This window comes from Ceratotherium simum, chromosome 29 (assembly GCF_057802395.1).
Source record: "Ceratotherium simum simum isolate JZ-2026a chromosome 29, ASM5780239v1, whole genome shotgun sequence".
Lineage (NCBI taxonomy): Eukaryota > Metazoa > Chordata > Mammalia > Perissodactyla > Rhinocerotidae > Ceratotherium > Ceratotherium simum.
The window spans coordinates 40,858,676-40,929,848 of record NC_141928.1 but is presented as its reverse complement, the minus strand read 5'-3'; the positions used below and the strand labels follow the sequence as shown (position 1 = coordinate 40,929,848).

The 71,173-nt window shown below is 45.8% G+C and overlaps 2 protein-coding genes and 1 non-coding gene across 6 annotated transcripts in view; 2 read left to right on the top strand and 1 right to left on the bottom strand.

Moving 5' to 3' along the window:
* Positions 1-24,318: 24,318 nt before the first annotated feature.
* Positions 24,319-55,119, top strand: PHF24 (PHD finger protein 24). Of its 4 annotated transcripts, XR_015549006.1 has the most exons (9): positions 24,319-24,487; positions 44,065-44,486; positions 45,153-45,338; positions 48,793-48,871; positions 49,182-49,387; positions 49,735-49,895; positions 50,184-50,279; positions 50,587-51,100; positions 51,464-55,118. XR_015549006.1 is itself a non-coding variant. In XM_087419557.1 (8 exons), the coding sequence occupies exons 2-8, from the start codon at positions 44,109-44,111 to the stop codon at positions 50,681-50,683; spliced, it is 1,203 nt and encodes a 400-aa protein (XP_087275683.1). In that variant the 5' UTR covers positions 24,319-24,487; positions 44,105-44,108; the 3' UTR covers positions 50,684-55,118. The 4 variants fall into 4 exon arrangements, 3 of the variants coding, with proteins under 3 accessions (XP_087275683.1, XP_087275682.1, XP_087275684.1); XM_087419557.1 differs by having other exon boundaries at positions 44,105-44,486; positions 50,587-55,118; XM_087419556.1 differs by having other exon boundaries at positions 50,587-55,118.
* A 1,819-nt stretch (positions 55,120-56,938) lies between these two features.
* On the bottom strand, positions 56,939-57,045 carry LOC147913279 (U6 spliceosomal RNA). The gene has a single exon (XR_015549049.1). It is a non-coding gene; the product is annotated as a U6 spliceosomal RNA (small nuclear RNA).
* Positions 57,046-63,458: 6,413 nt separating this feature from the next.
* The window catches only part of DNAJB5 (DnaJ heat shock protein family (Hsp40) member B5), a 9,374-nt gene continuing 1,659 nt past the window's right edge, over positions 63,459-71,173 (top strand). Inside the window, exons 1-4 of the mRNA XM_014797480.2 lie at positions 63,459-63,653; positions 66,056-66,300; positions 69,081-69,682; positions 69,818-71,173. The exon at positions 69,818-71,173 is cut by the window's right edge and continues 1,659 nt beyond it. Of these exons, the coding sequence (XP_014652966.1) occupies positions 63,472-63,653; positions 66,056-66,300; positions 69,081-69,682; positions 69,818-70,051 (1,263 nt within the window). The 5' untranslated portion in view covers positions 63,459-63,471 and the 3' untranslated portion in view covers positions 70,052-71,173. The remainder of the gene's footprint in view (positions 63,654-66,055; positions 66,301-69,080; positions 69,683-69,817) is intronic.

Genomic DNA, 71,173 nt, shown 5'->3' with positions numbered 1-71,173 from the left:
TTTGCATCTCAATCCATAAGCCCCAAGACCCTAACAGAAAGAAAAGTACATGTCTGTAGGTTGTGGGGGTAGGAGCAGCTATTTCCCCAGAAATCACCTGAGGCCAAGAAGGCAACAGTGAGAACCTGGGGCTCCTCTCTGCCTCCAGAACCTTCTCTCTTGTCTCTGGCATGTCCCAGGGAGTTAATCCTGCTTCACAGAGAGAACTAGTCTTTACTTCCTCTTTTTCAGCAGGGCAATGTTCCTCTCCTTTTATCTCATCTCTTCAGAGCAGGCCCTGGGCTAGGGGAGTTCAGAATGCCTTTAGGCAATATTCTCTCCCACTGCTGCCATCCCACTGAGCTGTCTGCACCCCCAAACCATGTCTAAATGTCAGGAAACTGAGCCCATTTTCCCCATGCCAAAGCAGCATGGGAAAATGCTTGGTAAACGTGTGCTGAAAAAACTATGTACACATACAAGCTAAAGCAATTTAAAAGGAATAATATTGTAATGAAATTATAGATAATTTTTCTATTTTAAAAAATTTCAGTATAGTGGTATTATTATTTATATAATAATAAATAATATATTTTCTTTTAAATATTTTATAAATTCATGTTTGTTTTTAAAATAAAATATACAAGTATATAAATACTTTTATTAAAAAATGAATAGCTCATAAATACTTAACCTATTGTTATAACCAAATACTATTTTTATATAAAAATTCAGAAAAAATTCTCCACACATTTTCTAAATATACCCTGATCATGCTTCTATCCTCTCCTTCCCAGCCTAACTCCCACTAGAATGTAGGCTCCTCCACTATGAAAAGGTGAGTCCTCCCCCTCCTGCCAGGATATAAGCTTCATGAGAGCAAGAACTCCTCTTTTGTTCACCACTGTATCCCCAACTCCAAGAACAATGCCTGATAAATGGTAGTCACTCAATCAATATTGCTGAATAAGTAAATGTACATCTGCACGCATCTTTATCCAAAGACAGGAACACTAAAGCAATCAAGTGGAGGCAATAAGAATGCGTACCTTACATGGGTCTATTACAGTATTAATAATGGAAAACATTTATCAAGCATTTATTAATATGCTAGGCACTATGCTAAGGACTTGATATGTAAAAATATGACATAGACACTATTATTAATTTTATTTTTTAAAAACCTGGAGGAAAGTGAATTTTAGAGAGGTTAGTATTGTCATTACGTACCTACATATGATATCTTTTTTAATTTAGCAAAGTACTGAACCATCTTCACGAGTTATTCTTCATAACAAAATTATCAAGTAAAACAATGTTCAAATTCTCATTATTTAGGTCTCAAAATCATACAATGAATAAAAGAGCTGCAATGATTTTGATTCTTTAATCCCAGTATGTGGCAAAGCAGCTTAGATTTCTTCCTAGAAAACAAATAGAAACATCTGCAGTAATGTTGCCCATGTCACAAGGTTCTGGTGGGGAAGAGTTAATAAGTGATACAAAATTCTTTGTAAATACAAAGTGCCATAGAAATGCAAAACATCTACAACAATAGTAATTAATTCTTTTGTGTGTGTGTGTGTGTGTGTGAGAAAGATCAGCCCTGAGCTAACACCCATGCCAATCCTCCTCTTTTTGCTGAGGAGGACCGGCCCTGAGCTAACATCTATTGCCAATCCTCCTCCCTTTTTTTCCCCTTTTTTCTCCCCAAAGCCCCACTAGATAGTTGTATGTCATAGTTGCACATCCCTCTAGTTGCTGTATGTGGGATGCCGCCTCAGCATGGCCGGTATGTGGGATGTGGCCTCAGCATGGCCGGACAAGCGGTGTGTCAGTGCGCGCCTGGGATCTGAACCCAGGCCACCAGTAGCGGAGCGTGCACATTTAACTGCTAAGCCATGGGGCCGGCCCCAACAGTAACTAATTCCAATCACCATCTCTTTTCTGTGTGCAGCTGTCTCTCAAAATTCACTTGGGGAGATTAATCATCCCATCTCAACAAATAAAGTAACCTGCTTCTTTCTCAGACCCCACCAAGAAGCTGTCCCTCATTTCCCCAGCTGCTAAAGCTCTTCCCTTCACCCCTCCCACAACCCCAGCCCCAACACACTTCCTACTCCCAGGTGATCAGCAAAGGCCAAACGCTGACATTAATAAGAAAAGAGAAATCAGGCTGAGCCTTGAACCTTTCAAAATCCCTGAATTTCAAATAAAATTGGGCACAAGGGCCTGGAGAAATATACAGACATTTCAAAATAGAATTCCCTGCCTTCCCCTACATAGAAAGGGAACTTTTCCTCCCTCTGAGCTTCAGTAATGCTCAGATAACTAAGATGAAATACCAGGCTGACAAATTACTGTTTATTTAGCAATGTAAGGCTCATAATAAGCCCTGAAGAAATAGAGCAATCATGACAGTGACTAATTCAACATTCATTTATGTACTGCCTATGGCTTCTTGAGTAGTTGTAACAGAGACCATACAGCCCCCAAGTCGGAAATATTTACTATCTGGCTCTTTATAGAAGTAGTTTGCCAACCCCTGATAGGGTGGGGCCTGAGTCCTAGGGTACTCTAGTACAATAAGAACTATGAGAAGGAGCAGTTCATGATATAGGCAGAACACCAGGGGAATTTGGTGTCTCCAAAGTGAAGTGAAGCTCGTTTTTAAGGTGAGAGTGATCAACTATGTTATTATTACCTAGAGAACAAGCAAGATGGGAGCTGAGATCTGAATGTTGGATTTCATAACCTGAAGGCCATTGGGGACTAGATGCAGTAGAGCATTCTCAGTGGCACTGTAGGAATGAAAGTCTAATGGATGTGATGGGTTCAAGAAAGATTGGGAAGAGAGACAGTGGAGACAGATAAGAGTTTTGTTAGAAAGGAGAACAGAGAAAAGAGCCATAAACTGAAAAGCGTTGTAGAATAGAGTATATTTGTTTTGTGGCTTATTTTTTTTAAGACAGTACGTCACAGCATGCTTGTGGCTGATGAGAATATGGGAATGATCCAGACGAGACAAGAATTATGATGAAGATGTAGATGGATGAGGAAAAGAGGTTAAATTATGATACAGATACACTATGAAAGCTGCATCCCTAAAGGGACAGAGTTTCAGCATTAGGGTGAAGTGAGTCCCGGTGTCAAACATCTAGGGTAAAAAAGGGTCCTCAAAAAAGAAAGGGAAATTAGAACAATTAAAGCAGTCACTGAGGCAAAAAGCTGCCTGGCCTCACTCCCTGATGTAAAAGGTAGTGGTTTTCACCTAGTGGAGGCCCACCAACAGCCAGAAATAAAAGGAATTGAGTGAGCTGCCCAGGGATGGAAAGCATTCTACAGACTCTGAAAATAAAGCTGACTTGCAAGTGATATTGCCTACAATAGATTCATGGCACTCTCTAGGTTGGTTTCTCTTTTGTTATCCTTTACTAATTCAGATAGCCCAACTTTTTATAGAGAATCTCATAAAAGACCTGTGTCCACATGAGAATCAGAATGTCAAAAAGCGTTGCCTCCTTGAGTCCAGTGTGGTAAGGGAAACCAAGATCAGGAGAAGGTGAATGAATTCCACAAGCAGTGCCTGGGCCACAAAGTCCAGACAGCCCTCAATACTCATTCCAGTATTAACCTCAGAAAATCTGCGTTTTATTTCATGAAGAGGAAACCTTTACAAAATCACAGAAGATTTTGTGCTAAGGAGGGACACGTTCTAATAAGATAATGAGTACAAAAGCATATGGTTTCTCTTATAAAACAAAACTCTGAACTTTCACAGTTTAACTCTCCAGGGAGACTGTCCAGGCAGGGACGGGAAGCTCGGCCAAGCTGCCCTAACCCTGTCCCCTGAGTTTCTCTTTCCCAGAGGGACTCTTTAACCTCAAGAACTGTTACCAATCCCAGGCATACAACATTCTTCCTTTCACATTCTGTTACAAGTGTAGTCAAAAGCTTCTGCCTTTGCAGGGTAGAGACAGACTAGAATATTCAAAAGCCTTTCCAGGAGACTAAGGGAGAAGGAAGCAAACAGAAACTGCAAAAGCAGGAAAACGGGAATATGAAATCTAGGCACACAGGCTTTGAAGCCAGATAATCCTGGATTTAAATCATGACTCTGCCACTTATTGGCTGAATTGCCTTGTGCAGGTTACTTAATTTCTCTGAAGCATAGTTTCTTCATCGATAAAATGGGTAAATTTATACCTACCTGTGTTAGTTCAGGTCCTCCAAGAAGTAGACACCAAGATCCGATTAAACTTGCAAGAAATTGGGGTAAATGCCTGTGACAGAAAATGGGGAGGGAGCTGGAGAAAGCTGAGATCTACCAGACGGTGATGCACATCTGATCCCGGAGAAGGAGAGAGGGAAAGAAGGAAGGTAGGACAGGAAGAGCCTCAGATTGCCGCGAAGCTTTCAGAATCCTCAGGCCAAAGTCATCTGTCAGAGAAGGCCTCTGTCTCACAGGAATGGGTCTGTCATAATTTCCCTGCTGAGTACAGTCACTGGCCAGAAACAGACCACGGGAAACAGCCTCAGAGCAAATGTGGTGGTGTATTTAGAACACAGCAGCCGGGGTCAGCAGTCAATTATGCTCCACCCAGTAGGAGACCTGAGAGGCACTTTCTCACGGTCACACACATCTCCTCCACAGGAGCTTGGGGAGCAGCTCCTCCATGGTTCCTGGGGGGCCTCTCTTCCTGAGGAAGGGCCAGGTTAATGGAACAAACTACAGCCCTCATCATTGCTGTTGTCTGAGGCCTGCAGCTGGTACTCATTCTCTGCCTTCTCCATTCTAAACTCCCTTCACTGTTGTCATCTACATCTTGGCTGGTCTTGGTGGCTTACCTGGTAGCGTGACCGGAGCATTCATTCCTGAAGGATCTGGTAATCATACTGTTGGTAATCACACCCTTCTCAGGATAGAGTTGCTGCAAGTGTCCATTCAAGGGAGCAACGGAATATCAGGAGATGCCCAACTGCACCACATAGATTCCACATTTATTCTCTCCCTTTCCCCATTGTGTAAAAGCAGCCTTACCTTCTCCTGCTGATCAGGGTCAATTACCTTTGCCATTACGGTGACTCCTCTTCTCTCAGGCTGGTCCCTGGACACAAGGAGTCCAAAATGCCCTGGTGGCAGCCATAGCTTATAGTTCAGTGGGATCCTTGCTGTGTCCCCTGCCAAGATCACACCTTCTTTGGGGATCAGCACCTCCAATTCTGCAAAGCTTAGAGTTGAAGGGACAGGAAGTACAAAATCCCCCATTGGGTCATTGTGAGTAATGATAAGTGGGGTTACTCCTGCTTGTACCTCTTGGTTCTCAGACTCATGTATTCTTCCCATTGGGGACCTAGCACCATATAAAGTTCTCTCCATATATACTGCATCTTGAAAGATGGTGCCCCATCCTTTCAGAGTGTTGCCACCAAGCTGGCACTTTAGTTGTGCCTTTAAAAGGCTGTTCCAACATTTTCTGAGGCCAGCTGCCCCTGGATGGTGCAGTATGTGATATGACCAGTGGACCTATAATCACAGGTTCACTTCACACATAACCGTGAAGTGGGTCCCATGTTTGGATGCTAAGCTGTGTGAGAATCCCCACCTGTGGCTCAGGAATTCCATAAGCCCCTAAATAGTGATGCTGGCTGAGGCACTACAGGTAGGAAATGCAAATCCATACCCAAACTAAGTCATCTACCCCTGTGAGGACAAACCACTGGCCATTCTATTGTGGGAGAGGCCCAATGCAGTTGACCTGCCACCAAGTAGATGGTTGGTCTCCTCAAGGAATAGTGCCCCATCAAGGGCTCAGCACTGGTCTCTATTGCTGACAGATTGAACATTGATAGGCAGCAGTAGCCAGAATTCCAAGGCCTGCATTGTGATTCCCCCAGTGGAGCTTTACTGCAGCTTTTCCTACCATTGACACTTCCAACACCATAGGGTCCTCCAGATCCTAGTGGCAGAGCCTCTTTCTTTTCCAGGTCTCACTCAAAGCTGGCAGCCCTCCATGTCACCTGGTATATGAGCTACAGCAATGATCCTAGGTGTAGAATATACTGCTTCCAGAACAAAGAGGACTACTGGCACTGTGCTTCCATCTTTGTGTTAGGGGATACAAGATTTGCTGCAATTTGCTCTTTTGGAGAGCTATCCCAACATAGTTCTGACCACTGGACTCCTGAAAACTTCACTAAAATGGCAGGTTCTTGAATCTTTGTAGGGTTTATCTCCTACCCTCTGGCACACATCAGCGTGCCATCAATGAAATGGACCAGTGTGATGGTTCTGTGGGATGCTCAGGCAGCCCAGATCTCATCCAACTATATTCTGACAGTGGGCAGGAAAGTTGACATAGCCCTGAGGCCAAACTGTAAATGAATATTGTTGGCCATCCCACATGAACACAAACTGTTCCTGATCCTCTTTCTTGATTGGAATTGAAAAGAATGCTTTGTCAGATCAATGGCCATATACCACGTACCAGAAGACTTATTGATCTTTTCTAGCAATTAGACCAAATCTGGCACAGTAGCTATGATGAAGGCTACTGCTTGTTTAAGCCAGCAATAGTCCTCAGTCATTCTCCAGAGACGGGATATTGTTTCCGATTTACTCTCTTGGCTGGGAGAGGAAGGAAGGTGAAGGAACAGTTTCAGAGGTTTCTCCTTGGCCGCTTTCTCTATATCTTTTACCCTACAAACTAGGAACGCAGTGTGAGGGTTACTCTAACATCCAAGTACATCAATGCAATCAGGAACAGGGGCAATGACCACTGGTGTATCCACAAACCCTGCAGGCCCACTCTGAGCCAGACCTTAGCAAGGACTTCATTTATTACCTGGTCCCTGCAGGCTCCCCCTCTATTAGAACAATGATGATGCTTTGGGTCTGTCTGCTGGTATCAATGTCAACTCAGACTGTGTGTCTAATAGTCCTCAAAATGTCTGGGTATTTTCCCTTCCCCAGTGTACAATCACCCAAGTAAACTGCCACAGGTCCCTCTGGGAAAAGAACTAGGGGAATCATCATAGTATACACTTGCTGTGGTGTTGCTACCTATTTTTCTCCCAGAGACATCACGCTCTATTACCATTTCCACAACTCTGTGCAGCTCAAATCCTTGAGCTGTCCCCTCAGACCCTGAAGGTCATTACAATTATTGTGGGCTCTATTACACTGAAGCTCATCAGCCCCATGGATATTAATGAGCCCAGCTCTGTGACCACCTTTCTTATCTGACCTGCAGAGAAGAGCCACCACTGTGGTACTGGTGCTACTCTCACCAGTGCTTTCCTGATGTCCTTGGTGAATGGTGTGTCTTCTGAGCTCTACATGGCACATAATCAACTGGTATGTTTTGTGGCCTCACATAATATAGCCATTCCTGCTTGCCCACCTTCCTCAGCCTCTTTATTCCTTCTACTATCTGTCAGAATAACTCAAGCATTTCTACTTCACTCAACACTGGCCACCACTTTCTTAAAGATGCTAAGAACCACCTCATCCCCTAGGGTTCTTGCCAGGGTGTTAAATCCTGTGTCCCAAAAAATTGTCCATAAGTCAATGAATTCTTGCTTATCCAGTCTTCTATTCCAGGCCCCCTGATAAAGTACCCTCAAAATACAATCCCAGATATACCACCTTGTTTCTGCCAGTACATGCTACCTAATTCTTGCAGTTCCTTCAGTGTATAACATCTTTTCTCCCTTATCAGGTCCAGCACTTCCCCAGCCAGGTTGTGCTAGTATTTAACCCTAAGTTATTGGCCTAGCAGCCAGGAAGGGAGGTAGGGCTCCTGAGGCGGACACCTGTTGCCTTATGCGAGAAGGGATTCTACAACTTACATTACAATCTCTATCAATTCAGAAGTGCTAGCTCTTAATGTGGAAAAGTAGGCCACTTCTGCAAATTCTTAGGGTTCAGGGGGGGTCTTCAGAGCCAAAATTCTTAGAAGCATCCACCTAGATGTCCCTATCTGGGGCCCAGGTTTTCCCAGCCAGGACCCTGACCTTAGCATAAGAGACCTGCCTTGACTGGTTATTTACATGTCTTTGGAGCTCTGCCACTCTAATCAGATCATCTGTCTGCTGCTCAGCTATGTCCTGTCTTCCACTGCAACATATAAGGTCTTCCGTACTTAGACTTTATTTGTTAATAGCCCTCCGATTCTCATTATCCCTTTGCTGAGTGAGCGTCAATTCAGCTCAGCAGTAGCCAGCCAACTTTGCTATCTTTATATGCATTGTTCCCCCCATATCTTGCAAATGACTGTAACACTGCACCAGCAAAGTCAATCCTCTCAACCAGGAATTTTCCCAGGCCATCTCCAATGAAATCTTTAGCAAGTAGACCACCACTGTGTGCCAAGGACTATTCATGCTTCACATACCACCCAGGAGGGAATAATCTTTGCCCACTGGGAAATGGGTGAACCGTACCCAGAACCCCATCTTATCACTTGTTTTCTTGGACCATGCGTGTTGGTTGAATCATCTAAGAAGCAGATGTCAAGACGAAATCACATACACAAGAGATTTGTGGTGGGGATAGGGTAAGTTCCTGTGAGGGCAAAGGAAGAGGGAATCAGAGAAGGCTGGGAGAGCTACCAGAACATGATGCAGGTCTGACCCCTGTGTAGGAGAGACAGAAAGAAGGAAGGTTGAGTAGGAAGAGTCTTAGACCGTCATGCAGTTCAAAGAAAATTTCTGCGGGCCAATGGGAAATCTTCAAGCCAAAGTAGCCTGTTAAAGGAGTCCTACATCTTGCAGGAATGGCCTGCCTTAGTATCCCTGCTGTGCTCAGTCATTGGCTTAGGACAGTCTATGGGAAGCGTGGCCTTAGTGCAAATGCAGTGATGGGTTCAGGGCGCAGCTGTTAGGGTTGCCTATCAATTACCCTCTGCAGTAGGAGATATGAGAGGCACATTTTCATGGCCACCACAACAACCTGTAGCATTATTTTGAGGATTAAATAAAATAATATATGTAAATGCTTAACTATATCTAACACATAGCGAGCATTTAACGCACACATTTTGTTAGTTGTTTTTTTATGATTATTATTATTGGTAAATTATTATATTTTATGATTATTATTATTATTGTTATTGGTTCTTGGCTTGCCTCATTGAGAGGACATTATCTCATACCACTTTGAAGCTATTTCCTTAATATCTTGACACCTTCATGGTCAAGACCAATAGAAACAGAACTTCTGGCCTATAAGACAGATCTTTTTCTAAGTAATTGACACTATTCCTCTAGTAAGATTCCACACTCACTTCCATACCCATTCAGATATGTGAAATTGCTGTTTTATAGATTTATGGGCATAATTACAGATTAATCTAATAAAAGCCAATATATTATATATCATAAACTATACTTCTACATCAGGGTCATTCTATGACAATATGTGAAAGTACCTTAAAAAGTATATAAAAATTAAATGAGTGCTGACATTATCATTTTTATGACAATGCTGATGGACTTAGTGGTTTAAAAAGTTGCATTTAGCTACAGAATTCAGGGGGATTGATCTTACAGAGACAAGGCAGGGAGGTGAATTTGGAATTTATTAACACAAGCAGGTGTGAAGTCACAAAGATCTAGACTAGGGTGATGGCACTTATAATGGACAGGAAGAGAAACATGAGAAACATTTAAAAGCAAAAATCATCAGAAGTTAGTAATTAATTTGCTCTAATGAGTAAGGGAGAGAAATGAAACAAGGATAAATCAAAGGTTCCAGGGTCCTAAGAAAAGAGGTGGTTCAGTTGAGAGGGTAGAGTGGACATTTTGTTTTTGTTTTTGTTTTTATCTGTCTGTCATTCCTTTCCCCTCTTCTTCTACTAATAGCAACTCTCTGCTTTGGAGAACTTCCCTTGCTCCACTCCATGTTGTTCTCAATTGAATACTGCCAATTATAGTATTCCACTTCCTGGCCATATGGTGGGCATGAGACCCAGACCTAGCCAATTGTAGAGTCCCATCCTTCTGGCCACAGTGGTTGTCCCATAATGGGCAAATGACACAAATCTTTTCAGTCAGCGACCTTACCTTAGATTGATATACAGATGCTGGGAGAGAGATATTTTCTTTTTCTTCTGGGGATACTAAAGTGGGATGACATAATCCTGAAACTCTTCCCCATGTGTCCCACTAGCCATGTTCCCACCTGCTGAATTCCCGCTGAATGCAAGAAGCCAAGCTGCAGCAGGAATGAAAGTGGGAATGGAAGGGGCCACACAGAGAGAAAAACCAGACTTACGAGATGAAATTTTTTTCAGGACCCGCACTCAGCTCCAGCCCTGACATCCCAATTACATAAACATTTGCTTGAATTTCTTTTCCTTTGTTCAAATTTGTTTGAATTGAGTTTCTGTCATTTGTAAGTGAAAGAGAGCTCAGATATCTGAGGAGAGAATTGATTTGATGAACAAGTTTGAGATGAGTATGACGATTAAAAGGAGTGAGTCAACGGCAGAATAAGAAAGCCTATATTTCCAAACTAACAGATAATTACATACAGTGCATAAAAGTATATACCACCCCTACTATGTCCATGTGGCTATAAGTTTAAGAGAATATTATATAAAGGTCATAGCAAGGTTTGTGAAATTTGGATTCCAGCACTGAACAATTTTGTAATCTTGGGCAATAACTGACATTTATTAAGTGCATTCTTTATACCAAGCATTACGCTCAGAGCCTTATTTGCATCATTTATTTACCCACCATTTCATACATGAGGAGAAGACTGAGACTCAGAGATGCTAAGAAACCACCCCTAAAGGCACATATCTACTAAATGCAGTTTGGGGTCTGAATACAGAGCTCTCTGACTCCAGAACCATGCCCTTTATCAACATATTATATGGCCTCTCTTGAAGTCAATTTGTGTCTATTACATGAAGCTAAAATGCTTTAAAATTCACAGATGTCATTTTACTAACATTCACAATTCCTCTACTCACTGAAGTTCTTAAAAGCTATTAAATAAATATGAGTATCTGTTTTTCAGATAATAAAATTTCTGGCTATATTTAATACCTTTGAGGGCTAGAATATGGAGCTTCCATTCCCTCTTAAGTCTAATATTGATGATTCTACACAGGCAGTGCAAACTGATTTGATATAAATGGTAGATCTTATATAGAGGCATCAGGAACAGAAACATCTATACTTAACTTTTGGGAGATTTATCCCCTCTTTTTCATCAAAAACCCCACCCATAAGCCTGGAAAATAGACAGTCCCCATTTCCCTGCCCTTTGCAATCATTTTGTCCAAGGTATCTAAAGGAAATTTATACAAAATAAAGGAAAAAATCAGAAACACAAGACGTTCCTCAAAAGGCAGCATATGATAAACAGAAGGCTCTTCATTTTCTTCTCTGTCTTCAAGATACTTAGTATAAGTCCTCATTGTCATTTGTAGTCTCAGTAAGAGACATTTTCCATGTGAGAATCCATTAGGCATGTGGAAAACCTTGGCTGAGAGTGATGTACTCACCAATTCCATCTAACGTGGACATTTATCATGCTGCTAGATATTGGCAGGCTACGTCTCAGAATTCCCCATTACCTCCTAGAACCAGTTCACTCTGGTTCCTGCTGCCACCCCCTCCACTGAAATTGCTCTTGCCAAGTCCCCAGCAACACCTACATTGCCTAATCCAATGAGCACTTTTTAATGCTTCGCATTCTGGAACTCAACAACAGTTCTTGAGTTGGTCACCAATTACTCTGTTCTCCTGCCTTCCTCTGGCTCCTTGCTCAGTCTTTTTTTTTTTTTTTTAATTTTTTGTTTATTGCAGTAACATTGGTTTATAACATTGTATAAATTTCAGGTGTACATCATTATACTTCTATTTCTGCATAGATTACATCCTGTTCACCACCCAAATACTAATTACAATCCATCACCACACACATGTGCCAAATTATCCCTTTCACCCTCCTCACTCCCCCCTTCCCCTCTGGTAACCACCAATCTAATCTCTGTCTCTATGTGTTTGTTTATTGTTGTTATTATCTACTACTTAATGAAGGAAATCATACGGTATTTGACCTTCTCCCTCTGACTTATTTCACTTTGCATAATATCCTCAATGTCCATCCATGTTGTCACAAATGGCTGGATTTCATCGTTTCTTATGGCTGAGTAGTATTCCATTGTGTATATATACCACATCTTCTTTATCCGTTCATCCCTTGATGGGCACTTAGGTTGCTTCCAAGTCTTGGCTATTGTGAATAACGCTGCAATGAACACAGGGGTGCATGTATCTTTACGCATTGGTGTTTTCAAGTTCTTTGGATAAATACCCAGCAGTGGAATAGCTGGATCATATGGTAGTTCTATCCTTGATTTTTTGAGGAATCTCCATACTGTTTTCCATAGTGGCTACACCAGTTTGCACTCCCATCAGCAGTGTATGAGAGTTCCCTTCTCTCCACATCCTCTGCAACACATGTTGTTTCCTGTCTTGTTAATTATAGCCATTCTGACGGGCGTGAGGTGATATCTCATTGTAGTTTTGATTTGCATTTCCCTGATAGTTAATGATTTTAAACATCTTTTCATGTGCCTGTTGGCCATCTGTATATCTTCTTTGGAGAAATGTCTGTTCAGGTCTTTTGCCCATTTTTTAATTGGGTTGTTAGTTTTTTTGTTGTTGAGATGCATCAGTTCTTTGTATATTTTGGAGATTAAGCCCTTATCAGATGTATGGTTTGCAAATATCTTCTCCCAATTGTTAGGTTGTCTTTTCGTTTTATTGAATGGTTTCCTTTGCTATGCAGAAGCTTTTTAGTTTGATGTAGTCCCATTTGTTTATTTTTTCTATTGTTTCTCTTGCCCGGCCAGACATGGTACTTGAAAATATGTTGCTAAGACCAATGTCGAAGAGCGTACTGCCTATGTTTTCTTCTAGAAGTTTCATAGTTTCAGGTCTTACATTCAAGTCTTTAATCCATTTGGAGTTAATTTTTGTGTATGGTGTAAGGTAAGGGTCTACTTTCATTTTTTTGCATGTGGCTATCCAGTTTCCCCAACATCATTTGTTGAAGAGACTTTCTTTTCTCCATTGTATGTTCTTGGCTCCTTTGTCAAAGATTAGCTGTCCATAGATGTGTTCCTTGCTCAGTCTTCCTCCTGGTTTCATTCTCTCCCAGTTCTTTCTTCTTTCTGTCCAGTCACTCCTCAGTCTCTTTGCAAGGCTTTTCTTCTTTTTCTGGCCCCTTAAAAGAATTTGTCCTTGGTGTCTTTCTATGTTCTATTTACTCTCCTTAGATGATCTCAACTACAGTAGTTCCCCCTCATCCACCGGGGATACATTCCAAGACCCCCAGTGGATGCCTGAAACCACGGATAGTACCGAACCCTTTATGTACTACGTTTTTTCCTATACATACATACCTATGATAAAGTTTAATTTATAAATTAGACACAGTAAGAGATTAACAAAAATAACTAATAATAAAATAAAACAATAACAATATACTGTAATAAAAGTTACCAGAGATCTTAGCATCCTCAGCATATGATTTTTTTCTTTCCTTATTAAGTCAAGAACTTCCACCTTTTCACTTAAAGGAAGCACTTTATGGCCTCTCTTTGGCATATCTGAATTGCCAGCATCACTACTCTTCTGCTTTGGAGCAATTATTAAGTAAACTAAGGGTTACTTGAACATAAGCACTGCAATACTGCAACAGTAGATCTGATAACCAAGGCGGCTACTAAGTGACTAACCAGCAGATAGCGTATACACTGCGGATCTGCTGGACAAAGGGATGATTCACTTCCTAGGTGGGATGGAGCAGGGCAGCTGCAAGATTTCATCATGCTACTCAGAACAGCACACAATTTAAAACCTACTAATTATTTATGGAATTTACCATTTAATATTTTCAGACTGCATTTGACCATGGGTAACTGAAACCACAGAAAGCGATACTTTGGATAAGGGGCGACTACTATATATCCATGGCTTCAAGAACTACCCTAATGACTCCCAAATCTATATCTCAAGCCCTGACCTCTTTGTGAACTACCAACCCATATACCCTACATCTCCATCTGGATATCCCACAGGCATCTCAAATCTAACACAGCATAACTCATCTTCTTACCACTACCTGGACCTTCACCTTCTGTCTATATCTCCATTAACCTCTCCATGGTCCAAAGTCATCTCACCCTGGCCTCAAGAAGTCATTCCACAGTCTTTCTTCTCCCTCCCCCACCTCACCCATATTTCTTCACTTGTCTAAACTTCTACTCATCCTTCTTGCTTCAGCTAGGACATCATTTTCCCCAGGAACTTTTTGCCAACCCCACAAGTCTGTGTAAGTTACTCCCTCTGTGTGTTCCTACAATACCTTAAACTTCCCCTCTTACAGCACTTATCACTATAGTATGGTAATCATGAGGTTACTTGTCCGTATCTTTCACAGACTCCAAGCAGGGACCTTATCTAAATTGCTCATTGTTATACCTTCAATGTCTAACACAATCTACGGCACAAAGTAGGCACTCATTAAATATTTGTTGAAGAAGTAAACAAATGAATCACTAAGTCTTCAGCTGAATTCAACAGTTCAAGAATTTTCACAGTTCAATATGTACTGTGGCTATCATGTGCCATTTTATTTCCTAAATTGTTTATCGATATGTTCTCTCATCTTATCTATAATGCCATTGTCTTAGCTCAGATTCCAATCATTTCTTCACTGAGCTACTGCAACAGTTTCCTAACTCAAACCTCAATCCCCTCTGCTCTATTCTCCACACAGAGTCCAGAATGATCTTTCTAAAACCAAATTAGATCATTCCACTCCAAACCTTAAAAACTTCAGTAGGTTCACTATAGTCTGTAGGATAGTCCAAAATGTGAGCTGGGTTTAACAGAAACCTCCATGCTTTGGCTCCTGCCAACTATGCTCCAGCCACATCACTTACCACTCCCCACAGGCACCTCCCTCATCAACCTGCTAGTCCCTTTACACACACAATATCCCCAACTGTGCACCCTGACTCACTCCTATTCTTTCAATAACATGTTTATTGACGACTTGATACGTGTTAGGCAATGTTCTAGGTACTGGAGATTACATGACGAATAAAAAGACAAAAATCCCTGCCCTCCTGCTGCATGAATTCTCTCTCTACTCAAATGCCACCTTGAGCAGGATGCCTTTCTTCAGTGCTTCTACAGAACTATAAGAATATCTTTATGATACTTTATCACAACATGCTGTAATTGTTGATGAACTTGAATGCAAGGGTAGCTCTAGGTTTTATGAGCCCTGAAGCTTATGCAATTTGGTTTTGTGTGTATGAGGGGGCATCTTTAAGAAAAAAATATTACTAACATAATATTGCTAAGCCCTTGCCAGGGCCGTGGAAGGGGCCTGTGCTAGTCATTTCATGGTAAATTCACTCCTATTTACTTGTCTTTCCCACTAGACTGTGAACTTTGCATTTCTATACCTCCAGTCTACAGTTATACCCCATCACAGCTCAGAAAGTCCTTTCTCCCAAACCTATTATCTTTGTTTACTGCTTGCCCACAAAGGCCACTACAGAACAATAATCTCGCCTAGGAGCTATATCTACCTGTCTTCTCTTAGGAGTGACAATGCCTTGGAGCTTGCTCTTAAGCTAGTGGATCAACTAATGCTTACACTTCATTCCAATTCTTGCATGCTTTACTGGAAGTAGGAATCCTCTCAGAGGGCCATTCACTGGCTCTTCAGGGACTTCCAGACACTTCAATTAGTTTTCAGTCTATTCCCATAAGGCACTGGACCTCTTAAAGCAGATTAAGTACAAGTACAAGAGTGTTCCCAACAATCACCAAAGGATTTCAAAACTGTTTACAATAGGGGATGTCACATGTACAAAGAGCGGATCCAGAGTCCAGACTTAGAAAAATTCTTTTGGCTTCCTTCCTTAGTCTACATAAGACTTTTAGGCTACCTAAATCTGTAATCTTCTTAGTCCAAAATCGCTTTGTCTACTTCCTCTGGACGTATATATTCTATTGATCCAAATATTTCCTGAGCTGCCCAAAATCAGAGAATCAGAAAATTTTAGAGTAAGAAGGAACTTAGAGTAAAAAATATATATTAGTATATCTATCATGAGGAATACAAAGAAGAGTAACATACGATCCCAGTTCTCAAACAGCATATAAAAACATCTTTCCATGGCCAGATTTTTCTCACCTATATTGTTATTTTTCCCTGCTTTCTCCAGGTCTGAACATTTTATTTTTCTAGGGTTTTACTGGGCTTTAAACAAGTCCCAATAATAAGATACATGCTTTTGGCACAAATTAGAAATAATTACAGAAAAAATAGCATACTTATCAACTACTCTCCCAAAAGTGGTAAACACACTCAAACAGAGAAAAATGTCTTTTTAATATCTTAGAACCAGGCAACATATCCTAGAAATTAGCTAAATTTCATTTGCTGGAAACTAAGCAACTGAGCTCTAAAGAATGACCATGGGCTTCTACGGCCTCAGCAGATCTGCATAACTGATGAGTCCCACACTGCAAATAATTCAGTTCTGAGGCAAATAAAGAATTTAACAACATAAAAAGTAATATCCACCAAACATTTATGTTTGTGCCTTTGAGTACCCACTAATTCTCAGACATTGAGAATAAAACATGGTCCCTGCCCTTAAGAAACTCATAGTATAGTAAGAGAGACAGAAATCCAGTAGACAATGATACTACAAAATGGTAGAAATGATAATAGGGATAAGTACAGGGTATTAAGTGAATCCAGAGGAGGGGTATTAACCTACCTGGTGTGGAGGAAATAATATCTGATCTGACTTTTAAAAGAAGATAAGTTTTAGACAACAAAACTATGAGGCAGGTAAGGCAGGGTGCATATACTGGTCAGGTTACCAATCAATCAACAGAAAACAACTTTGGCTGATTTAATTAGAAAAGGAGCTTATTGAAAAAGTACTGTGTAGCTCAGAGAAGCCCTAGAAAGACTGAAAATCCAAGATTAAAAAACAGACAGGAACAAAAGGATGCTCAGAGTAAACACAGTCAAAATCACACCAGAGAACCAGTCCTGTGAAGATGCTGCTGCTGCCATCATTGAACCCTGGATCCTTTAGCTGACATTGCCAATGCTGCTGCATTGGATACTGGATGCTGGCACTGGACAGTGGATGTTGGTACTGGGTACTGGATGTCCGGTGCATGACATTGGTTGCCCCATTGGCAACTCTCAAGACTCATAAAATTGCTGATTCCTAAGCCATAGGAAAGAAATTACAATGCTGATAGTTAAAAAAGGGGCACTATAGCATCATTCTAAAGAGATAAGAAGGCAAGAGAAAATGCACAGGTGAACGTCTGTATTGGAAAAGAATGATCCCAAATCAATAACTGAAGCTTTAAACTTAAGAAAGTAGGGAAAAATAAGGAAATTAAATCCTAAGCTAGCAAAAGAAAGAAAATAAAGGACAGAATAGAAATCAATGAAATAGAAAACAGAAAACAATGAAGCAAATCAATAAAAACAAAAGTTGGCTCTTTGAAAAGAACAAAATTCACAAACCTTTAGCTAGACTCACCAAGAAAAAAAGAGAGAAGACACAAATTACTAAAATAGAAATGAAAGAGGAGACTTCACTAGCAACCTTAGAGAAATTAAAAGGGTTATAAAGGAATGATAAAAACAACTTTATGCCAATAATTTTGACAACTTATATAAAAGAAACAAATTCCTATAAAGACACAAATTACCCAAATTAACTCAAGAAGAAATGGAAAATCCAAATAGATCCATAACAAGTAAACAAATTGAATCAGCAACTTAAAATCTCTCCACAATGGGCCGGCTCCTTGGCTTAGCGGTTAAGTGCACATGCTCCGCTGCTGGCGGCCTGGGTTCGGATCCCGGGTGCACCCCAACGCACTGCTTGTCCGGCCATGCTGAGGCCGCGTCCCACATACAGCAACTAGAAGGACGTGCAGCTATGACATACAACTATCTACTGGGGCTTTGGGGAAATAAATAAATAAATAAATAATTATAAAAAAAAAATCTCTCCACAAAAAAAAAGCACAGGCCCAGATAACTTCAATGGTGAATTCTATCAAAATTTTAAAAATAAATAATACCAATCTTGCACAAACTCTTCAGAAAATAGTATAGGATGGATTACTTTCTAACTCATTCTGTTAAGTCAGTATTACCATGATACGAATGCTAGACAAACAAATTAAAAGAAAAAAATCATAAACCAATTTCCCTCATGAATATAGACACAAAAATCCTCAACAAAATAATAGGAAACTGAATCCAGCAAACTATAAAAGGGATTAAACAACATGATCAAGTGGGATTTATCCCAGGAATATAAGAGTGATGACATATAAAAATCAATTAATGTAATACACCATGTTAACAGAATAAAGGACAAAAACTACATGATCACCTTAATAGATGCAGAAAAAACATTTAACAAACTCCAATACCAATTCACAAAAAAAAATTTCAACCAACTAGCAAGAGAACAGAATTTCCTCAACCTGATAAACAGCATCTATGAAAAATCGACAGCTAACATCATACTTATGCAGACTATGAAATATTGAATGATTTTCCCCTAAAATCAAGAACAAGGCAATGATGTCTGCTCTCACCACTTCTATTCAACATTGTACTGGAGATTCTAGCCAGTGCAATGAGGCAAGAAAAAGAAATAAAAGGCGTCCATATTGGAAAGGAAGAAGTAAAACCCAATTTGCAGATCACATGATCCTGTATGTAAAAAAAAACTAAGGAATTAAAAAAAACAGTAGAACTAATAAATGAGTTCAGTAAGGTCACCAGTTTCAAGATCAATATACAAAAATCAATTGAATTTCTAAATACCAGCAATGATTAATCCAAAAATCAAATTAAGAAAACAATTCTTGGGAATTTAACAAAAGAAATACAAGAACTGTACACAGGAAACTAAAAAATACTGTTGAGAGAAAGATCTAAATAAATGGAAAGACAGTTCATATTTATAGATTAGAAGACTAAATACTATTAAATAGCAATTCTCTCCAAATCTATCTATAAATTCAATGCAATCCCTATTAAATTACAAGCTGTCTTTGTTGCAAAAAATTGACAAATTGAAACTAAATTTTATATGGAGATTCAAAGGACCCAGAACAGACAAAACAATGTTGAAAAAGAACAAACTTACCTTTTCTGATTTCAAAACTTAATACAAAGCTACAGTAAACAAGACAGCATGATACTGGTATGAGGACAGACATATAGATCAATAAAACAGAACTGAGAGTCCAGAAATAAATCCTTACACATATGGACAACTGACTTTTGACAAAGGTGCCAAGGCAATTCAATGAAGAATGGATAGTCTTTTCAACAGATGGTGCTGGAACAGTTGGATATCCACATGAAAAAAGATGAATTAACACTCTTACCTTACATAATACACAAAAATTAACTCAATTTGGACCATAGAACTAAATGTACAAGCTAAAGTTATAAAATTTATGGGACAAAATCTCCATAACTAAGGTTCAGGCAAAAAGTGCTTAAAATATAATCATAATAATATAACATCATCAAAAATATAATTCGTAAGAGAAAAATATTGCTCAAGCAGACATCATCAAAGTTTAAAACTTTTGTAATTCAAAAGATACCATTAAAAAAATGCAGAGATAAGCCATAGTCATGGAGAAAATATTTGTAAATCAGATATCTGATAAAGGACTTGTATCCAGAATATGTAAAGAACACTTACCACTCAATAATAAAAAGACAAATAGCACAGTTTTTAAATGGGCAAAAGATTTTGTTAGACATTTTATCAAAGAAGATATACATATGCCCAATAACTACATGAAAAGATTCTCAACATCTTTAGCTACTAGGAAAATGAAAATTAAAACCACAATGAAACACCTCTTCATACCCACTAGAATGTTTATAATCGAAAAGACAACAAAACATGTTGGAGAAGATATAGAGAAACTGGAATCCTCATATATTGCTGGTGAGAATGATACAGCCACTTTAGAAAAGAGTTTGCAGTTTCTTAAAAAGTTAAACATAAATGTATCATACAGCCCAGCAATTCCACTCCTAGGTACCTATCCAGTGAAAATAAAAACATGTCCACACAAAGACTGCATGTAAATGCTCATAGCAGCATTATTCATAATAGCCAAAAACTTGAAATAATCCAAATTTCCATCTGCTGGTGAATGGATAAACAAAAAACATGGTAGATCAATACAATGGATTACTACTAGGCAATAAAAAGGAAAAACGTCATACATGCTACAACATGGATGAACCTCAAAAACATGCTAAATTTAAAAGCCATGTGCAAAAGGCTATATATTGTATAATTTCACTTAAATAAAAGTCCAGGAAAGTTAAATCTATACAGACAGAAAGTAGATTCATGGTTGGTTGGGGTTAGGAATGGGGAGTAACTACAAATGGGCAGGAGGGATCTTTCTGTGGTGGTAAAACTATTCTAAAATTGAGATATGGTGATGGCTGTACAACTCTATAAAGTACTACAAATCATTAAATTGTACAATTCAGTGACTTCTATGGTATGTAAATTAATTCTCAATAAAGGTGTTAAACAGTTGCTGAATGACTGAATAAGGAACATGAAGGAGAGGAAGAGACATAAATCCACATATCAATAATTATGTTAAATGTAAACAGTACAAACATACCAATTAAACAATAAAAATTTTCAGATTGGATAAAAATAATAATAACCAACTATATGCTATCTATAAGAAATCCACTTTAAATAGCAATATATACATAAGTAAAAATTAAAAGATAGAAAAATAAATACCATGGAAACTAATCAAAAGAAAGCTGGAGTGGCTAAATTAATATCAGACAAAGTAGCCTTCAGAACAAAGACAATCACCAAGAATAAAGAGCCACATTATGTAATGATAAAAGGGTTAATTCACAAAGGTAGCATCACAATCCTGAAGGTGTATGCACCTAAGAACAGATGGTCAAAATACATAAAGCAAAAACTAGTATTACTAAAAGTCACTCATACATTGCTGATGGGAATGCAAAATGATATACCCATTTTGGAAAACACTTCATAAGTTCTTTATAAAGTCAAACATACACTTACCATACCACCCAGCAATCATACCCCTAGGTATTCACCCAAGTGAAATGAAAACTTATCACACAAAAACCTGTACGTAAATGTTTCCAGTGACTTTATTCATAATCACCAAAAACTGAAATAGCCCTAATGTCCCTCAAATGGCTGGCTGAAGCATAAGGAAAAGGGATGGAAGGAGAAGAAGAACCAGGATGCCGGAAGGGCAGGGACCAACACAGCTGTGGGGTCAGAGCAGCAGCAGTGGGTGGATCTGCTCTTCAGGACACACTCCCACTAACTCAGATCCAGCAATTCCCAGGCTCTGTGCTGCTTGGTTCTGAGTTTCAAATTCCTGGGAAAGACTGTGATTGCATCAATTTAAGTTGGATATCTACCTCTGGATCAATTGGAGGCAGCCAGGGGGTGAGTTGCCTACATCTGAGAAGGCCACTGGGACCTTGTCCCTGTGCACTGGAGCCACTCACAGCGAAGGGGAATTGTGTACCAGGTAGTTGCCCCAAGAGACGAGTATTGTAAGCAAAAAGGGTGCACGGATTCTTTTCCACTGGAGGTCACCATCAGCACATGAAAAGGACAAAACAGCGTTCAGTGGAATTCTGATTCTTTTTTCCTCCACAGTCTCTTTAATTTCCCAACAGATTTTTGCCTAAGGTCTAAGAGAAATTACCCTCATTCTCATGTTTATATTTTAAAATTTTGTTTAAACTACTGACAAAAGATCATACGCTCTCTCATTCAGTCCTTTATCTAAAAGATAATACTTCTAAACGCTTAATGTGGTCTTTAACATGCTACTACCCTGCTCAAAAACTTGTAGGGGTTCCCTCTTACCTACCATATTAAAACATCTAAGTATTTAGAGTTCTTTATCAAATGGCCCCTCTCTGCCTTTCCTAACTCCTTATTTATTAAACATTTGTTGAACATACAAGGATCTCTACTTTCTAGACATTAACATGGACATGGCAATCATATTTGTCAATCTTATTTGACAAGAACGTATGGGCAAAATGAAATCAAATATCTGAACTCAGACCATCCCAGAACAGCTGTGGTATATGTTTGCCATAATTAAAGTATATGCCAAAAAAAAAAAAAGTTGAAAACACAGTCTCTACCTTGCAAGAGCAGTTCTGTGTGCTACAGGCTACTTTCCAGCAACCTTTCACCCTGTCCAGTCAGAGTCCTGGCTGCCCCCAGACCTACCTTGCTCACTCCCACCTTGCTTTTTCTTTTGCTCTTCCTTTGACCTTGAAAATCTTATCTTGTGCATCATCATTCTACTCTGTAACCCCCCCTTGAGGAGATGAAGTAAACCATCTTCAAAATGTTTGCATTTACTAACCTCTCCATACTCCGAACAATCCTTATAGCATGGTAAAAAGCTGTCTTTTCTGAACATGAGAAGAACTTCGCATGGAATTTTAAAAGAATAAAGGAATTTGATAAATTTTTATACTGTTTGTAATACTTTAATATCAACAAGTTAAATGATAATTATGTGTTTTGTTTTCCTTAACCCAAGCACCTCCCTTCATGAAGTAATCTGTCTCTCTCCTCCTTGGAACTCCCATTGCATTTCATTCCTCCATTAAGCACCATTCGTTTTCTGTTTTGTATTATGGTTCTCTGTCAGTGCCTGTTTCTTCTGTGAGATCACAGCTCCTTGAGGGAAAGTACCCTGTATTATCCTTATTTGCACCCCTTCTAGTTCTCAGCACAATGCCTGGCATACTGTAGGTGCACAATACACATTTTTTTGCTCGAAGGAAGGAATTAACCAAGAGAGATTTCTATGGTGATATTACAGCCTCCTCTCCCATATAAACCAGTCCAATAGCCTAGAAATAAAACACTGAAAACAATTCAGAGAACCCTATCTGTGAAATTGCTGGTATGATGTAATTGTAAAGAAGGTTAGCAGCCTCTCCTTTCTCAGTGGCAGTACACTAAAATGGTTAGGAACCTGGGGTCTGAAGCCAGAATACCTGGATTTCAATCTCATCTCCACCACATACTAGCTATGCGACCTTAGGCAAGTTGTTTAATCTCTCGGTGCCTCATTTTCATCACCGGCAAACTATAGAAACTCACAGTACAGCCCCTCAAAGGGATGGTGTGAAAATTAACGACTTAATATATTTAAAGCGTTTAGAACAGTACCTGGCACGTTGTTTACAAGTGATAGCAATATGTAGTACTATATGGACCTTATATTCCCTATTGGCAAGTTCCATGATGTTAAGGACAAAATGAGTTCGTTCTTTCATCCTCTACAGCACCTCCCTCGGCGTGTAACAAATACTAGATGCTCCAAAAGTGAAGACGTGAATTGTATTTGAGGTATAGAAATTGAATGCACAAGGAAATGAAGGTATGTTAAAAACGTAAACGCAATTAATGTAAAGGGTTCTTGGCATGTCATTTGCATATCTTCAGTTACTTCTGTGTAATTAGTTGCTAGGTGCTTTAATGACCTGGCCTTTTCCTTGCCCTCTTCAGAGCGCGCAGTTTGGAGGACCGCACGTTACAGCCCTCAGCACTTGGGGCTCCTGACCAGCGGGCTATTCGGACGGTCCGAGGGGTTGCCCGCGGCACAGCGGGCACATTCCAGTGCTGCCTCGCTGCTGGAGGTGACGGGCCAACAGCCGAAGACAGCAGCGCACAGGAAGAGGGGCGCGCCCGGCACTCGGGAAGGCTCACCCGGACACCCCGCAGTGCACCGCGAAGGTGAGCGCCCCCACGCCCGGGTCGTGGGCCTGGGCGGAGAAGTGGAGCCCGGCCGAGGCTCCGGATGAGTCCCTGTCACCTCCGAGGCAGGTGCGGCGGGGCAGGGAGGGCCGCAGCCCCGCGGAGCCCCTCCCGGCCGCCTCCTCCGGGCGGGCACTGACCTTGCCGCGGGGGCCGGGCCGGAGCAGTCCGGGCGCCACGGAGCCGGGCGCGTGCGGGGGCGCCCGTGGGCACGCGGACCTCCAGCTCGTCCGAGCCGGCCGCCGCGCCCGCGCCCCTCAGCGCCGCACTCCCGCGCGCGGCCGCCAGCCGAGGGGCCCGGGCCGCGCCTCGAGGCGCAGGGGCGGGGCGCGGGGGCGCGCGGAGGGCGCCGGGCGGGCGCATGCGCCGCAGCCACGCGGCGGGGGCGGGGAGCGTGGGTGTGCTCGGGGCGCGCGCCGTCTCAGCCTGCCGCCCGCGCGGACCGCTCCCGGCCCTCGGCCTCAGCGCGCCGGCTCCCGAGCGGCCCTGCGCGGTGCGCGGCCCGCGGTGTGGAGTCCGCCAGCCCCGGACCCGCGTCCCGCACCCTGATGGTCCCGGTAAGCGGGGGCGGGAGCGGCGGGGAGCCGGCAGGCGCCCTGAGGGGCGGGCCTGCGGGCAGCGCTCTGAGGTGTGTTGTGTGGGAGCAGCCCCCGCGGTGGTCCCTGTGTAAGTGGACGGACCTCGAGTGTCCTGCCTCTCCCCCTTGGGGGAGTCCCGGAGGCGGTGGGGCCGCCGCCCCCGTGGCAGACCCCTGTGTGGATGGAGACCCCCAGGGCGCTCTCTGCGTTTGCGGGCGGCCCAGCGTGGAGGGCACCGTCCCCGAGAGACCCACTGTGTAACTGCGGGAGGGAAGGGGGGGTCTCGAGCTGTCTCAGTGGAAACCCGTTTGGGAACGTAGGGGAGCCTCAGGAGCCTGCGTGGGGGGATGGACCCCACCCACAGAGGACCCCTGTAGGAGAGGGCCTTAGACTGTGCCCTGGAGCTGCCTGGGAGGGGATCCTGCCGTGGGATCCAGGCCAGGGAAACTTCCCGTATGCCCGGAGGACTTCCTTTGGCCTTGATCTCTTTTAGGGCGCAGTGTGCCCCAACTTGTGTCCCTCCAACGCGGTCGAGAGGCAGGGGCCCTGTGGGGCCGCTGCCTCTGTCCATTGCTCCCGTTCGGATTTTTGTGCTCCGTGGGATCCCAGTTGGCTCCAAGCTGGATTTCAGTGGAGGCGGGAACTTCTGTAGGAGCACAGGACATGAGGAAGGGGAGGACCAGTGAGGCCTCTGAAGCAAAGAAAGGAGATTTGAGCCCCTGGGCCTGACCTTCAGGAAGAAAGCAGTAAGAGCAGGTGGCCAACTGACTGGAGCAGGTCCTGTCAAGAACGGCCTCTGAAGGAAGGAAGAAAGGACAGTAGGATTATTGAGCACCCACGTGCCAAGGACTGGACCAGCGATGTTTCACATCTCATATAATCCTCACAACAGCCTCAGGAAATTCTCTCACGCACTTGAGACTCAGGGAGGTTTAACAGCCTGCCCAAGGTCACAATCAGGGATCATTAAATCTGTTTTTCCACGTTTTTATGGGGAAAAGTATCAAGGGGAGGCAGAAGCAAGAGTGTATTTTTGTTAATAAGTTGCACTGAGGTGCCAAGCATAGGGCTTTGCAATAGTGTACGCTCAGTAAATGTGCTGATTAAATAGGTGGATGAGGACAGTTTAATTAGGGATGAGACTGCTGCAGGAACTGATTTCCACTGAATCCCCAGATTTGGGAGCGTGGCTTCCTTCACTGGCAACCCCGCTAACCATACCTCTGGGTGGCTCTGGACTTAATTGGTTCTGGGGGAGGCCTCTGGGTGTGGTCTTTGACCCGACTTGCTCTGGAGAACTAAAGGAACCCTTCAGAGGATGGAGTGTTCTGAGACCACCCTCCCTGCTGCAGAGTCCTTGAGAAAGGGAGGAGAGACAGGATCACTTTTAGGAAGCACAATCCACAGTGTCTTTGTAGCCATCTGACTACATGCACAGCAGACATTGCTCCACAGTTACCACTTAGGACACTTCTGCCCAGCAGTGCCTCTGAATGACGAGGAGGAGAGAGGGAAAGGTGCAGAGCCAGGGAAGGCTTATTGGGAGTGCGTTGTCTGGGGAGTGCAAAGGGTCTGCGCCTGACATAGCGATGCACCCTCATCTCGTCCCCTCGGCCGTGGTAACGCTTCATTCCACCTGAATCCCATGGGTGTGAATTTGGGACCAAGGATAGACTCTGGTTTCTTGTCCACAAATGGAGTGCTGAGGGAGTGAAGCAGTGGAATTCACCACAGAGTCATTCTGGGAGAGTTTTCCTGTTCTCCTGCCTCCCTTCTTCCACACAGCCAAACCTAGTGACCTCCTCCTTTAATAGAAGTGGCTTCCTTGGGCTCCTAGGGTTACAGAGTGAGAAGAGAGATCAGGCTTGTGAGAAAACAGAACCTGGTTTACCAATTGCTGGCTTTTCTTTTTAACTTGATGGCTGCCTGAAACATGGGTGTGGCACCTCAGGCACAGCTCAATGGAGTAAATTCTGACAAACGTTTATATTGGTTAAGCACCTCCCCATGACAGACCCTTTCAGGTCAAACCCCTCTCATCAGCTTAACACACTAAAATAAAGAAAGATATATATATATATTTTTTTTAAGGAAAATCAGAAGGAGCAAGCCTGCAAATATGATCTTTGCTCCAATTCAGAGATTTTGTCATTGGGGTTTTATTCCTAAACTGGTCTTTTCACTGAGGGCTCTTGGTATCACACTCACTCATGACCCTGGAAAAATTGCTAGGTGGCTCCAGGTGCTCCCCAAATATTAGACCTTGGATATCACCTCCTTGATGTCCAGCATTAAGATTACAAAAATCCTAAGAATAGTGTCTAACTCTCCCGTAATCACAACATGAGTCTGCAAGTCGAATCATTCCAGAATGGGTGTGAAGGATGTCACCAGGTGGCCTTAATCTTCTGAAAAAAACACTCTCTCCAGGGGCTGGCAGGGTGGTGTAGTGGTTAAGTTTGCGCGCTCTGCTTCTGTGGCCCGGGGTTTGCAGGTTCCAATCCTGGGAAGGGACATACGCACCGCTCATTAAGCCATGCTGTGGCAGACATCCCACATATAAAGTACAGAAAGATGGGCACAGATGTTAGCCCAGGGCCAGTCTTCCTCAGCAGAAAGAGGATTGGCAACGGGTGTTAGCTCAGGGCTAATCTTCCTCACAAAAAACAAACAAACAAACAAAAAAAACGCTCTCTCCGAAGGGAAATAAAAGGGGAGAATGGCTCACCCAGTTTCACTTGAGTATACACAAATGTGTCTGGATTTTTCAGCCTTTAATCTTCCACATCTTCTCTGACCACATTGTTATGGTTGTCTTCCTCCTACATTTGCCATCTTTTTGACAGTGCTTCCTTTTCCTTGAATACAAATAGGACCTTCCCTGGCCTGTTTCCCACACTCCCTGTATTTTTTTCCAGTACACCTGTTCCTAAGTGGATCATATTTATGCAAATAGTTTCCTTTCTCTTCAGCTACAGAATCTATTATCTTCCAGTCCCACATGCTCTTCTCCAGCAGTGCTCTTGGTTTCTGCTATCTTCATTTCCCAAAGTGATTTATTCATTTCTGATGGGGATATCATTATCCACTCCACCCCTCAATCTTAATGACAAAGTTCTGACAGGAATTGCTTACCAGCTTTGGACCAAGAAACCAAGACCATCGGTGTCCAGCTGGAGGCATGATTATTTTTTCATTATAACATCCCCCTCAGTCCTCCTCCTCTTCCAGCAATCCCCTCAGGGACCAGCATACATTTACTAAGTGCTACCTACTTGCCAGGCACTATGCTAGATAAATATGAGAGTTCCTTGCCCTTGAGGAGTCACATAGAATCAGTCTGCATTTCTCTAATCATTTGCTATAAAGAGTAAGAAAAGGGGCCGGCCCCATGGCACAAGCGGTTAAGTGTGCGCGCTCTGCTGCGGCAGCCCGGGGTTCGCCGGTTCGGATCCCGGGCGCGCACCGACACACCACTTGTCAGGCCATGCTGTGGCAGCGTCCCATATAAAGTGGAGGAAGATGGGCACGGATGTTAGCCCGGGGCCAGTCTTCCTCAGCAAAAAAGAGGAGGATTGGCATTGGATGTTAGCTCAGGGCTGGTCCTCCTCACAAAAAAAAAAATAAGAAAAGAAAGGGGAAAGATATAGCTTTATAGAGTATCCACAGGAATCACTGTAGAATATGCCTTTTCCCAGGCATCACTGAAACGCAACTGCTGTCTGGTGCTGCCTCTGGCAGCCACATTCTTAGCCCTCCTGCCATTGCCTGCCAAAATTGCTTTTGCCCATGTGCTTTGAGTGAACTGGCCACACTCTTGGCTTCCTATGATGATAATGACACTACCCTATAGTTGGATATCCTGTGACGGTTTACAAAGCCCTTTTACATACATGATCTTTATCTGCTTTTGCAAAATGTTTCATCGTACTGGGGTCTTCTCACTAAAACAACAATGTATAGGCTGGCTTGGCGCTGTCATCTCTGTGGCCTGGATTAGTTTCCTATCAGGGAACCACACCACCCATCTGGTTGTCATACTTTGGTGACTGTGTGTTATTGTGATGCTGAAAGCTATGCTACCGGGATTTCAAATACCAGCAGGGTCACCTGTGGTGTACAGGTTTCAGCAGAGCTTCCAGACTAAGACAGACTAGGAAGAAGGACCTGGCCACCCACTTCCGAAAAAATTGGCCATGAAAACCTTATGAATAGCAGCAGACCATCATCGGATATAGCAGAAGGTGAGAGGATGGCACAAAAAGACTGAGCAGGGTTCTGCTCTGCTGTCCACAGGGTCGCACTACAGTCACCACCTACCAGCTCTTAGGCTAAGGAGAGGAATTTCCTCTTGGTCCAAAGACCAAGGAATGTACTCACTGGTCAGCCCGGGGACTTATCAGGGCTATCCTGCTACCTGGCCTCAGAAATCCAATTCTCTGGGCCTTTTTTTGCCTCCCTGAAATCCAAATACATATTCCCTTCTAAACAAGTATTTTTAGCATACCATCTCAAAAACGGTTCTTTGGGCTGATTCTTATGTGAAGGCAGGATTCCCTGCCTGTTTCTACCCTGCACCCAGCTGGCTTCATACCATCTAAGCCATGACGGAGTCCCCAGAAAGCTCCATGCCTTGGCTTGTGCTTTTGCCTCTCTCTAGAATGCCTTTTTTTTTTTCCTTATCCACTGGGGTAACTCCTACTCATATTTCAAAATTTAGCTCAAGCAACACCTTTTTTTTTAAAATTCTACACTTATGCCCCCTACACATACACATACTCACACTGCATTCTCACAGGCTGAGTGAGGTTCCATTTGTTCCTTCTACCCACAGTTATTAAGCATCTGATTTGTACCTGATACATAGTAGGCCACACTCAGAAAACGTTTGTAGAATCAACAAACAAGGAAGTCACAATAATTATGATGTAATAAATGCATTAAATGGGGCTGAATCTGCTTCAGGAGCCCAGAGCAGAGAACAGGCGGTGCCTGTCCATCTTGCTGAAAAGCTCTGCTTGCTCAGTGCAGTCACACCAGCCAGTCACTGACGGTGTGATATTCCTTAACTGTCGCTCTGCTTCTGTGGGAAGTCAGCACTGTAGCTTTTCATGAAGACTCATCACAGGGCCTCTGAGGCTACAGATCATGCCATAGTTTTGTCTTCATGTATATTAGAGCTTTGTGAGCTTCCAGTAAATATTAAACAGCAGCACCTTCCTCACGCCTTGTTCTCGAGCTGAGCCCAGGAAGACAGTTTTACTCAGTCTTTAGCCCTTCTGCTCCTTAGAAACCCTAAAAGAGCCCTGTACAGTTGGGGTGACTACGCCTTCCTGGGCTGACAGAAGCCAATGCTGCTGTGCTGGATAAACAGCGGAGAATGGAGAAAGATAGGGAGGTGCCAGGTAAACCCCCTTCAGGGTCTGTAGACATTAAAAACTAAGAGTAGTCTGTAGGCTACTGCCAGGCAACAAAACTAACCAGAAACAGCCTCCAAGAGCACTGCGGTGAGGAACTGGGTTCCTAAAGGAACACCCAGTCACTGGAGAACAGCTGGACCATTTCGGGCTTGAATTTCCTCAAGGATCAGCAGAGGGTAAGGAGACTCCTTTTGATGATTTTTGTTTAAAGTCTTGAGATTGATGTTGACGTGCACAGTGAGCTTAGGGTCTGTGCTGAGCATTCTGCATTTTTTAGATGCTGGTTCTCCTGGTTTTCCATACCCTTGTGGCTGGTCACCTTTGTTAAGCATGTGGCTTTCTCTGAGGCTCTCAGACAGTCTTTCAGACATGTGCTTCCTGAAGCCAATTGTCAACCACCTTGAAATTTCTCACCTTTAGGTGCAGATGCTGCTTGTGCTGAATTTCTCCAGCCTAAATCCAGGAGGGAGGGGATACATTTTCAAGCTTCCTACACATGCCCTTATGGCAGTCGCCCTCCTGTGGGCCAGGCCACAGTGCCACAGGACCTGTCATAAATGCAGGGACTGTTGACTTTGGTAATATTAGTCTCTCTTTTCTTATCATTGTGGTTGTGGAAACTGGCTAAATTCCAAAGTTCTGTAGCTCTCCCCTGTGGTCGAAGGAATCACCCATAACTGCTATGTGGTTACCTGTTCTCATCCTTGCTAGCCCTGAATTACCAGTCAGGGTCCACCTCCAGGGAAGCAGAGTAGACGTGATGAGATGAGCTGGTGACTTTGTAGTTTCTAGAAATGAGTTCTGAACATTTGGTCTGATCAGTCTCTCAGGCTAACTTTGAGGAACAAAAAGGGTACTGACAGCATGAACTCAAATAAACTTTTTATGTTTCCCAGTCATCTCTGCAACAGTCATTCAACAAAGATCTATAGAACACATGCTCTGTGGAAGGCAATGGGAACCATCTAGGTTTTTCTCCCTCTTGATCTCAGTGAAATACTGGGATTCATTTTTCCACCTGCTCATCCCAGTCTCTGGTTGTTTTCCTCTGTTCCCCACCTCAGAGGTTTTCTTTGCCTTGTTCCTGCCTAGGGAAGCTCATAACCTCCAAGCAGTCACTTTAGTTGCTTTGGAGCATTTTCGACACAGCTGCCATTCCCACGTCAAGAGTCAGATGAAAGCAAGTAAATATACTTCACATTTAGCATGCCGAATGAGGAGACTCCTGCCTGTTAGGAGGGGTGCTCCCCATGCTCATCGCAGCTATGAATCCTTATAGAGAGCTGGAAAGAGGTTCCCTAGCTGCCTTCCCCTTCCTTCTTTCTCCACCAGCTCCTGCTGTGGAGCAACCCCTCCTCTTACTTCCACTGCTTTGCCCTTATACATAATCTCACTGTGTTGTAAGCATGTACTCTGCAGAGAATGGGTGTCTTGCACACACACATTCCAAGCTGCCCACATATGTCTTACTGCCTGACAAACACATCTAGACAGGCTTCTCTTACCCGAAGGAAGATTCTGGTTGTCATCTGTTTTCATTTCCTCCAGATCATATAGTCGGACGGTCCTATTCTAGCTGCTTGTTCCTCTCTTATTCACCGCCACCTGCTCCTGCCCTCTGAGGTTTTTTCCGTCTTCCCTAGATGCCACAAAGTCTCTGACAGTCACATCATTCTTGGGACAATGTCTTTTTATCCCTCCTTCATCCTTGTTAGGGCAGCAGAAAACCCCAGTTCCACCCACTAGCCAAAGAAGTAGTCATTAGGCATAATTTGTGGGATCTTTGCATCTTCATTTCCTTTTAACTTACTCTTCTTCCTAGGACTTCTCCCAGCAGAGGAGAGGCCAGGTTTTTCTCTCTAGGCACTTGTTTTTACCCATCACTAATCACTACCACTTGTTTCTCTAGAAATTATAGCTGATTTTGTTAATTTCTCTAACGCCCCAGGTGCACATCCTGGATATTTCAGGACACTTGCTTTTAATCATGGTGTCCTTTATATCCAGATATGATCCTCTCCATTAAGCATTAAGGGTTTTAGCCTCACTCTTGAAGCCTAATTCTGTTGTGTCCTCACAGTTTATCTCAACATCAAAGTCATGTTGATTCAAAAGGACTTGTGGTCTTCTTTGGATTTTGATAGTTTCTTTTTAATGGTTCTTCTCTACATTTTCTGCCCTTATGGGCATAAAGTGGCCTAGAAGATTAACCATCTCAGGTAAAAGGAATAGCAGTACTCCAAGATCCAGTGGTCAGAACTGGAAAGTGGTCTTTTATTTGTTTATGTTTGTTTGTTTTGCTGGTGGATGTCATCTTCAGTCTTCACGGAACTTCCTTTAAGGATGAACTCCCAAAACCACTGCAATGACATGACTGACAACTGAGATAGCTTAGTAGTGATTCTGGTTATCCTTCAGAAGCTGATGGTTGTGGCAGGACTACAGTGTGTTGGGAGATGCCTGTGCTTGGTTTGCTGATACACTATTAATGAGCCAGTTCACTTACAGAGTAACCCTCCCAGTTGGCTGGCCTGTGTTCAGAACTCTTATTACATTATCTGAAAAAGCCCATAAGAACCAAATGCATGCCATTGGTTTTCCTCCAATGAATCATTCTTGAACAAGTGAATTTTGTATGGTTATTCCAGGTCTCCAAATAAGTGTTTCTCAACTTTTTTTTCCAACCCATGCCTTCTTGCTGATAAATGTAGATGTCTTGTGATTGCTCCCTAAAACTTCTAATACAATTTCTGGGACGGGGTACCCCAACTATTTGGAGAGCTAGCACCTTCTGTATATCCATAGGAACTGCGAGGGTACTGTCAAGCTGTGCTGTTTTATAGTCCATGTTACAAGAAAAAGGTGATGGCTTTTAATATTTGCTTTACAGATATAAATATATGGTATAATTGATATGCTTTTTCAGTCCACTGTTTCTCTCCTCTCCCTGGAGTTCTGATTCATACTCCCCCACCCGCCCCAGGATCCACCTGATCGCTCTGATCTTTGTGTTCCTATTGGACTAAAACAGTTTTTTTCTTTTTTCCTTTTTTTCTTTTATTTTTTTTATTGATGTTTTAATGGTTTCTAACATTGTGAAATTTTGGGTTGTACATTTTTGTTTGTCCATCACCACATATATGACTCCCTTCACCCCTTGTGCCCACCCCCCACCCCCACTGCCCTGGTAACCACAGTCCAGTTTTCTCTGTCCATGTGTTGGTTTATATTCCACATATGAGTGAGATCATACAGTGTTTGTCTTTCTCTTTCTGGCTTATTTCACTTAACATAATACGCTCCAGGCCCATCCATGTTGTTGCAAATGGGACGATTTTGTCTTTTTTTATGGCTGAGTAGTATTCCATTGTATATATATGCCACATTTTCTTAATCCAATCGTCAGTCGAGGGACACTTAGGTTGCTTCCACTTCTTGGCTATGGTGAATAATGCTGCAATGAACATAGGGGTGCATAAGCCTCTTTGGATTGTTGATTTCAGGTGCGTTGGATAGATTCCCAGTAGTGGGATGGCTGGATCATAGGGCATCTCTATTTTTAATTCTTTGAGGAATCTCCATACCGTTTTCCATAGAGGCTGCACCAATTTGCATTCCCACCAGCTGTGTATGAGGGTTCCTGTTTCTCCACATCCTCTCCAACATTTGTTGTTTTTTGTCTTGGTGATTATAGCCATTCTAACCAGCGTGAGGTGGTATCTTAGTGTTGTTTTGATTTGCATTTCCCTGATGATTAGTGATGTTGAGCATCTTTTCATGTGCCTATTGGCCATCTGTATATCTTCCTTGGAGAAGTGTCTGTTCATTTCCTCTGCCCATTTTTTGACCGGGTTGTTTGTTTTTTTGTTGTTCAATTGTGTAAGTTCTTTATATATTATGGAGATCAACCCCTTGTCAGATGTATGTTTTGCAAATATTCTCTCCCAGCTGGTTGGTTGTTTGTTCATCTTGATTCTGGTTTCATTTGTCTTATAAAAGCTCTTTAATCTGATAAAGTGCCACTTGTTTATTTTTTCTTTAGTTTCCCTAGTCTGGGTAGGCATGTCATCCGAAAAGATTCCTTTAAAACCAATGTCAAATAGTGTGTTGCCTATATTTTCTTCTATGAGTTTTATAGTTTCAGGTCTCACCTTCAGGTCTTTGATCCATTTTGAGTTAATTTTTGTGAATGGCGATAGCACATGGTCCACTTTCATTCTTTTGCCTGTGGCTGTCCAGTTTTCCCAACACCATTTATTGAAGAGACTTTCCTTTCTCCATTGCATGTTCTTAGCACCTTTGTCAAAAATTAGCTGTCCGTATATGTGTGGTTTTATTTCTGGGCTTTCAATTCTGTTCCATTGATCTGTGTGTCTGTTTTTGTACCAGTACCATGCTGTTTTGATTACTATTGCTTTGTAGTATGTTTTGAAGTCAGGGATTGTGATGCCTCCTGCTTTGTTTTTTTTCTTTAGGATTTCTTTAGCTATTCGGGGTCTTTTGTTGCCCCATATAAATTTTAGTATTCTTTTTTCTATTTCTGTGAAGAATGTCATTGGGATTCTGATTGGGATTGCATTGAATCTGTAGATTGCTTTAGGTAATATAGACATTTTAACTATGTTTATTCTTCCAATCCACGTGCATGGGATATCTTTCCATTTCTTTATGTCATCATGGATTTCCCTCAATAATGTCTTGTAGTTCTCATTGTATAGGTCCTTCACCTCCTTGGTAAGATTTATTCCTAGGTATTTTATTCTTTTTGATGCAATTGTAAATGGTATTATCTTTTTGAGCTCTCTTTCTGTTAGTTCATTATTAGCATATAGAAATGCAACTGATTTTTGTAGATTGATTTTGTACCCTGCAACTTTGCTGTAGTTGTTGATTGTTTCTAATAGTTTTCCAACAGATTCTTTAGGGTTTTCTATATATACAATCATGTCATCTGCAAATAGTGAGAGTTTCACTTCTTCGTTACCTATTTGGATTCCTTTTATTCCTTTTTCTTGCCTAATTGCTCTGGCCAAAACCTCAGTACTATGTTGAACAGGAGTGGTGAGAGTGGGCAGCCCTGCCTCGTTCCTGTTCTCAGAGGAATGGCTTTCAGTCTTTCCCCGTTGAGTATGATGTTAGCTGTGGGTTTGTCATATATGGCCTTTATTATGTTGAGGTACTTTCCTTCTATTCCCATTTTATTGAGAGTTTTTATCATAAATGGATGTTGTATCTTGTCAAATGCCTTCTCTGCGTCTATTGAGATGATCATGTGGTTTTTATTCTTTGTTTTGTTGATGTGATGTATCACGTTGATTGATTTGCGGAAGTTGAACCATCCCTGCGTCTCTGGTATAAATCCCACTTGATCATGGTGTATGATCTTTTTAATGTATTGTTGTATTCGGTTTGCCAATATTTTGTTGAGGATTTTTGCATCAATGTTCATCAGCGATATTGGCCTGTAATTTTCTTTCTTTGTATTGTCTTTGTCTGGTTTTGGTATCAGGGTGATGTTGGCCTCATAGAATGATTTAGGAAGTGTTCCATCTTCCTCTATTTTTTGGAATAGTTTGAGGAGGATGGGTATTAAATCTTTGAATGTTTGGTAAAATTCACTGGAGAAGCCATCTGGTCCTGGACTTTTATTTTTTGGGAGGTTTTTGATTACTATTTCAATCTCTTTACCTGTTATTGGTCTATTCAGATTCTCCATTTCTTCTTGGTTCAATTTTGGGAGGTTGTATAAGTCTAAGAATTTATCCATTTCTTCTAGATTGTCCAATTTGTTGGCATATAATTTCTCATCGTATTCTCTTATAATCCTCTGTATTTCCATGGTATCCGTTGTAATTTCTCCTCTTTCATTTCTAATTTTATTTACTTGAGCCTTTTCTCTTTTTTTCTTAGTAAGCCTGGCTAAGGGGTTGTCTATTTTGTTTATCTTCTCGAAGAACCAACTCTTTGTTTCATTAATCCTTTCTACTGTTTTTTTGGTCTCAATATCATTTATTTTTGCTCTGATTTTTATTATTTCTCTCCTTCTGCTGGCTTTGGGCTTTGTTTGTTCTTCTTTTTCTAGTTCTGTTAGGTGTAGTTTAAGGTTGCCTATTAGGGCTTTTTCTTATTTGTTAAGGTGGGCTTGTATCGCTATGAGTTTCCCTCCCAGGACCGCTTTTGCTGCATCCCATATGGTTTGATATGGCATGTTATCATTTTCGTTTGTTTCCAGATAGTTTTTGATTTCTCCTTTAATTTCATCAGTGATCCATTGGTTGTTCAGTAGCATGTTGTTTAATCTCCACATTTTTGTCACTTTCCCAGTTTTTTTTTTCCTGGTTCATTTCCAGTTTCATAGCCTTATGGTCTGAAAAGATGCTTGTTATGATTTCAATCTTCTTAAATTTATTGAGGCTTGCTTTGTTTCCCAACATATGGTCTATCCTAGAGAATGTTCCGTGTGCGCTTGAGAAGAATGTGTAGTCAGCTGTTTTTGGATGGAGTGCTCTGTATATGTCTACTAGGTCCATCTCGTCCAGTTTTTCATTTAAGTCTAATTTTTCTTTATTAACTTTTTGTCTGGATGATCTATCCATTGCTGTAAGTGGGGTGTTAAGATCCCCTACTATTATTGTGTTGTTGTTGATTTCTCCTTTTAGGTTTGTTAATAGTTGCTTTATGTACATTGGTGCTCCTATGTTGGGTGCATATATATTTATAAGTGATATGTCTTCTTGATGTAGTGTCCCTTTTATCATTATATATTTCCCTTCTTTGTCTTTCTTAACCTGTTTTACCTTGAAGTCTACTTTGTCTGATATGAGTATGGCAACACCTGCTTTCTTTTGTTTGCCATTAGCTTGGAGTATTGTCTTCCATCCTTTCACTCTGAGCCTGTGCTTGTCTTTAGTGCTAAGATGTGTTTCCTGAAGGCAGCATATTGTTGGGTCTTGCTTTTTAATCCATCCTGCCACTCTGTATCTTTTGATTGGAGAGTTCAATCCATTTACATTTAGGGTAATTATTGATATATGAGGGCTTAATGTTGCTGTTTTGTCACTTATTTTCTGGTTCTTTTGCATTTCCTTTGTTTCTTGTCCCATTTGTTTTGGACTGCCAATTCAGTTTGGTTCTTCTGTCTTATGATTCTTCTAGTTTTCTCTTTGTTTATCATATGTGGTTTTGCCTTGATTATTTGTTTAGTGGTTACCTTGAGGTTTGGGCAAAAAATCTTGTGTATGAGATAGTCCATTATCTGATAGCCTCCTATTTCCTTATACTAAGTCAATTCAGTCACTTTCCTCTTCCCCTTCTAAGTTGTTCTTGTTATACCTTATTCTATCTTGTGTTGTGGCTGTGTGTTTACAGTGATGAGGTTAAATTTATTTTTGGTGAATTTCTTCCTTTGATCTTTGAGTTTAGTATTTAAGTGGTTGCTAACCTATTCCGGTAAAGATCTACTATTTCTCTGATTTTGTCTACCTACTTTTCTCCTTCCTCCAAGCTTTGTGTTCCCTTTCTCTTTTTTTTTTCAGGCCTGAGGGCCTTCTTGAGTATTTCTTGTAGTGGGGGTCTCGTGGCCATGAATTCCCTTAGCTTTTGTTTATCTGGGAGAGTTACTATTTCTCCATCATATTTGAAGGATATTTTTGCTGGATAGAGTATTCTTGGCTGAAAGTTTTTGTCTTTCAGTATTTTGAATATATCATTCCAGTCTCTTCTAGCCTGAAAAGTTTCTGTTGAGAAACCCGCTGAGAGCCTGATGGGAGTTCCTTTGTACGTTATTTTTTGTTTTTGTCTAGCTGCCCTTAATATTGTTTCTTTGTCATTGACCCTGGCTAGCCTTACCACTAGGTGTCGTGTTGAAGGCCTTTGTCTGTTAATATATATAGGTGTCCTGTTGGCTTCGCTTACTGGTATTTCCTGCTCCTTCCCCAGATTTGGGAAATTTTCAGCTATTATTTCCTTGAATAGGCTCTCTGTTCCTCTTTCCCTCTCCTCTCCCTCAGGAATACCTATAATTCTTATGTTACATTTTCTAATAGAGTCAGGTATTTCTCGGAGTCTTTCTTCATTTCTTTTTAGTCTTAGTTCTCTCTCTTCTTCCATCTGGAGTATATCTGTATTCCTATCCTCTAAAGTACTAATTCTTTCCTCCATATTGTCAGCTCTGTTCTTTAAAGATTCCAGATTCTCCTTTATCTCCTCCACTGTGTTCTTCATCTGCATCAGCACTGATTGGTTTTTCTTTATGATTTCAATCTCTTTTGTGAAGAAACTCCTAATCTCATTGAATTGTTTGTCTCCGTTGTCTCGTATTTCGTTGAGTGTTTTTATGATAGCTATTTTGAAATGTCTGTCATTTAGTTTATGGATTTCTGTGTCTTAGGGGTTGATTTCTGGGTGCTTGTCATTTTGTTTCTGGTCTGGTGATTTCATATATTTTTGCATTGTGGTTCCTGTGTTGGTTTTGTTTTTCCTCATCTTGGAAGTCTCTGGTTGCAATTTCCACCTACCGCCACTGTCTGGTGGTAAAGGGCTGTGTAGTCTAAGCCCCCTGCGCTCTGCCCTGGTTTTTCTGCTGCGATCCGCAGTTTTGTTTTGTTTTTTTTCCCAGCTGCGATCCCCGGGTCCTTTCGTTTGATCAGGTCTGCCTCGGATAGCTAGGTCTGGTCTGGTCGAGCTGCAGAGTCCGGGTTGCGGGGAGGGGGGAGCTCTCTCTTTTGCCCTCTGTGTCCCTGACGTGGGAGGCTTCTCGTTTGCCCCTCTTTATCCGCTCTCTGGGGTGCTCAGATGTTGATGGTAGCCCTGTGGCTCCTCTGAGTCCTCTGTCCGGGAGTTTCCCACTGGCTGAGAGAGTCTGAAGAGCCACCCCTCCCCCCTCTCTGGGAGCCGCGCGGACCGGGATCGCTGATCTGATGGGGAGGGAGCGGAGTTCTCCTTACCTCTCCCCACTTCCTCCGGGGCCCAGCACATTCCGCTCTCAGATGTGCGGCAGTGTGGATCCCTCCGCTCTAGGTTTTCACTGTCTGGGATTCCGTTGTTGGTCTGTGGCTGTTGCTTTTGTTGTATCTTGTGGGGGAAGAGTTCACGGGAAAGCTCACTCCGCCATGATGCTGACGTCACTCCACCTCTCTTTTTATTTTTATAGTAGGAAAATATCACAAGTTATTCAATAATTCTCCTCTTGAGGTTATTTCCACCTTTTTATCACTGTAAAGAAATGCTCCAATAAATATATTTTTACATATGCCCACAGGTCAAAGACGATCAGCCTCTCGTGTAGAGGAGGGTTTTCTTCAGTCAAAGGTATATTAGTAGCTGTCCATCTCTGCTAGACCTTCCAACCACACAGACTCTAAGAGAAGCTTGAGAATTCCATTCTTGCATCACTCCAGTCAAGGGGAAAGCTTACCTTATACCCTGCAATGCTGTCCTTGTCTTTTAGAGGTAACCATCTTTAAATCAAAAGACAAGATGTAGTTCTCTAATCAGTTCTTCTAATCAAAAATGTAAAATGATCCTAAGGCTGTGTTTTTCAAATTGCAGGTCCAGACCCACAAGGAAGTCCTGAAATCATTTTAGGGAGTCACTGTCAGGATTGTTCTAATGAAACAGGAGAGAGAGGATAGGAAATATCAGGGAGCATCACATGTAGTAAATGTAGGATTGTTTCCCAAAACGTTGGGTTCAGTTATAGATCTATGAACACGTGTTTATTACTGTGTGTACAGGGTCACGTCGTAAACTCTGTTTCTTATGGGTCACAGTCAAGAAATCTGAAAAACTTACCACGGAAGGTTTCTAAGGAACACACTGGCCTTGGAAATAGTAATTGATCGTGAGGAAGGTCTGCAGTGAAGGGTTGTGTGTTGGTTTTGCATTTTCCCTCTTGCTGTGCCTGTTCCTCTCACTAAGCTGTGGACTTGTTTTCCCACCTAACCATAGAGCACAGCTGGTGCTCTTGAGGTGTGTGGGCACTGTCTGGGGACTATAGGCTCAGCGTCTTCAAGAGGCCCTGGGTCCACAGCCTCAGCAAAAGCTCAAACATACACACTCTGTCCTCTCCACCCCAGCCCCACCCCGACCCAGGCTGCATACCTTCCTTAGGTCACATGGACTTTTAAAAGAACATGAAAAAGAACATGAGCATTCTAAATGTTTAAGACTACATACTCCAGGCACACTCATTAACAGATAGACAACTGAAGCCTGAAGCCTAAAGCAGTAAAGCAACATGTTCTGGGTCACAGCAGATCCAGAACTAAAACAAGTCACCAGGTTGCCAGCTCTAGGATTTTTTTATTACATAATTAATGTGCAATGTAAAAAAATTAGAAAATACAGATCAACAAAAAGATGGAAAAATATGTATGCATTCTTAGAAAAATTAGATCATAATGAGCATTTTTGTGACTTGCTTTTTTCATTAATATGTTCATATATTTTGAACATCTTTTCATATCAATAAGTAGACTTCTACCTCAATATTTTCATATTGTTTGGTCTTCCATCGCACCATAATTTAACCATTCCCCAGTTGTCCAATATTTGTTTGCAATCAGGGATAAAAAGGACTTTTTAATCACAGTTTATTATTAATTATCCACTGGGGTGTGAACAGCTTAAGCGATTTCCTGAATTTGATCAATAAACCTTTCCTCAATAAATCTCCTTTGCCATTGCTCTTTAAAAGACAATATTCCTTAGTCGTATACTTTAATTTTAAAAGTGGGGAGAGGGGATCTTTCCTCTCTTATCAGTCAGTTTTTAAATTCAAAAACGTGGATTGAGTTTCTTTGGTAGCAATTGATAGCAGGGCAAGCACCCAGGCAGTGTAGGAATTTGCAGCACTGTAGTGCATACAAGAGCTGTTTCTGGAAAGACGATGTGGCTATCATCAGGTATTATGTGTATTAAGGCTTTATTGAAAAATCAAAAAGACTTCTCCACAATTAGTTAATTGGGAAATATTTATTACGTGTCTGTTCTCTTCCAGACACATTGCTAGGCAGTGCAGATAGACACTGTCCAGGGTAAAAACAATCTAATGGAGGAAACTGACATTGATCAGATAATCATCCTATCGAATATGTAATGACAAAGGTAAGTGCTCTGGAGCAGAAGAGTGTCGTGCTGTGAGCACTCCGAGTTGGACTGGGGAGTCAGCAGTGACTTCGCTGAGGAACCGGTCCTTGAGCTGAGCTCTGACAGATGAATAGGCACTAATCCCATGGGAAGGAATGTTCAAAGGTCCCCAAAATAGAGTGAGCATGGCAGACAAAGACTGAAAGAATGCGAGTGTGGTTGGGACACAGAGTAAGGAAGGGAGGCCAGGCCAGCAGGGCCTCACAGGCTGTGGTAAACAGACTGATTTGGAGGACTTTATGCTGAAAGCTGTAGAAAGCCATTGAAGAGTTGAAAGCAGGGGATAACATAACACTTGAATGTCCCAGAGACATCTTTTTTTTAAAGATTTTATTTATTCATTTTTTTTCCCCCCAAAGCCCCAGTAGATAGTTGTATGCCACAGGCTCACATCCTTCTAGTTGCTGTACGTGGGACTCGGCCTCACGTTGGACGGAGAAGTGGTGCCTCGGGGCGCGCCCGGGATCCGAACCCGGGCCGCCAGCATCAGAGCGCGCGCACTTAACCGCTAAGCCACGGAGCCGGCCCAAATGTCCCAGAGACATCTTTAATTCAACATGTACAAAACCCAATTTCATTGTCCCTCTTTCTTATTTCCCAATTCCTGTAAATGGCACTACCGTTCTTCTAGTTCGTCGATTTAGAACTGCCCTCTCAATAAGTCAGACAGAGAAAGACTGAATGAAACACTGTATGATTTCACTTATATGTGGAAACTAAAAACATCTAACTCATAGAAACAGAGTTAGAATGATGGGTGCCAGGGGCTGAGGGGTAGGCAAAGTGGGGAGATGTTGGTCCAAGGGGACAAACGTTCAGTTATAAGATGAATAAGTTCTGGGGATCTAAGGTACAGCATGGTGACCATAGTTAACAATACTGTACCGTAGACTTGGAAGTTACTATGAGAATAGGGCTTTAATGTTCTCACCATAACAACAAAAAAATGGTAATTATGTGAAGTGAGGGATGTGCTTAGTAACCTTACTGTGTAAGCATTTCGTAATATATATGTGTATCAAATCTTCACATTGTACACCTTAAACTTATACCACGTTATATGTCAGTTATATCTCAATAAAGCTGAGAAATAAATACAGTCATGCGTCACTTAACAACTGGGACACGTTCTGAGAAATGCGTCGTTAGGCAATTTTGTCATTGTGTGAACATCATAGAGTGTACTTACACAAACCTAGGTGGTATAGCCTACTACACACCTAGGCTATATGGTACTAATCATTAGGGGACCACCCTCATATATGTGGTCCATCATTGACTGAAATGTCACATGACCTCTCTCCCTTTACCCTTGATCCAATCAGTTATCAATTTATTCCTAAATATCTCTAATTCTATTTCCATGATATCAAATAGACTCAGTATCATTCCTGCTGCCATCATTTCAGTTTAAACCCTCTACCTCTTGCCTGGAATACTACAGTAGCCTTCTAATTGGCCCTCACCTCTCCTCCTACCCTCTGTCACCTTTTCCCCCAAACAAAGGATAACTTCCAACCCATCCTTCAAGGTCCACTTTGACTCCCAGTAGCGTGATCTCACCTCCCTTTAGGCACCTCTGGCACCTCGTCCTACTCTTCTTTGAGTTCCAACATTAAGTAGCTGGAGTGGTGAGACTCCGTTCTCCTGGCTTCTGTTTCCTACGATGAGTAGTCAGTGCCTTGCACAGAGTGCTGTTCAATAAGCCTTGATTATGATGGAGTGAGAGCAAAGCTAAAACGGACTCTCTGCTCCACTTCACTTAGAACCAGCATTCCTCAGCCAAACTCCACTAAGACCCTTCAGCTAGGAAATGGCAGACCAGCTTTGCAATGTGCCGTGTCATGCCCTCACTTTCCAGTGCTGTGCCTTGGTACTGCAAAGGAAGAGCAGGGATAATGTTACTTTTTAACCTGTAAAGGATATGGACCTTTCTTGAACGGTTCAGAAAATCAAAGCAGAAAATGTGGAAGTGACATTAGTGAAGCCTTAGAAGTGTGAGAAGCACCTTAGAGCTTTTAATGGGCCAGTGGTCTGTGACAGACAGACCCAAGAAGAGGCATAGCTACTAATTAGAGGGGGGCAAAGGAGTGTTGGTGACCTTGACCACGTGGTTGGAGTGGTGGAGTTTCCTGACTGCCTAATTCAGGAGTCCTCTAAAAATAGCAGTTCCTTCACTCTGACTCAAAAAGTAGGTATTTGCGAGCCAGCCCTGATGGTCTAGCAGATAAGGTTCAGCTCTCTCACCACGTCCGCAGCCCAGGTTCTCTTCCTGGTCGTGAAACCACACCACCCATCTGTCAGTTGCCATGCTGTGGCAGCAGCTCACATAGAAGAACTGGAAGGACTTACAACTACGATATACAACCATGCACTGGGGCTTTGGGGAGAAGAAAAACAAAAAAAGAGAGGAAGATTGGCAAAAGATATTAGCTCAGGGCGAATCCTTCCCTGCAAAAAAAAAAGTAGGTATTTGATGTGGATTATCCCTGGATGGATTGTGCACAGCACTTACTGGCGGAGCTTTCCTTCAATCAGAAGTCTGAAATGTGTTGTTGCAGTCTTGCTTTAAGCCTTGGGTCATCTTGTGGGGCAGAGGAGAGACTTGGGTGCTGAAATCTCCAGCTCTCTCAAAGTAGCAGAGGCCTGGGGCCCCTGGACTAATTAACTTTAGAACAGGAAGGAAGACAGAGATACCATTTCACATGTGTAGAGTGCTTTCCAGTTTACTAGGCACTGTTAAGCCTATTTTCTACTGTTATACTCATGACAGCCCTGTGAAGTACACTGGGCAGATAGCCCTCATTTCATAGATGGGAAAACCAAAGTCACAGGGCCAGTCGGAAGGAGAATCAAGGTCTTCTGACTCCTTAACAAGTGCTCTCTCTACCATGCTACTGAGTCCCAGAAGAAGGAGAAACTATTTAATATTTAATAGCACTTGCCACTTAGGTGAATGGTTGAAACTGATTGGCCTGATTTGCTCAGTCACTGGCTGAGTCTGGGCCTCTCTGCTTTTTGTCCACAGAGCCATGGGGGTGTTGATGTCCAAGCGGCAGACAGTGGAGCAGGTGCAGAAGGTGAGCCTGGCTGTGTCTGCCTTCAAGGATGGGCTGCGGGACAGGCCTTCCATCCGACGCACAGGTGATCTCCCAGGGTCCCGCCGTGGCACTGTAGAGGGCTCTGTCCAGGAGTTACAGGAGGAGAAAGAAGCAGAGGCAAGCACCCCAATGCTCCAAGAAGAGAGCAGTGTCAACCGTGCAGCCTGGGAGAGGCTCCGAGATGGGCGTGGAGTGGAGCCTGAGGAGTTTGACAGGACCAATCATTTCACACCCCCTGCCTTCATCCGCCCCACCCGGAAGCTGGATGATGACAAGCCTCCAGATATCTGCTTGGAGCCCAGAGAGCCTGTGAGTGTCCAGTTAGGGCAGAATCCTCAAGTCTTAGACCTTCTGATGATCAGGGAGTGGGACAGGGAGTCCTGGGTATTGTTGAAGTGAGGCTCAAAACCAGAACGATGGAACTGAGTCCAGAACAATCTTTGAATTTCTTCCACAAGAGTAAAAATATTAGTTACATCCTGGGTTAGTCTTAGTCAAAGACTTGAGGCAGTGGGTGATATGGAATGACACCATGGCAGGTCTTCTGCCAACCCTCCCACACGGGAATAGTACTACCCCTGTAGGAGGCATCTGGAAATTTGAGGGGGCATGAAGTTAGTGAAGGTCACAATAACCAGGAGTTGCTACTGGTATTTGGTGCCAAGAAAACCAGGGATGCTAAATGTCCTGCAGAGTCTGAGACAATCTCGCACAACAGATTATTCTTTCCAAAAATACTAGTAGCATCCCTGTTCAAAAACATGGTCACAGAGGCCTGGGCAGCTGGAAGAGCCTGCTGGTTCTTGTCCTCCAGAGAGAAAGCTTTGTTGCCTTAACACTGGCTTCAGTTGGAGCTGTTCCTCCAGGCTGCTCCAGGGAGATTCAGGCCCATGCGGGTAGCTCTGTGCTCAGTGGCCAAAGGATCTTGCTGCCCGTGCTTACACATCCCTATTCCTTCCTGCCATCTTTCCCTAGGTTGTCAACGATGAGATGTGTGATGTCTGTGAGGTCTGGACAGCCGAGAGCCTCTTCCCATGCAGGGTCTGCACCAGGGTTTTCCATGATGGCTGCCTGCGCCGCATGGGCTACATCCAAGAAGACAGTGCAGCAGAGATGACCGAGATGGCCCACACGGAAACAGGCTGGAGCTGCCACTACTGTGTGAGCGTGGACTGCAGGGATAGCGGGCTACTGCAGCATGGGGGACTTGGCACCTTTCCTGGAGGCCCACTGGGTTGCTGGGCAGTGACCTGTATCCAGTAGTAGATACAGGGGTCCTAGAGCTAGGACAGGCTTTCTATACCTCAGTACTGTTGACATTTGGGGCACAGTAATTCTTTGTTGTGGGGGCTGTTTGCATTGTAGGATGTTTAGCAGTATTCCTGGTCTCTACCCTACTAGATGCCAGTAGCACCCTTCCCCAGTTGTGACAACCAAAAATGTCTCCAGACATAGCCAAATGTGTCCTGGAGAAGCAAAATCATCCCCAGTTGAGAACCATTGAGCTAGAGGACTGAAGGCATACGATGAGGCCTAATTATTCAAAAGTAATTCTTGGAGCAATGCTTTCTCTAATAATTAGTCTGTAGTTGTCATTCATGGTACTCATCTGAAAAACCAACCTGAAATCCTAACTAGCTTGCTTCCAACAGGGATAGATTCTATCAGAGGAAAACTTAGTCCTGAGATCCTTACTGGGCTACCACCTGACTCTTAGGCACATGTGTTGTTCATCTCTGATGTGATCATGTGAATTAAATAACAAAGGTTTATTGATTCAGAACTTTGCAAATTATATATAAATGACTTCCAACTTTTTTTTTTTTTTTTTTTGAGAAAGATCAGCCCTGAGCTAACATCCATGCTAATCCTCCTCTTTTTGCTGAGGAAGACTGGCTCTGAGCTAACACCTATTGCCAATCCTCCTCCTCCTTTTTTTTCCCCCCCCAAAGCCCCAGTAGATAGTTGTATGTCATAGTTGCACATCCTTCTAGTTGCTGTATGTGGGACGTAGCCTCAGCATGGCCAGACATGCGGTGCGTCGGTGCTCCCCCGGGATCCGAACCCGGGCCGCCAGTAGCGGAGCATGCGCACTTAACCGCTAAGCCACCGGGCCAGCCCATCTTCCAACTTTTAATGAAACAGAAAGCCAGATTCATGTCCATTTCTCAGTGCACCTGAATAGAGTTCAAGTCTTGCTTTATTGATCTGTCGTCCTGCAGATATCTTCATTATTCACTGATTTCAGAGTAAAGAGCATCTGCTGATCCCCTTTTCTCCCTACTGCTGAGAAAGCAAAGATATGCCACTTTCTAACAAATAACACTTTATCTGTGGCTTGTCCATGAGATGAAGTATGGAACAGCTATTTCCAGCCACTTAAACACCATTTCCCCAGCTGGAGTATGCCACAGCAGACCCTGCTCTACAGACCATCTTCTCTAGTCACCACCCCCCCAAATGCCAGCCTTTTGATTTGCAGCAACTCTGCTTTGCAGTGTTCTGCTGATGTGGGACTGGGTTGAAGGTGTCTCCTTCCTAACCCCCAGGAATACACAACTCCCTTCTTGGCTTTCTGTCACAGTCCTACATCATTACCAGCACTCTCTACCTAATGTTTTACGAAGGCTTCTTCCAAGCTCCTCCCCTTTCTTTCCTTCCCTTCACAGCCAGGCTTCTTGAAAGGACTTCATCATCTCCTTGTGGCTCCTCAACCACCTGTAATTTGACATCTGTATCCATCATTTTGCTGAACCGGCTCTTCCTAAGGTCACCAGTGACCTAATTGTCAAGTCCTGTGACCTTTTCTCAGGCATCTTCTTATTTGACCTCTCAGACATATTTAGCACTTCCTTATTGTCCCCTCTTTTTTTAGGGGACAATACACAAAATATGGAAACTAGAGAAAATAGAAAATCAATAAAATCCCATCATACTTGTATAGCCACTGTTATTACCTCCTACATTGTGCAGCTCTCTTTTCTTAGCTTCCAGAACATTCTACTGATTCTCTTTCTACCTTCTTCTCTGACCATTCTTTCTAAGTGTTCTTAGTTTCTTGTCCCAGTCCTAAATGCTGGTGTTTCTCAGGGTTCTGTTGTTAACACTCTTCTTTTTTCACTGTACACTCTCTCTCTGGGTAACTTCATCCACTCCAGTGGCAACAGCCACCATATAAACACTAATGACTCTCAAATCTGTGTCCAGACCTAAATTTCCTTTGTCTCTTGGACTTATCTCCATCTTGATGTCTCACAGGTACTGCACACTCAGCATGCCCCAAAATGAACTCATCTTTCTCCTAAAATCTGCTCTCCCTCCATTTCTTCTCTCTGTGAATAGTAATACCACCCCCGCCCCACTAGTTACCAAGGCCAATTTCTCTCCCTCATCCCTCACACCCAGTAAGTCAATAGGTCCTATTGATTCTATCTCCTAATATCTCTCAGCTCTCTCCCCTCATCTCCATTCTCATGTCTTAGCTTAGCCACTTATCTTTTCTTACTAGTACTATGCAACAGCCACCTAACTGCTCTCCATGCCTCTAGACTTTGCCCCTCTAATACCTTCTCCACACAGCAAAGATCTGACTATAGCACTCTACACTTAAAAACCCTTTGATGACTCCCCTTTGCTCTCAGAATAAAGGCCCAATTTGAGGGGGTCAATAAAGGGCATTTGAGGCCTTCACAGTCAGGCTTCTGCCTACCTCCCTCCCTTGTCTTATCATTCCTCCCTACCCTCCCCCAACACACATACTCTCTATGCTCCAGCCACGCTGAACGTCTCACAGTGTTACGCACTGTTGTGCCCAGCATATGCTAGGTGCTTAATAAGTGTTTATTGAAAGAATGGTTTGAGTTCTTTATGAAATCCACAAATGAATATTCATGAAATGTCTGCTCTTGTTTTTTGCTGGTATAATTTTAAGGGAAAAAAATAATCTACTAGAAAGAATCTTTGATAGTTTAAAGATTGTAAATTAATGTTAACAAAATAACATATCAGTGCTCTTTTGGAATTAAAACTTTCATGGCACCACAAAAAACTCACTTGGTTTTAGGAATTTTGTCATGATGGCATCTCTTTCAGAACCATTCTGGATTTATTTAAAGTGATACAACCCACTAGGAGCAGAGTTAGAATTAAACGTTTTTTTTTTTAACTAAAATACTCTTTGAGCACAGTCTAACACAGAAGCCAAATATGTAAAATGGATAAAGATGGAGCTGCTCTGGCTGATAGAGCTGGGGATTCACAACCCTGCCTGCTTACTAGCCCCCTTCTCCCTTGCAGCAGCTTCCTGAGGCATTTGCAAGGAATCCCTAGGGTATCTCAGATAATAATTTATAAACCACTACTTTAGTAAAAAGGATTCAGAGCGGGAGTCAGGATACCTGGATTCTGGGGAAAATTCTGCCCCAGAGTTGGGCAACTCAGAGCAAATCCTTTCACCTTTCTGGGGCCTCAGTCCCCTTGATTGTGAATGAGAGTCTGGATTAGATGATCCCAGAATTGCCTTTCAGTTGAAATACAATTTCCATCCCTCTTGATTCTTGGCCTTTCTTTCCTACTGGCCTGTATGGCCACTGACTCAGCTCTTCCTTGTTTTCAGGACAACCTCAACTTGCTGCTAACTGAGGAGGAAATGTACAGCCTCACAGAGACCTTTCAGCAGTGTAAAGTCATCCCTGGTAAGGCTGGATGGTGCTGCTGGATGCAGAGGGGCTGGGAAGAGTTCTCCTTCATACTTTCTAAGATGAACCATGAAAGGAGTATTCTGGAATTTGGAGTGTAGGGGGTAAATGGGTCCCTGTTCCCAACCTGTTGGCCAGCAGGGGCACCCACCCCCAGCCATCGCCTGAGTTAACCTAGCTATGAGAGACAAAGACTCACCAAGAGCTGAGGTTGTAGGGGCTCTGAAGGGTACCCCAGAGGTGAGTGGAGGTACCCCTGAGGCTGAGGAAAGGGTGGGCATGGCTAGCATGGGGTGCCTCCCCACAGATTGCTCCCTGACTCTGGAGGACTTCCTACGCTATCGCCACCAAGCAGCAAAGCAGGGGGACAGTGACAGGGCTCTAAGTGAGGAGCAAGAGAAGCAGGCAGCCCGCCAGTTTGCAGCTCTGGACCCTGAACATCGAGGACACATAGAGTGGCCTGACTTCTTGTCCCATGAGTCCCTCCTACTTCTGCAGCAATTGCGTCCCCAGGTGAGGGCCAGCTGGGGTGAATGTCCATGGGCTCCTGGGTGACAGAGACCTGGGAAGCATGCCGGGCAGGTTGGCGGAGCACTGGGTACTGTCTGAGCATGGACCAGAACCAGGAAAGGGCTCAGGTTCTGTCCAGTGACAGGTGATCCAGTGCGGAGGCTGGGGAGACTGCCCAGGAAAGATTGATTTGCACTGGACCCCACTGCAACTGTTGGTGCTACCAGAAAGGCTCTGGGCAGCTCCAAAGGGAGGTTGCAGAGGTGGTAATGGAGGTCAGATTCTCTATGGCTTGACAGTTTACAAAATATTTTCACCTCCAAGATCTTAGCTTGTCTCTTCTTCTCCAGAATTCTCTGTTAAGGCTTCTGACAGTCAAGGAGCGAGAGCGAGCCCGAGCCACCTTCCTGGCATGCGGCAGCAGGGGCACGATCAGTGAGGCAGAGTGCCGCCGCGCCCAGCACTCTTGGTTCTGCAAACGCCTCGCAGGGGCTCCTTCCTGCAGTGTCAGGTCTGCTCCCTACCAATCCCTGCGCCACTCATATGCCCTCCTCCTTTTTCCATGCCAAATAGCCCTTGGTGTGAAAGGTACCTCCCTGGTTCTCCTGCCAACAGCCAGGAGAGGATCATCCTGTGTGACTCCAGTGGCCAAGGCACAGGGCAGCCTCTGCTCCAAACTCTTGCTCCATGTCAGAAAGCTTGGACATTTGCACATCCGGAGCCATGGGTTCACCAGAGTTTGGGAGGGGCCAGGCCTTTCACTGTCCCACTCCTAACCACATACCCTTGTGCCCAACAGCATGAGCCATGTGGGTCGCATAGCAGACAGCAGCCCAGCCAGGAGCAGCAGCAAGAGCCAGGACAAGGCCCTGCTGCCCGCAGAGCATGAGTCCAGGTGAGTGGGACCTCCTCATCTGGCTGTCCACATCCTCAACCCCTCAACAGCATTACCCACTGCCACCCCAAAACAGCAAGTGCCCACCGCAGAAACCAGGCTCCAAGAATGCACGTTTGACTCCAGGTCCATAGGCCAGCCAGCTGGTCTCTCAGCTTGGAAGCACAGTCAGACATAACCATGTCAGGCACAAGCCAGAGCTTCCCTGAGTTTTGCCCAGCTCAAGCCATGCTGCCACGGGGATCACGCCTCATGAGCCTCAGCTCTGCAACAAGCCTCACAAACCTGTTCTTTGCTTCCACTCCAGATTTGTGGACTGGCCTACCTTCCTGCAGGAGAATGTCATCTACATCTTGGCTGCTCGCCCCAACAGCACAGCCATTCATCTGAAACCCCCAGGATAGCATGGAGCAAGAAGCTCAGTTGGGGGACAGTGGCGTTCTCTCTCTCCTTTCCTTTCTCCCTTTCCCTGACCACCCTTTGGTACTGAAACTTCAGGGGATGGGGCATTGCCCGCATCTCAGTTTGTCACTAAGCTTTATGGCACTGAAATCACCATTCCACTCACAACAGAGGCAGTAAATGCATTGCCCAGGGAGAAGCCCTGGGAGCTGTGGCAGCATCCACTCCTGGACCACCCCCTGCCCTCACATCATAGACTGGACCTGCCACTGCACACATACACATGCCTAGCTGTCCATACCTTCAGCAACCTGGTTCTTTTTGGTTGAAAAAGGACCAGAGTTCCTTTGTGAAGCCTCTGGTATAAGATGAGGGGTCTCTACTTACTCCTCCTACTGGCCAGTTCTGATTTCTAATAGGTAAGTCTCTGGCCGAGTGATTCTTAATAAGGGGGCATATCAGACTCACATGTTCTCCTCTATTGAAAACCCCTCCTGTGGTGAGCCGCTGTTCTGGTGGGTGTGTGCTGTGTCCCTCAGCTGTGTTTGGGTGGGAAAATAGTTGAAAACCACCACTGCACTTCAGCCAATTACTTATTTAAATTGCAGTTCCTGGTGACAGAGAAGGCAACTAGTCTGTGGAGTCCTAATCAGAAAAGGGAGAGGCAGCCTCTCCCAGGGACCCAGCATTCTAGGAATCTCTCAGCCAAGTTGTTTAAGTCCTGATGTCTTTAGCAGAACAGTCAAAAACCAAGGTGAGCCACCCTGGCCCCTGTTTTTCAGATGGGAGCTCATGGCCCAGAGCCCAGGGGGCCTGAATGGAACAAGTATGATGGCAGGAGGCACAACCCTTTGTGTTAGATGCTTCACCCAAGTCAGCTACCAGAGAGACCCAAAGCCTGAGCTCCAGTGAGGACAAGGTCCGGATGGAAGAGCAGAGGAGAAGGCTCATGCTTTTCCACCCTTCCAGCTCAACTGCAGACCTAGAAAAGTGTCCCGTTGTGTGGAGAACAGAGCCAGCCTCTTCCACAGCCCAAGAAAGAGCAGCTCCACAGAAGCTCTGAGCAGGGACTCCTTTGACCCACCCTGACAATGAGGATATGGGGCTGGAGCTAAGAAGAGGATTGGCACCTCAGCTTTCTTGAGCAGAGCAAGTTGCAGCAAAACCTCACAGGAGGCGGAGGCTTTCCCTTCTCCCATCACTGAGATATGGCCTGAGTTGCTGCGTCTCCCTGCTGCTCACTACATGTCCTTCCCCACCAGCCTAGGGCCTGGGCCTGGCATGGAAGGACTTAGGGGACAGGCAGAGGCTGCCACAAGGCCACCAAGCCTGACCTCCAAGCCCCAGCTGTCCTTCCTAAGTTCTCATCAGGTTTTCAAGTCAGTGCCTGTTGGGGGTCAGCCCTGGCCCTGGGGTTCAGGTTTCTGTTTCCAACCTAATGACTTAGGTTTAGCCAGATCTGACTACCAAGAGTTATTTGTGGGAGTTAGCTCAGTCATGCATAAGCTAACATATCCCCATTACTCAAGGCTCTTGTACTAAATTGGATGCTTACAGCATAGTGCTCAGGGTTGAGATGCTCAGAGAAAAGGGGGGAGCTGCAACCAGGGGCATGGGGTTGCACTATATGGTCTCTTGCAGAAACTGCCTGACCTAGAAGCAGGGTGAGAAGCTTCTGGAGTTGGATTGTCTAGAACTGAAGTGAAGCAGATAGAAGATGAATCTAGGTTCATGTGTATGGACCTGAACAACCCACAGCTTTTTGTAAATACTCCTTAGCCATACTCCCAAGACTGATCAGTAGGAGGGGCCATTATTCAGTCCAGCCAAAAAAAAGGAAAAAGAAAGCACATGACCCGGGCCCAAGGACTGCGTCTGAGGCAGCCGGGCCTGGGATTTTGCACTGAGAAGATTAAAGAACATTAGCACGAGGGCTCTCACTTACTCTCCTGGAAAATCACCTTCTATGCCAATCGCCTTGGGCTGCTTGATCTCACAAAGTGAGCATTTTGAGTAGTGACACGCTGTAGGCTTTGAGAGCCGAACAGCTTTTTTTCTCCTGCCTTGTCATCAGTCACAGGGACTGGAGGTCCACCTTGTTCCCTGATCCCTCACAAATCAAGGTGATGTGTACCTCTCTGGAGCTGCAACTTCTAGCTTTCTGTGAGTGACTGGTGAAAGACTGTGGCCGAGATGAGGCTGTCTGTATCCCAGGGCCTGGCAAAGCAGGCCCCAGAGTTCTTCCACAATAGGATCAGGCCCACTTGAGATCACGCCTCCCCCTATTCTAGGACAGCAAGCTTCCTTGGTTGGGGTGTGCTGCAGAGGGCCCAGGGGACACTACTCCCAGCAAAGGATAGAGTTCCCAGCCTACCAGAGTCCTAGGAAGCAGAAAAGCATGGAGAAGCAACCAGCCTCTTCTCTCCTCTCCAAAGGAGAGGTTCCATTGCTCAGCCGTTTGAAAGTTGGAGAAGCCCCTCCCCAATCCCCTGTCCAGGCTCTCCCTTTGCAGTATCCTAATTCCCGGAGCCCCTCTGCAGTGTGTGTGGAGATGTTCAAACATTTATAAACTTAGTGAAGCCTGTTCCCTTTCCTTCCATCACTGTGACTGTCTGCAGTTCTGCCAAGTACAAAAATTAGTGTCTGACTCTAATAAGGATATGAGAAAATAAAAACTTAAGTCTTTTCTTCTTGGCTGCCCAAAATTGAGATGAGTGCTTTTCCCAAGCACCACCCACCCCACCCCCCCGCCAAGGGAGACTGGGGTTACATACATGCTCTCTGAAGACCACTTGCCATAAGCCTCTTTTGCAGCAGTCCCCTTCCCCATGCTCAGATTTAGAGACAGGGCATCTCGATGACACACTGGAGCTGCAGGGACAGAGGATCAGCTGAGGCAGTAGCAGTGGCCGTGTAACCTCTCCAGGTCTGCTCCATGGTTTCCTCTCCCAAGACCAGCCTTCCCCAACAGATGCAGGCTCTGTGCTTTTGAGCAATGGCCCTTTGGATCCCAGGGATGGAGCAGTTCCCTCACACCTAGGTATTGACCCACTCTCAAGTGCTCCTCTTCCTTTGAGGACAGCCCTGGCCAGAGCCGTGAGCACAACTGCTTCTTCCTGCCCTCAGCCCAAGCAACTGGGGCTACAGGGCAGACACTGGCCTTTCTGGCCCTGGTGCTCCCCATGGCATGTCATCCTGGCCTTGTTCGAGTGGCCCAGTCTGGGGGTTTCCCCATTCCTATCACGAGTATGGGAAGCACAGAATCAAACTGCCTGGGAAGAGGGTGCCTCACTGGGGGATGAGCCCACGATTGTGCATAGGCCTCCTGGCCCAAAGCACAACCTCAACCACTGACCATTGCAGGTCTCAAGGCTTCAGTAAGAGTGGTGCCAAGAAGTCCTAAAGCCAGGAGGGAAGCTTGGCAGAAGCTGTCTGGCAGTGCCCCGGGCCAGCCATGACCACCCCAGAGCCAAGAGTAACCTCCAGGCAGGATTGGTAGCAGGCTCTAGTGATCCTCCAAATGTCCCCTTCAAACCAGCAGAGTGAAGGCAGATGTATACTGGGCATTAAAAGGCAGAACCACCTTGCTGCCAGGATTTCAGGGCATCCTGGCAGCACCTGGAACCATAACCTTTTTTAGTCTATTTACAGTGGAGTAAAGTTGCTACTTTCTCCATACCACTTAGTTTGAATTTGCCCAGGATAGCTCTCTGGGTCCCTGGCTGCAGCCCAAACAGAGGTGTCCTTGAGTGGAGGATATTAATGCATCATGCCTATTCCCAACAGCTCAGTCCTGGAGTGGGGTGGACCTGGACATTTTCCCTGCTGTTGCTTTCCTGCTGCCACTGCTTTTAACAACCTTGAAAGAAACAGGTTATGGAATTTCCATTAGACCCAACTAGCATTAAGGAAAACCTCCTTCCCTCTGGGCCACATGCCCCAATGACCTAAATCATGGAGCAAGTGTCAGGTCTGGTTTTGGCCAGTGACTAAGAAGCCCAATTACATTCCAGTTTGTATAGCATAAGTTGGCATGACCACAGATGAGAACATCAGGGTATAAGTAGCAAGGCCTTTCCATATCCATGGTGAAACAAAGACCTTCAAGCTTAGCCTTGTTTAAGAGACAGCCTAAGATCTGTCTCCTAGCCAAACACAGGCTTGTGAGGGGGGCCCTGAGAGCACTCAAGTAACAAGAGAGGACCCAATGCCCTCTGGTCCCTCATGCCCTTCCTATGTGCTTTTCTGCAGAAGGTAACTTGACAGTAAGCTGAGGGGAACATCCCCAAGCCCTGTCTTCCCATCACTACAGCTGCATGTTCCTCACCATGGCTCAGCCTTCACTCCAGAAGGAGCTCATGCTCCCAGAGGCTGGGCACAGTGGAGATCATAATAAACAGACTGTGATGCTATTTCAACTGCCTGTTTCCTGTTGTTTGGGGCACCTGCTGAGTTTCTATGTGGTTTCCTATCATTGGCCAATTCCTGAGTCTAAGACCAGAGGAACTGTGACCTTCAAGAAGGAGAATACACTTTGCCTCTCTTTCTAGAGCTTTCCTAGTGCTAACCTTCCCAAGAATCAAGTGATGGGTCGGGGTAGGAGGAGGCAGGGGCTCCATCATGGCACAGAGGAGAAACGGGCCAGAGTGAAGAAAGCAGCCAGAGTGTTTGAAGAAATTGAGGAAGAGTTAAGGCCTCCGAGCCTGTCTGTTATGTATTGCACCGCCCCCCACCAAGGGCCCATTTTAGACGCTTTCTCTTCCCAGTTCCTGCTGAGCTACAAAGTGAGGAAGCTATTTGGCTGTGTTTTCTCCTGGTCTTCTGGGCCCTCCTTAGTCTGAAAGTTTCCTCCCCATTTTTGCAAATTGTTTTAATGTGATATGATAGGGTTGGGTAAACCGTCTCAAAACCTAAGGTCTGGGGAAGCTTTCAGAGGACTATGGAATCCCCATTCATCCCATGTATCTGGTAAGAACAGAGCCAGCACCTGTGGGCAGGAAAGCATCTCTAGACTGTGGATCAGGGGCAGATCTACCTCCAAACCATAGAGATCCCAAACACAAACAATAGCTAACATTTTCGAGCATTTACTATGCACTGGGCAGTTGTAAGTACTTTGTATAAAGTAATTAATCTTCAAAACAACCCCGTGAGATTCGCATTACAGATAAGAAAAATGAGGAACAGGGAGGCTGAGAGTTTCGCAAGGTTACATAGTCACATAGCTAGGAAGCAGGGGAACCAGGTAGTCTGGCTTCAATGCCCACGTTCTTCACCACTTTATTGTGCTGCCTGTCAAAGTACACCTCAAGGAAATAGGTGCTGTATGGCCTAGCCCCTCCCCATTCCCCCTCACCCCAGGGAATAGATACACAGGTAGCCAGGCCTGTAGCTATGTCACTGGATTTCTTACCACCTGCACAGCTCATCCCACTCACAAGGCTCCCAGACCTCTCCTCCCTGGAGTTTTCCACAGAGGTCCATCAGGCATGGAGACAGCTTAATGACTTCCTACAGGTCCCTTCTCCTTGTCTCCAGGCTCAGTGAAACTGAGCACTGGACAGAAAAAGAGGCATAAAAGCCGGGCCACTGTGGACCTCAATGACGTGAGGTTTTCCCCACCTTCAGTCCGGCAGTCCTGACTGGAACTTTAGACCCTCCTAGGACTGTTCCTCTACCAAATGCCACTTTTCCCAGGGCTGGCTGGAGCCTTGGTTCCACACAAATTCCCACCCACCCTGTCCTGCTTTGGCTCAAGTGCACTCCTCTTTACCTCTGGGGAGTCATTCCCCAAAAGGAAACAGTGGCCGCTAAATTTGCTAAACATGGAGTAATTAGTGTTCTTTCTCCCACCTCACCCAAAGGGTTACTTGAAGTTTCACCTTGCTGGACCTCAGTTTCCTTATCTGTAAAGATCTGGAAAACAGATTTCTGTCCAGCCTGCCTCCTGGGCTGGTGGTTGAGTGAGAACAGAATGAGCTCAGTAAAAGGAAAGGGCTTTATACACTGTAAAACACCGAGTGAGCAGCGAGGATTTCTGGCCCCAAGTGAAGGCTGTGTGTGTATCATCTTCCACCCACCCACAGACCCAGGCATAGCTGGGGGGGACTGCCAATGGCCTCTGTCCACAGTGCTGAAGTCACAGCCAAGCCAGCTAGGGATCTTCAGTCCCTTTTTTTTTTTTTTTTTTGCAATATACTAATTTATTCATATATCTATTCACTTTACATTATTACATTTTAACATTCATCAAAAACAAAAGTACAGAACGCCTCACAAATGTGCTTGTCATCCTTGTTCAGGGGCCACACTAATCTTCTCTGTATTGTACCAATTTTAGCATATGTGCTGCCGAAGCAAGCACTTCAGTCCCTCCTTGTCCCACCTTTAAGTAAGTATCAAGTACAGAGATTTCCAAGCCCAAGGATTGCCCTAAAACTCAGAAGGTATTGCCAAAATGTTTTTTATTTCATGATCTTTGTTTTTTAAAATAAATACAACACTCCTTTCAAAATCATAATAGGTACAAACGGGCAAGATGTGATTTAGCAGCTCAGGGAGAAAAGAGGTTGCAGCCTTCACTTGGTATGGGTGAACAGTATGAGGTGGCTACCAAAAAACTGATTTAACCTGAGGCTACAAGGAAAGAATTTCAAAGTCAGAAGAGGGAGGCAGGCCAACTCATCTGTACACGGCACTGGCACTCCTGGAAAAAGCTAATCAGAGCCAGCTAACACGAACTGAAACCCAGCCAGGGAAATATGGTCTTAGTGGTTGGAATTGAACAAGGCAGAGGAGGAACCTGAGCGGTGTTCACCCTGGAAAGGAGCAGGCTTGAGGGATGCAGATGGCTGATGATATCTGACAGATAGGACAAATGAGGTCGATGGGACCTCAAGGACAGAGCTAAGACCAAAGGTGGAGGAGAGGCACATTTCTGCTCAATAGGACCAAAAGATAACTGGATACCAGGGAAGACAGCGACGCTCTATAAGCATACGACAGAAATGTTGAGTTTATGGGCCGGCTCCGTGGCTTAGCGGTTAAGTGCACGCGCTCCGCTGCTGGCGGCCCGGGTTCGGATCCCGGGCGCGCACCGACGCACCGCTTCTCCGGCCATGCTGAGGCCGCGTCCCACATACAGCAACTAGAAGGACGTGCAGCTATGACATACAACTATCTACTGGGGCTTTGGGGAAATAAATAAATAAATAAAATTATTAAAAAAAAAAAAAAAAAGAAATGTTGAGTTTAGGGGTGGGAGGCCTTACCAGGTATCCAGTCCTCTTGAGACCTGCGATTCCAGCAAAGGGTTAAGCACCTTCTGGTACACGCCCAGCCCTGAGGCCAGCTGAGCTGGAGGGAGATCCAGGACTATGTGGATCACATGACCACATGACCCCAAAGCATCAGCATCGCTGGATTGGGAACCTTAATTTCTTTAGTTCAACCTCTTAGACCAACTGTTGTGCCTCCAGCTCTGGGTCCTGACCTGAGAGAAAAGATCCAAGATCTCAATATGCCTAATATCCCCTTCCCAGGTGGGGGCTCTGGGAAGCTTGCCTCTCAACCTGATGTTGCACGCCCTCTGCTGGTCATTCCTAATACTGTCCTTTCACCCCAAAGCAAGAAATAACTCCTTTGAACCCTTGTGGTACTGGTCAGTGTAGGTTCAGAAAGTGCAGGGAGAGGCCAGGCGAGTACCAGGGATTTAGATCGCTAGTCAGTGTTCAGTCAGCGTACAGGATCAGAACTGAATCTGGGGATGAGCTCAAGTATCTGTATCAAGATGAGGGATCATCCATGCCTAGGAGGACGACTGAGGCTGAGCCTGGGTTTGGGGAACTGTCTGGTCCGGGACTGAGAGCAAGGTCAGCGTCTCAGGCTGAGGCCAAAGTTGGGACTCAGTGTGGGACTGAAGTCTGGGCTCAAGTGGCAGCATGAAGTATGTATCCAAGTGAGATGCTAAGAGTCTGACCTCAGAAAGCAGTCAGTTTACATCCAGAGTAATGGGATCAATGTAGCATTCCTACAGCAGGTGGAAGCATCAGGTAATAAGCACCAGTCACTGGAGAACTCAAGCAGAGATATTGCCAGGAGAGAAGAATAAGGGATGGGGGGCAGAATGAGGTAGTCACTAATTTCTAAGGGCCTCCCAACCTTAAAGATGGTAATGGGCAGGCTAGGGCCCCCTTTCTCCTCAGAAGGTGGATCCCAGCATTCTAGTTCCAGCTTCCTGTTAAAGCGTGTCACCAACCCTAGTAGTGCCACATACAAATCATAGGTACAATTTGGGGACAAGAGAGGTCCAAGGGCCAGTCTCGTCACTGCAGAGAGCTGGCAGCTGTGGGAGTAGTCTTCCTTTCCCTTAGGATTCTCTGTTTCTATCAGCAACAGAGCCTGGCAGCCTCCCACACCCAGGTCTTAGCAACTGTGGGAGCCCCTGGCAACTGCTGCCATGGTGATAAGACAGGGAACTGAGCATGGGCTGAGGGGGTGCACTTCCTCTGGAGCCTTCAGGATATGTGCAAGATAGGGGGCTCCCCCTCCCATATACAGTCTGGGAGGGAACATGTGCTCCTGTTGAAACGCCTCCTCACTAGCACCCACCCCCGCCCCTACCCTTGGTTCCTGTTCCCTCAGGGTGAGGAATTGAGGGGACACCTTGGGTTATGACGTCTCAATGGGGAGCGAGGGTAAGTGGGGGTGTTTGGATGCATGCATATACCAGCAGACACAGTGTCAGGGTGCTAACAGCCAGGAAGCCACACTTCATCCACCCTTTGCCATGCAGACACAGGCCTACACAGTCATTTAATCATACATGTACACTAACACAAAATCACATGCCTACAGCAAATAACAGAATCAGGCACACTACAACACAAAAATAAATACACAGGTACACCCTCACTCACAAATCACATTACAGATACAACAGTACAAATAACTCCCAATCACACTCAAACATTTACAGACACACACACACCCAGATAGCTGTGAACATACAGAGTAACGGTTAACTTGTTGAGCATTAAGTACATTTGAAGCTCAGAACAAGGTGCATTATATGTGTTACCTTAATTAACCCTCACATAAACCTATGAGAGACTGTTGTTGTTGTCTATCCCCATTTTACAAAGAAGAAAATGAGGCACAAATGTGGCAAGTAACCTCACAAGGTCGACAGTCTGCCCCCAGAGCCTACATTCTTATACCCTATGCTACACTGTGCACCCTGGTGCCTCACACACACACCTGATGCCCAGGGCAATGGGACTCAGGGCGGCAACAGGAACCTGGCAGACGGAGTCAGTGCCACCAACACCTGAAGTCACAGCCCGGCACCCTTGATGGGCAAGGACTACAATTTAACAGTAGCAGGCACCAGGTAAGGGCCGGTGACCAAACTCTCTGCCTCCGTGTTGGCAGAGGCAAGGCTGCAGGAGGCAAAATAGAGAGAACTGGAATAGGAAGAAGCAGAGCCACCCACAGCCCAGGCCCCCATGAGTCTGGAGGTGGGAGAGTGGCCCCCAGACCTAAGGAGCCAGCACCAGTTTTGGGCCCCCTCATCCTACCTTGCCCATCTCCATGTCACACTATCGCATCCCCTCACCACTCCGCCTCCCCTCCTATCCTCATTCCTCCTCGCCCCACCTCCCTGTCCCATATTTTTGCTGCTCACCTCATCTCCCCTCCGTTCTATTCCTTGTTCCCCACTTCCCCTTCCCTTCTCATTCCCTCCCCTCTCTCCTCTCCTCTTCCCCGTCACCCCATCTCCCTCCCTCCTCTACCCATCCCCCTCATCCCATCTCCCTCCCTCCTCTACCTATCCCCCTCATCCCATCTCCCTCTCTCCTCTCCACTTCCCCTCATCCCATCCCCCATCCCCTCCTCTCCCCATCCCCCTCACCCCATCTCCTCTCCCTCCTCTCCCCATCCCCTCACCCCATCTCCTCTCCCTCCTCTACCCATCCCCCTCATCCCATCTCCCTCTCTCCTCTCCACTTCCCTCATATCCCATCTCCCTCACTTCCCCTTCATCCCATCTCCCTCTCTCCTCTCCACTTCCCCTCATATCCCATCTCCCTCACTTCCCCTTCATCCCATCTCCCCTCTCTCCTCTCCACTTCCCCTCATATCCCATCTCCCTCACTTCCCCTTCATCCCATCTCCTCTCTCCTCTCCACTTCCCTCATCCCATTCCCCCTCCCCTCCTCTCCTCATCTCCCCTACCCCATCTTCCCTCCCCCCTCCTCCCCCCATCTCCTCTCCATCCTCCTCTTACTCCACTTCCTTTCCTTCCTTTACACCTCACACCCCTTTACACCTGGGATCCCCACAGTGAGTACTAGAAAGGAGGCAGGTAGTGGAGAATATGCAGACCTTACCTCAGGACCCCTAGACCTCTCTCTTGCTCTGCTCTGCTCTGTGGCCTAGGAAATAATGCTCTCCAAGCCTCACTTTCCAGCTCTATCTAGTTTGCATGACCTCATGGGTATCCAAACTCTGTCTCTGGGAAACAATGAGAGCTTCTGCCCGGCCCTTCTTTTGTCCTCAAACTCCCTAAGAACTCCTTCCCCCTCTTCACCCTCGATTACCACCTCCCCACCGGCGCACCCTATAGCACAGATGGGCCTGGGAGACAGAGACGTGGGCGCCAGGCACCGTGTCTGCTCAAGCGTCGGCTTCCGCTGGCAACCTCCTCCGCAGCCCTGACTGCTCTAAACAGCGGGGACACTGGGGCTGAGATTTAATGGGGGGCTGGGGGAGGTTGGGCTCAGATGGGAGACTCTGAGGGTGTTAAGAAAGGAGATCACGTGGAGCTGAGATGAAAAGTTAAAGGGGGGAGCTAGGATAGGGGAGATCATGGGAGTAAAGAATTAAGAATAGGACGAGACAGAAAATTCTTAGGGGAAAGGCAGGACCAAGAGGGGAAAGTAAAGGGGGGCTAAATTCGAGAACACGAAGGGGAAGTAGGGTGAAAGATTATAGGGGAATTTTAACGGGGATTGTGGGAGTTGCTGAGAAAGGGCTGCTCATGAGGGAGCCGGGATGGGGCGTTATACAGAGAACGAAAAGGGGACTCAGAAAGGAATCATGGGGGCGCTAACCCTGGGAGAACCTGGTTATAAAGGAGGGAGCAGAATGGTACTTAAACTCTGCATGTCGACCGGGGTCCGTTTTGAATTTCAGTTAGGTCACGTCAGGTCAATTCCGGGTCAGGGTAAGGTAAAGCTAAATCAGGTCCGGTGGAGGTCAGTTCCCGGGTTCGACGGAAGACAGGTAAGAAGGGGTGACTTTTGACCCTGGTGCAGGGACTACACCTCCCAAAGTGAGCTATTCTCTCCCCTCCTCTCCTAAACGAAGAAAGGAAAGAATGCCCAGAGTCACCGCCAACTGGTGGGCGCAGTTTTCCTTTAAGGCTGACTTTGACGTTGCACGGGTTCCAGAAGTTTCTCTCGGGATTCGAGCGGCGGCCAGTACGTCACACCTTCTCCAACCGGAGATTGGACTAATATAGTTGCCCGCCCCCGTTCGGCTCTGAGCCCCACAGACCAACCAATAAAATTAAAGGGCGCGTGGAGTTTCCGCCCTCTGTCCCGTTCACCAATGACACGACGAGATAGCAAAGAGGCGTGGTTGATTGATCCCAGAGCGCACCAATCAGACTCGTACCAATCACTGCCCGGAATGTGTGCGCGTGTGGCCGGGAGACAGGGGCGGAGCATGGGCGCCTCTCACAGACCGCTCGTTGAAAGCCTTCCAATGACAGCAGAAGCCGAGCTGAGTGACGGGCACACGGCGCAATGGGCCGCGCGGAGGCGGAGCCGTGGGGGCGGTCCCCGGGCCCGCTGTCTGCCGCCGGCGGGCAGGCGACTCCTGTCCCGAGTGGAGGCGGCGGAGCCGGAGCCGGGAGCGGGCAGCGTGCCTGACGGACCGCGGCGGCGCCCGCAGCTCCTCACCGGTGAGGGCGCCGAGCCAGGACTCGGGAGGTCCTGGAGGGGGTCGTTGCAAAGCCAGGGGTCTTGGTGTCGGGGGTTTGGGACATGGAGGGCCCATCGGCTCTTCTGCCGTGGGGCGAGGCGACTCGGGGTCTGCAAGGTGCTCGATGTCCGCCACCCTCTCACCGGGGGCAGCCAGAGTCTGAGCCAGGCACGGTCGGCCGGGTCAGATTGGGTTCCGCGGGGCAGAGGCGTTCCGAGCCGGCCCAGCCAGCTCCGGTGACATCACCCAGCACGCTCCCGCCGAGCCCCCACCCTTCTCCTCCCCTCTCCTCCCCTCTCGTCCTCTCTCCTCCTCTCTTCCCCTCATCTCCTCGCCTTTTGTCCTGTCCGAGCTCTGCTCTGCCCCGCCCCTCCCCGCCCATCTGCGAGGGAGGAGACTCCGCGTCAGGGACTTCATTGAGTAGGTTCTTGGGCATTGGGGTCGGGTCCTCCCCGGAGAGAGAGGCGAGAGGCGCTCACTGCCTCCCAGGCCCTCACAGACAATCATACCTTGTTACAGGTACACACGCTGCCACTCACAAGTACACACTCGCACTGCCAGCCTCCTGTCACACTGCCATTCAGCCGTTCACAATCAGCCAGATATTGCTGCACCTGAGAGCAGGTGGCTGCTGGACCCTATCCCTTCACCTTCCACACCTGGGGATCAGGTCCAGCTCCTGCTGCACTGGACAGGCCTTGCTGGGCAAGTGCCTCTGAGAACCTGAGGAGGAGGCTTCCAGAGCCGCAGCTTTCCAGGCAGGCTCCAGTGGAGCAAGCAGAGGTGAGGGGCTGGGCTGGGCATGTTTAAGCGCACAGTGCTCTCCTGCCCATCCCCAGCATCACCCCCACTACAGGCCCGAGGAGCTTTCCGGAGCTTCCCACACTTCTGGGGAGAAGACTTCTTAGCCAGCTTGATGTTTAAAATTCAGCTGGAGCCCTTAAAACTTCGAGCGTGGACGCTGAATGGGTTTGTAAAGTTTCGGTAAGTCCCTCCGGAGAAGGGCACTCATACCCATACCAAGTCAATTCTCCATGTCACATCCCCTCCATTGCCATTACTCCATCTGTTACTTCCTCCATCTCATCTTCTTATCCCCATTACGTATAAAAACCCCCCTTTCTACCTCACTTTTACGAACTGCACTCATTATTCATCTCCCATACCAAACCCTTCAGGCATCCATTTTCCATAAACATCTCCTCCAGTATTTCAACTCTCTACATCTCTTTCTTTCAACCCATTGGTAACCCATTTTCCACCTCAGCCATTTCCATTTGTCATCCCTCATCCCCCTCCATCAGTACTTCATTTTCTGTATCAACCATCTCCCCTCCCTATACCAGTCCCCCTTGCCATTCCTCCTCATTTTTCATTCCTGCCTCTACATTAACATCCTCTTCATTCTTCTCCATCAAAGGCAGTGCCAAATGCTATGGGGCTCCTTTGTCATTCTAACACGTGGCTTGTGGGTAGGGGGAAGGAGGGAGGGAGGGAGGAAGGGAGGGAGGAAGGAAAGGAGGAAGAAAAAGGCAATTCCCGAAAGAGCTTGCCCCGCGTCTGTGGAGTCAAGAGAATTATAGGTCTAGAACAGCTAGCAGGTGGGTGCCAGGGGGGAAGCTGGCCGGAGGAAGAGGTAATGCAGGGACAACCAAGAGGAGGGTGGGAACACTGGCAAGCCATTCCACTTGCCCTCTGCCTAGAGGCTGCTATAGTTCTCTGGGGGCACCCTCTTGGTGTGCTAGGGTTCTTGCCCAGTCTCAGGGGAAAGAAGGTGTGGGCTGAGGCAGAGATAGCAGACCACCCCCAGCTCCCTCTCAGACAGCTTTCACTGCTGCTTCCAAAAATGGCTGCCCTCCCCCAGATGCTCTTTCTTCTCTGCCTGCTCCAACCCCAGCCTCTCCCACCAGGCATGACACGCTGGTAGGGGGAGAAGGGGGAGTACCCGCCTTTATGGAGCCTTCTCTTCGTCAGAGTGAGGTGACTCCCAGAACCATGAGTCAACCCAGCCACCTGCAACAGGCCCTATGGGGGCAGGAGCTAGGGCTGTTGTCTCTGCCTACCTGGGGCCTTGAGGCCTCCCCTTACCCATTACAGCCCTCACTGCTGCCAGGAAACCCCGTACACCTCACTGAAGCAGTCAGAGGCAGAAAAGCAGGCCTCAGCTGTGGCTGCCAGCCCAGGACATTGCTAGAAAGACTCTAGTTCTCCGGGCTTTGGCAGGAGCTGGCCAAGTCTCAGAAAGGCTGGAGAGTGGCTTCTGGCCATTCTCCCAAATAGCTGTAGCTACAGGAAAGTCCCCTTCCCTTCATATCCAACACAGAGACAGTGGCAGAGGGAGATGAGAGTAGAAGAATTAGAGCCCTAGGTTTCTCCCTCACATAAAAATGCCCTGCACCCAGCTTAGAAGGGACTATCAGAGGAGTATGGGCCTGGCACTGGGACAGATCCTAAACCACAGGGCAGGTGAGAGGGTGGGAGTGGTAGGGAAGGGACTAAGGAAATGGTGGTTAGTGCCCAATTGTCTCCTAACGACTAAGTTTAAAAAAGGCCCTACCCTCAGAATGCTTTTGTTCACTAACACTGGTGCTTAGGCAGCACAGTATTAGTGAACAAAACATGTTTTCACACACAGTTTTGTGTGTAGACACTGGGAAATTAGTAAAGGGAACTGTTGCCCTGGTTGGGGGAAGGACAGTGTTACCCCCCTGCTAATGAGGGAGTTAGAAATGGCAATTTCCAAAGGCTGTGCGTCATCCTGTGATCTGAGACACATGTGATGCTTAGCATAGTCTGGGGATCAAGGGCAGGGAGACCTGGGGTCTCCAGTGGCAGAGAGGACTCCAGGCACCCACACCCTGACTCAGCCTGGCTGGCCAGGACAGCTGCCTGAAGACCAGGCCTCTGCCCAGTCCTGGGCCACTGCCCCAGCTGCCCTTAGCCCAGGCACCATGCCTGAGGCATCACGTAGGAGCCTACAATGCTCAATGACCTCACCCAGTCCACTGATCCTTGCCAGCTTCTCTACGTGGATCTGTCAGTCCATGGTGCTGCCTCACCCAACAGGGCTTCTCGGGGGTCCTCAGTCTGGCCCAAGGACCTGGGCCTTAGCCTAGCCCCAAGAAGTGGGCCACAGCCCCCAGCTTCCTGCTGGGAAAAGCTGCTGGGAGCTAAGGAAAGAATCACAGAATCCTAGAATGTCAGAGCTGGAAGAGATCATCTAGTCCAAACTTTTCATTTTATTTATGGGGAGACAGAGGCCCACAGAACAGGCATGACCTGCTGAAAGTCACACAGTGAGTCATTTAGGGCTTGCAGGATCATCAGGAGCAGGTCTGGGGCAGAAGGGAAAGGGGCATCAAGGATTGGCCCTGGGTTTCTTTCAGAAACAAGGAGACCAGTGCCGGTCCAGTGGCTGTGATGGGCAAGGATTATTACAAGATTCTTGGGATCCCGTCGGGAGCCAATGAGGATGAGATCAAGAAAGCCTATCGGAAGATGGCCTTAAAGTACCACCCAGACAAGAACAAAGAACCCAACGCTGAGGAGAAATTTAAGGAGATTGCAGAGGCCTATGATGTGCTGAGTGACCCTAAGAAACGGGGCCTGTATGACCAGTATGGGGAGGAAGGTAAGAGAGCTATGCTCCAGCCTGATACTGGACCCCTGTCCTTGTCTGGGGTCCTGCTATGAGACCCTGTTCTCATAGCAGGGAACTGGAGGTTGAGGAGGGGGTGAGGGAGGCAAGTGTTCCCAGCACTGACACCCAGAGGAGAGAAGAGACCACCCACTTCCCAGCCTCAGCTTACCATAGTTCTCCCCGCCTCTCCCTGCCCCTCTCCATCCTCAAGCTCAGGCCTTAGAGAGGTCTGAAGCTAGAGCCAGAGGCCTTCCCCCTCCCTTCCTTACCTCCCAGCCTTATTAGTCCTGCCTGCAGTTCCTGCAGCTTCATTGGCCGATCAGGAAGGTCAGGGAAAGGGAGTGTGTGGCTTTCTGAGGACAGAACATCTACATTCATCAGCATAAAAGTTTGGCCCTAAAGCAGCCTGGGAATTAACCACTGGAGCTCAGAGCTAGAGAGATGGTCGTCCCCTCCCTGCCCCGTTCAGGCCAGCAGAAGAGAGGTGGAGTTTCGCCTCCCTGAGGAAGTGGCAGGGATCCAAGGGTGGAAGGGGAACTGCTGCTGGCATCTGGCCCCCTCCCTGGGGTAGCTGGTGGCAACGCACAGAGTAGCAGGAAAGGCCCAAATAAAGCCTCTGAGAGGGCGGCCCCTCCCAACACATCCCACGGGCATGATGTAGCTGCTAATTCTGGGCCTGCCCCTCAGGGCCGCCTGGCATCCGCCAGCCACAGGCACCTGTCAGGCTATATTAAGAGACACTGTCACAGCTGAGGACTCTCCTTCCCTGGAGGAACTGTCCTTCCTCCCCAACGGCATCCGCCTTTCTTCCACATTCTCCTCCTCACTCTCCCCACTCGCGCCTCAAAATTAGATAGGCTAATAATCTTCCCTCTCCTCCTTGCTTTGTGCTCCATGCCCCTATCGTCTGTGCACCCCAGTCCTCCAGCCCCTTCTTCTTATTCTCCATGCCACTAGTTCCTTCCCTTTTTCCCTGCTCACCTACTAAACTTGCCAACTGCCAGATTCACCAGGCATCTGCTGGAATCCCCAGTATTCTCTCAGCTAAGAAATTTTTCTATCTGGGTTAGAGGGATGGCAGCTGTAGGGGTGGGGGAAAGGGAAGCAGTGCGGACACTGTGCCACCCTGTGGCCTGTCTAGGAACTGCACTCATTCCTCCAGGGGCCTCCCCTCTATTTAGGAAGAAGGCGGGAGCTAAGAGAGCTAGACTAAGGAAAGGGCAAAGCTCAGCCCCAGGCCCAGACACCAGGTTCTAATGCAGATCTACATCCCGGGAGGGCTCCTGAGGATGCAACACAACCCTAAGGAGACATCCAGGACCTGGGGAGGGAGAAGCAGCCTTGGAAATGTGGGTTATATTTCTGTCTGCCCTGCCCCCTCCCCAACTGCCAGCCAAAACAGTTGTGCACACAGACTTTGTGCACAGCCCTGGCTGGGGACAAGTTGTTCCCAGCTTGAAAAGCGGGTGGTAGGGTACAGCAGGAACCCCTACAGAGAAATTACCCCATCCTGTCATCATTAGTCCAACCTCCCTCTCTCAGTGAGCTCTGCCAAGCTTCTTGAACTCACCTGATAATCAGACCCTCAATAGAAGGAAAGAACAGATCCTGGGTTTTAGGAGAAGGGTCAAGAGGCAGCTTCCACGAGTCTCTGAACTGCTGCCACTTGCCCTCTCTAATGAAACCCAAATCTGCCCTTGTGGTCCCAGGAAATAAGAGGCTAATTTAGGCTCAGGCTTCCACAGCCAGTTGAAGTTCTAGATAAAAGAGAAGAGTCTCTTCCCCTAGCCTGGGCCCCACTCCTGAGTCTACATATTCTAGACCATTTCTCAGTGGTAATGCCTCCGCTGTCCTCCCCATGCCCCCACCACCACCACTACCATCCCCCCATGAAGGCTGCCTCCAGGAATCTGAGCCCCTTAGACAGGACCTGACTCTAAAGAGAGCAGCTGGGGTCACCGCCTGCAATGTGCCAGCTCAGTCATGCATTTTGGTCCTCTGACATCAGGTATGGGGTGTGGGGCTTGCAGTTGTATAGCTCCAGGGAGCTCCATTTCCACTGTAGTCTGTGTCTGTCCGATGTGTGAATGGTGCCCCTGGAGTTGTGTAACACTGTGAGCCCTGAGTGTGGGAAAAAAACATTTGAAAACTTTTTCTAGAGAGAGAGCTCCTCATCTCCAAGCTAATGAGCTTTCCTGCATTTTTGGGCCTTTCTGATCTCCCATTTGGGCAGAAGTCAGGGAAAGAGGGAACTGTGCTGGCAGCAGAGTGAGAGTGGGCTTCCTCCTGGACTGTATCCCCTCCTTATTTAGGACAGGTCACTTACTAGCCCCCTGTGTGGTCAAATCCTGTCTGATTGCCTCTTGCCCTATGTGTCTTTGGAGATAAGCAAACATTTAGGAGCCAGGTATGACTTGTAATGTGACCCCAGGCCAGCCACTCAAGGCTTTGTGAGACATCTTTGGGTGATGGGTACATGGAAGAGATTACAGGACTGGAAGTCACATCCTCCAAGTCTTCCAGTCTTAGCTTTTCCACATATTTGGGAACTCAGCTTCTTTGAACCTCAAGATGTGCTTTATTATTAAACAAATACTTAAGAGTAGAAATTAATCTTGCCAGAGACTTTTCTTACTCTATTAGGCCAGCCCTCTCTGGGAGTTCAAGGTTGCTTCTTTCACTAGGCCCGTGAACTGGGAGCAGGCAGTGGGAAGAGACTGGGGGAGGGGGGTAGGGCTAGCCACACTGCCCCTAACTTCTCCTCCTTCCAGGCCTGAAGACCGGCGGTGGTTCGTCAGGTGGCTCCAGCGGCTCCTTTCACTACACCTTTCATGGGGACCCCCATGCCACCTTTGCCTCCTTCTTTGGTGGCTCCAACCCCTTCGATATCTTCTTTGCCAGCAGCCGCTCCACTCGACCCTTCAGTGGTTTTGACCCAGATGACATGGATGTGGATGAAGATGAGGACCCATTTGGCGCCTTCGGCCGCTTCGGCTTCAATGGGCTGAGCAGGGGTGCGAGGCGAGCCCCAGAACCACTATACCCTCGGCGCAAGGTGCAGGACCCACCTGTGGTGCATGAATTGCGGGTGTCCTTGGAGGAGATCTACCACGGCTCCACCAAACGCATGAAGATCACAAGGCGGCGCCTCAACCCTGATGGGCGAACTGTACGCACCGAGGACAAGATCCTGCACATTGTCATCAAGCGTGGCTGGAAGGAAGGCACCAAGATCACTTTCCCCAAAGAGGGCGATGCCACACCTGACAACATCCCGGCTGACATTGTCTTCGTGCTCAAAGACAAGCCCCATGCACACTTCCGCCGAGACGGCACCAATGTGCTCTACAGCGCCCTGATCAGCCTCAAGGAGGTGGGGCCTGGGTCAGGTTGTGTGTGTGCATTGGCGGGGGAATGATGGGGACTTTCTTTCCCCACTTCAATCTTTTCCTCCCTCCCCAATCACTCTACCCCACCTTTTCCTCACTCTCTGCCTCATTTTCCCCAGGCGCTGTGTGGCTGCACCGTGAACATTCCCACCATTGATGGTCGAGTGATCCCTTTGCCCTGCAATGATGTCATCAAGCCAGGCACCGTGAAGAGACTCCGTGGGGAGGGCCTGCCCTTCCCCAAAGTGCCCACCCAACGGGGAGACCTCATTGTCGAGTTCAAAGTTCGCTTCCCAGACAGATTAACACCACAGACACGACAGATCCTTAAGCAGCACCTACCCTGTTCCTAGGCTCTGCCCCAGCCAGCCTAGAGTCTACCACAGCAATACCCCCCACACTCACCCCACCCAATGTGCACCCAGTTTGATGTCCGCTGGACACTGGTAACTTTTTCTAAAATGCAAAAAAAGCCACTAGTTTTCAGGAAAATGTTCCTGTCCCTGACCCCTTTCAGAGCTGGGCTGCCTTGGGGGAGTGGGAGGGAGGTGGGGAGAGCTAGCCCAGGCCAGGGGTCAATTTTCATGTCACTAGCTTTGAATCCAGTTTCCACTCCAGTGGCTGGAGAGTGACCCGAGTGCTACTTGAAGATAGATTCCTTGTCCACGCCTGTAAATAGCATGTCCTCCTGACCCTCTCAGCTTTGCTAATACCTCTCCTCTCCCTCCTCTTTGGCTTCCTCCTGTTGGGAGAGGAAGAAGATAGGAAGGGCACTGCTTTCCCACCCTAGCCCACCCCCAGATCCACAGTGTCCAAGGTTATCACACACATATTCATGCACACAAAGCATTCACCTAGAGCTGTCTGTGCCTCTCCAGGGTTGAGACAGGAAGGGAAGGTCCAGCACCCATGAACTGGGCCACTGAGCACGAGACACTTTTCATTTGGGGCAGGGAGGTGAACGGGGCCTCAGCAGCCTCCTTGACAGCTCCCTGCCCAGACCCTGCAGAGCGCGAAGTTCTGTCCTCCCTGCTGCTCTTAGGAGTGTGCGAGGGTGGAGGAGGGGAAGGGGCCTGCTGTATTAGGGCTCAGAGGTGGGGGGCAGGGTCCATCTCCCAGCCTTCATCAGGAAGGGAAAAGGCTTTGGGGTCAGGTGGCAGCTATTCCCCACCAAGAGATTCAGGGTCACAAGTTTCTCCCCACACCTCTGAACTCAGGGTCTAGCCACCCCCAAACTTCAAATCCCATTTTTGTGATATGTGAAACTACTTATTTCTCACCCTTCATGGAGGCTGTGTGGGGAATTTCCAGCCCTTTGATGTCTGTGTGACCCCACCCTGCTCCCACAGTTATATAAAGGTCAAATAGTGAAGGAGCTAGGGGAAGACTGCTTCAGCCAGGTTCCGGGGTGGGGTCTCTAGGTTCTCTCACTTTGACAAGCCCCTGAATGTTTTTATAGTAGTTTTTTTGTATTT

What these genes read in the sequence shown, in the direction of transcription:
- PHF24 (XM_087419557.1), top strand. Translation starts at nt 44,109, where the DNA reads ATGGGGGTGTTGATGTCCAAGCGGCAGACAGTGGAGCAGGTGCAGAAG. An exon ending in GCAGTGTAAAGTCATCCCTG is followed by an intron (nt 48,872 to 49,181) that starts GTAAGGCTGGAT and finishes GCCTCCCCACAG; the next exon opens with ATTGCTCCCTGACTCTGGAG. An exon ending in GCTCCTTCCTGCAGTGTCAG is followed by an intron (nt 49,896 to 50,183) that starts GTCTGCTCCCTA and finishes TGTGCCCAACAG; the next exon opens with CATGAGCCATGTGGGTCGCA.